The sequence below is a fragment of the Pogona vitticeps genome, chromosome 3, assembly GCF_051106095.1.
Source record: "Pogona vitticeps strain Pit_001003342236 chromosome 3, PviZW2.1, whole genome shotgun sequence".
Taxonomy (NCBI): domain Eukaryota; kingdom Metazoa; phylum Chordata; class Lepidosauria; order Squamata; family Agamidae; genus Pogona; species Pogona vitticeps.
In genome coordinates, this window is record NC_135785.1 from 176,074,590 (window position 1) to 176,146,678 (window position 72,089).

The following is a 72,089-nucleotide window of genomic DNA, read 5'->3' on the forward strand; positions in this document are numbered from 1 at the left end:
GAAAATAGAAATCAGTTATGATTTTTTTGTATTCCAAACAGAGTGTGGTGCTCCATATAAATAATGTGCATAGATGCTGGTTCTGAAGGAAGATAACAGTTAGCCATCAATTACACATCCATTCTGTGTATTTTCAAAAATCATTACATAGACGGAAAAGATCACTATCAAATCAGCCTTTTAGTTACTTCTGTGGTGCTTTGTACAAAAAAGAAAGGATCCTTTAAGGAAGAGACTTTGTGAATTCTATATATGAAAAAACTTTATTTGAAAATAACATGATAGTTGAAATGCTTTTAAAAGATCTGCACTGCAAACAAAATACCTTACATCCTTTGTTTTGCATAAAAATTTAACAGCAAGAATATGTAATTTCTCATGGGAACATTAGGATAATTAAGGCACTACAAACTCTTCACCTTTTCGAAAACTGGAATTGCAATGTCTAGCTCATCCAGGAAAACAGTCTCACCTTAGGTAGGCATGTGAAGCATCAGACTTTTGAGCCGCTCTGACACCATTGGTATGAATATTTGTGGAATGTGTCATTAGCTAACCACTGAAGAAACATGTGAAATGCCCATAACAAGGTTAGTGCACATCACAGATCAAGTAAAACTTACATAAGGATTAAGAGTTGATTCCCTTGACATGGGAGTACAATGACCACTACAGTCAAGTGCAAGCAATAAAAGCCAGTTTTGTAATGGGGGTCAGGAAAATAAAATGAAAGATGAAGGAATAAAAGGAGTAGAAGGGGATGGCTTGTTTCAGGGCAAGATCTAATTAGCTACGTGTACCAGTAAATCCTGCTTGTCCAGCGATGCTTTACTTGAGTGATCAGCACTGTGATCTTCACTCGCAGCTGTGACACTTTCTCTTTGAATTCTACTAGATTTCTGCTTAGAGACTGCAAAAGCAAGGCCTTCTCTATTACAGCTAAAGGTGAAAGCAAGAATTCTAGTATCTTGTTAAAGAAACAGCTTTTTAACAAAAAAAACCTTACTAGTAAATTTACTTTAAACAACAAGATACACTGAAATGTCTTAAAGAAAATCTATCCATAAATAATTTAAGTCTATTTTACAGGCAACAGTCTACTGAATAAATACAAAAAAGGTATCATTCCATACAAATCCACTATTTCCTTCAAAATAAGATAAATGATTAAAATATTAATTTTGCAACACAGTGAACTACATTTACGTTTTCTGGAAACCAAGCCCTTGGCAGACCTGCTGCAAACAGTCTTTTGTCTTGCACAAACAGTACAATTTACTCAAAGTCATCTTCATAATCATATTCATCTAAGTCAACATCTGCTAAATGGGAAGGCATGTCAAAGAAAGGCCTTTTTTCCATCTGATATTTTAGTACATTGGTCTTTTGGTGATCTCCAAGGTTCAGTTCAGGTTCATAACTAGGGAAAAGAAAAGAGGAGTTAACTCCAGTCGTAGATACGTCTAGAAGCATCTTGTGTGTTTAACACAATACCCCTATGGCTCGTATATTAACAATAGCCAGTCCCCAAAATGGCTAAAAAAACCCTTAAGATATAGGCCTGTTACTTGAATAAAGAAGCCTTTCAGACCATTCTGTATATTCTGTCTCAGACTCCGGTCACACCACATTCAGTAAAGCTCGATCTAAGGTAACTTCAGTAAATTAAGCTGTTAAATATGCACATAAGAAATCTTTACACATGAGTTTCTAAAGAACGTTAGTGAACTGCATGAAGTTGGTTTCAGAAAAGTAAGCTGTATTTGTCAAAAAGAATTTACCTCAGTTAGTAATGTCTATGTGTATATAACAAGACTTTTTGCAAACAAAAAGCAACATTCAGTAACTCAGATGATTGAAAAGGGCACTTTTAATATGACTTTGATAGTTTCTGAAAACACTTGAAAAGACCATTTCTATACAGAAAAGATTTGTTTAAATCCAAATAACACAGAGACTAATACTAACAGCTTGACCTAATGCTCAGCATTGCTGTGGCTCTCCTGCCCCGTAGTTATGTCTGTCACATAAAGAAAGTTCAGAAGTGGCTGCTCCTTGCTTTATCAGCCCTTGCTGTTAGTAGCCTTAGCAGAAACAGCAAATGTCTTGAACAGAGATGGTTCGTATTCGTATATGAATATCCCCCCCACAGGTGCAGATAACCAGGGTCTGGCCCCCTGGGGGCCTTCCTATCTCTCAGTTGCTCGCAATGGATTAGCCACTCTGCGACCTGGCAGAGAGGCTCGCCATCCCGCCTTCTGCCAGGACTGGTTAATCTATTGCGAACAGCAGAGCGATAGGAAGGCTCCGCAGAGCTTGCAGCAGTGGCGGAATCGTGAGTGGTTATCTGCACCTGTGGGGGAATATTCGTCTACGAATACCCCCATCTCTAGTCTTGAGCTATTGAGAACCCAAAGGACAACAGTCTTTCTCAGAAGGATGAAATCTTTGGAGTTGCAACTCAGACAGGCCTTTGTGCTTAAGATGAAAGAAATGAACAACTATTTCAGAGTCTGGGCTGAGTGGAAAGGATATGATGCATAGAAAACAGAAGCCAGAGCTAGTGAACAACCCTTTCAGCTGCTTTTTCAGAAGGTGTACTCTCATCTTTACAATAGCCACAGACAATATTAGTAGTAAAAGAAACAATCTAGGAAATCGTTACAGTTGGCATTCTGCTTTGCAAAAGAGATAATACAGAAACCAAGGAAACAAATTGTTTGATTTTCCTTCATTAACTGAAAGTATCATAAAGTGATGGTAGCGCAAGCAATACTTACCAGTCATTCCATTGGTCACTGGCTGCTTCCTCTGCTACTAAGACATCATATTCTTCAGCAGCATATTTTTCCCAGTCAGACATTTCTTGGTTTTCATTTTCAGCACCCTAAGAATATATGCAACGCTTGTTAATATAGAAGAAAGCTAAATAAATGTATCATCAAATGCATTACACTTATGGGCAACATCTAAATATTAATGCCACTTACCCTCAACATGGAAAACTGATCCTTCTGTTCATGGTCTAAATATTTCTCAATGTTGAAAAATGTGTCAAAAAATACATTTGCCATCTTAGACTTCTTTAAGTCTTTAAGGGTTATTTTCCCTGAAACCAAAATTAGAAATCCGGTTTAAACATATGATAAATTTGGGACTTTGACACAAGTACTGTGGCAAAAATAAAGATATGCAGTCTTATTATACTGATATGTACACTAGGGCCTGTCCGTCTTAGGAAATTTAATGCAGTCCAGTTCACACTTGAAAAGGGATTTTATTTTAAGTGCAATATATTTTAACTCTCTATTCAGCATCCACATTGGAGTTTGTGCTATGGATCCTTTTCTCCTGTGCTACACAGCAGGCTTTACCTGATTTACTCATGAGTAAGGAGTTAACAGCCACAGCGCCAGGAGAAAACATTGGGGGGAAAGCTGGGAAGATGCAAGGGAGGTTCCCCCCTTTCTCCTCAGCCGGGGCAGCGCTTCCTTGGGTGGAGCCCATGGAGTCAATATAGCACCCCCCCTTCCTTTCCTTGCAGACGTCATTCAGGGGGCCAGGGTGGATTTTCTTTGTTGTTGTTAAATAAAGCAAGTGCCATATAAATGCATCAACCTAACAAGATATTAAAATTTTGCTCCACTGGTTAGGGAAGTATTTTAAAGAGGAGATGAAAATAGAAAGGGGAGGTTCTCCACCCTCCCTTTTAATGCTGTAACCCACCTAATACATCACAGTGTGGTCGCGGCAGTTAATGCCACCCCCATTGCCATTTTGGTGTGAGCTAACAATCTGCACAGGCTAAACAGAGCTAATTAGGATCACGCAGAATTGTGCCAAAAAGAATATATGCCCTACTGCTGTCTCAGAAAAGTGTGTGACAGCTCTTAAAGGGGAAGGCTGGACTGAACTAAGTGGAAACAAGTGTTGATTCAAACTGTGCCAAATGCCATGCATATATTGATCTACAAGTGTAATCAGAATTATTCAGCCCTCATTGCAAATCAGGTTTACAATCAAAATTTAGACTTTCGGCTGTTTGCAATGAACAGATAAAACAAATGCAATTGAAATAGCTCAAAACGATGTATGCTTCAAGTCATTTCCCCAAATTCAACTGAAAATACAACTTTTAATGAATTCTGCAGTCTCAAAATTATTCAACCCCTTCATGGCAAGCTTAGTACTTAGTAGAGGACCCTTTTGCTGTTATGACCTGCTGCAAACAAGATGTATGGCCAGACACCAGCTTCTGGTAGCATTCGTGAGGAATCTTAGCCTTTTCCTCATGACCAATGGCCTCCAGTTCCAGATTTTTCATATGCTCTTGGGACAATAGTAGTGTATATTTTGGAATTCTGGCATGGAAACCTTCTATATTTAGTGTGCGTCTTACTGTGCGCAAATTGAAACCTCAGTGCCTGTTGCCACCAACTCTTGCTGCAGGGCTTTTGCAGTCACTTGAGGATTTTTCTCAACCTGCCTTTGCAGCTATTCATAGCTTCCTTTTTCTGCCCCATCCAGGTAGTGTAATCACTGTTCCTTTAACTCTGAACTTGCGAACTATCTTCCAATGGTGTCTCTAGGAACACTTAGTGCCTTCACTATCCTTTTGTATTCTGTTCCTTGGTTGTGCAGGGTGATGATCTCTTAACTTTTTGGACCATTCTTTAGACTTAGCCATATTTTTAATATGCGGTCAAAACATGACACTCACCAAACCACTAGCCAATTCAGATATTTCATGTGTTCCAGCTCAAGCACACCTGGTGCAACTAATGAAGCCCTTAATTAGCTGCATCAGGTATGCTTGAGACAACAACAGTTTTGCATCTTTGTGCTGTTGTGAGGGATTCTATTCGGGGGTAGAATAATTTTGAGCCTGCAGAATTCATTAAAAGTTGCATTTTTCAATTGAATTTGGGGAAACCACTTGAAACATTCATTGTGTTGATCTATTTCAATTGCTTTTGTTTATTCATTGCAAACAGCTGAAACTCTGTAAATTTTCACAATAAACCAGATTTGCAATGGGGGGGGGGGAGTGAATAATTTTGATTACAAGTATATATGCCAGTGTGGACAGGCTCTTGGATTACTGTGACACTGTAATACAGTATTGACTTATATAAATGACCTTCCTCAGTTTTTAATAATAATAATTATAGTCAGTGACCAAGAAGACCAGAATACACTATTTAGATAAAATCACATAATATCAGAGACACTGGTCAAGACATGACACCATCAATGCATCATCTGGCTCTTTTTTTGACATTAAAGTTAAAAAGAAGTTCTGAGTTAGCCAGCAGCATTGAAGGATATAAAAGCTTTTAAAACCTCACAGCAGTCACATGATAGAGGATGCAATTAGGAGACACATAAACCATCAGTTAAGATCTGTTAAGGAAAATGTGTTCAAGATTAATTTCCAGTCATTATGGATTTTCAGAAAAAAAGCAGGACATTTCAGGGGGCAAGGCTCTGAATGATTATGGTTCATTCAGATAATAAAACATTTTGCCAACTTCCACAGTGTTTTAAATAAATAAATAAATTAGACCTACAGACATAAAACAGAACTGAACAAGTAACGAAAAAGATCAGATAAAATTCTGGCCTGCTGTGCATAATGAACTTGAAAATGTAAGCAGGATGGCTTTGCAGAATGTACAAATTAACAAACACACAATATGTCTACTAATAAAGAAGCGCCTGTAGAGAGACTGTTAAGATGGAAAAGAACCCATTACCTTCATGCTCTGGCTTCACAAGATCAAGCATTTGGCAAAGACAGTCTTCAAATGGCAGAGGTTCAATGGCCATATTATCCAGTTTTTGACACTGTTCCTCATAAAAGTATTGCAATTCATACATAGATAATACACCATCCCCATCAAGGTCCATACAACGGAACCAATATTCTATGCTGAAAGGTATTAGGAAGCATCATCAGCATTCTATTTCAAATTCACTGCTGCATCTTTCACACCCTAAAGAAAAAGGGATGGGATTGCACCTCATGCAATATTCATACACACAAGAACTTTACAGTTGAGTACTTTTTGGTGTTGAAAAAGTTACAAGTTTTATGCACGCACTCAGTACACTCATATATTGACTCTTCAGTCATTTACACATAGGTCTTTATGTTTCTGTATAAGGATAGGATTTTTGCAATTTTTGAACTACAACCTCCATAATTCTTCATTCCAGGACTTCTACCAGACAAACAGACAGAGACACCTAAATGGGGCTCCCCTAGGAGAAAGGCCTAAACTGAATGGTTTTGAGGACTAGCTTCCTGTTCAGAAAGAAAACTCGTAGCTAGCACTGGGGCAGGAAAAGCAAACTTGGGAAGAGCTTCATATTTAAATGAACTAGCTAATATTGCACTACTACTGAATAAACTAAAAAACTATAAACAATGTTCTAATAAGGACAACTTTGCACACAGATGTCTAACTCATTTGGCCTCAATTATCTTGTATAAAGGCCTACACAATCCCCATTTTTACCTGGTTTGAGTTTTTTTGTCCTCTTCTGATATTAAAAACCATACAAAATCTGCGTAACTGATTTTTCCTTCTTTCTGTGCTTTTTTGCCCCTTTTGAAATGCAGATGGAAAGAGAAATACATGTAAAATGTATGCAAACAGTATTTTAATAAATATTCTAAAGTGTACTATGCTATACAGCTGCTACCTTTTGAAAATAAGGGTTTTTTTTGTAACATTTATCCTGCATTAACCCTCTAGCACAGTATCCCCAACCTTTTCTGAATCATGAACTGGTTGGAGGGGTGGGTCTGTGCACAGGGGGGGAACCCGTGCTCACGGGTGGGTGTGGCTCACTCATGCGCATGCACGGCTGGGTGTGGTGCACTCATGGGTGAGCTCACGCGCATGTGTGGGTGGACAAGGCACCTGTGCATGTGGGTGGGTGGGTCATGCATGCATGTGGGTGTGCGTGGGGGGAGTGTGTGCAGGGGGGGCAGGAGATCTGTCTCCGCAGCCCAATCCTGTAAAGGCCACAGAATGGCAACGGGATGTGGACTGGGGGTTGGGGACCCCGGCTCTAACATATGAAGTTAAATACTGAGGTTATCTCAGTTCATCTTCACAATCATTATGTGAGAAATGTTGTCTAAGACAGCATAACTCACCTGAAGTCATTTATATCTGATAGATGTTTCTTGACTTCCTACAGCTAATCAGAAATATAATCCCCCTTTTACAGAAAATTATTTTTGTACTGATTTTCTGTTTGAAAATGGCCTTGGTGGGGAAGATCTGGGGGATAGGTACAAGGCAACAGCTTCTCTAGTGTAGTCCATAAGAAATAACTATGATACATAGCTAGAATTCAAAGCCCAGTACTGAAGACTGCCGGCCCATTGCCAATGGTGCCTGAAAGACCTCTGGGCTACTGGACTATTTGTGTGATTTTTCCTTCCCAGTGTTGCAAATCTGGAGTATTTCTACATCTATAAAATTCCAGTGATGATTTCCTCGGTTATAATTATCTGGCAATTGTATATTACATTATGAACTGATTGCATGGAAAGAGCTACACAACCACTTTAGGGCAGCAAAGTGAAGTACTTAAACTCACAGTTTGGCTCAGTGGTTTAGATACCTAGCTGTAAGTTTGATTTCCCCACTGTGCCTCCCAGGAGACGAGCCAGCCTGTGTGGCTTTGGGCCAGCTGCACAGTCCCAAAAGAAGGGAATGGGAAACCACTTCTGAGTATTCTCTACCATGAAAACTCTGAAAAATTAGAATTGACTTGATGGCATGGGATTAAGATTAAGCAGACCTTAGCTTGCAACTTAGTACTCATCTCCGATTGAGGCAATTAACTTGTGGCAGCAGCTTTCTTTATATGCAGACTATATTTTAATACATGAACAGGAAGTTATTAACAGTTCCACTTTCATTTGAATTTGGCTGTTCCATGTAGTCTGCTAATTAATCTTTAAAGCATGATGGATAATGATGGATACATGTATAGTTAAGGGAGAAAAAGACACCTTGTCACAGCTCCTGAGAAAATCCTCTCTATCATCCGATTAGATATAGCTGTGGAAGAACAAAATGGTTATATTCAATTTAGTATGTTTGCGCTGATTCATACCACTTTTTAAACTGTGTAAACAGTTATATCAAAATCAGAAGTACTTCATTATATGTTTATTCCCTGTAAAATGTTATAAAGGCATATTTACACTGCTACTAAAATATCTACAGCTGAATACATATCCTTGCTTTCCCTGGCCAACAGCCAGCTTGAATTAAAGTAACAGGTTTATTCTGGAATATATTCAGACTTTACTGAAATTCCCCCTTCATTCGACCAGTGAAGTCCTAGAGCTAGGAAACAAGCAATAGCACACCCAAATCAAACAAAACTATTCCATTTGTCATACCATGGTCATTATGCCGAGCTAAATCCTTTGGATCAATGTAAAGATCATGATCTGTATCCAACTCCCAAAATTTGCAGTAAATCACATAAAAATGTTCATAAGAGAAGTATTCTGTCAGCTGGTTTATATCTACCTCCTCCTCCAATAATGCTACATTCTAGAAAGAGAAACAGAAACAGAAAGTGAGAGGAACGTTAAGAGACTGTGATTTTACCCATCACAGCAACAGCTAGTAGGACGAATTTAGTCTTTTTACCCATACAGTTGATTTATTAGAGCCCCCCAAGTCTTTCAGATGTATTCAACTACAACTCTCATCAATCCTGACCACAGGGTGAGGATACTGACAGCACACCTCCAAAATATCTTGAGAGTATCAGGCTGGGAAAGGGTAGTCTATATACTATCTATGCCAACACCTTCTGAAAACATGTGTAGATGCCAAGAATCTCTCTTGGCAATCTGTCAAACTGGGGCTCTTTTCAAAGCAGCACATGTTCCGGGAAGTATGACCAAAGTCAACAATAATGGATGGAAGATATATAAAAATAAGATTTTACTTTTTATTTCATAAATTATTGTAAATTTATGAAAATTTAATTCCTTCATGCCAATACATGAAGGAATGCATTATTAATTAATTTCCATATTTATGTAAGTGTTTATTCATGTTTCCTTTAATGAAGCAGCAGCAACAGCAACACCAGAGGAATTCAGCTCTGGTTCTCTGATGGTTCATGGTTCTCCAGATTTAAGCATCTTAAACCACAATTAACACTCAAATTCTTAAATAACAAAAGGCTAAGTAAAAAAAACACCTCTCAAACAACAATCAAGATTTAATGAAGAGGAATATGGGGGAGTTCAAAGCTTCCTCCTCATATGATCATGATAAAAAAGATTGCAGTTAGACTTACTGAGTTCCCCCTTTATTGGTTTGTTGCTGAATTTTAGCAGTAAACTGTAGCGCTCAAAAAACAACACTCTTGTGGGGAGCACTAACTTATGGCAGCCTTATGAACACATGACCTCCAAAATCTCCTGACCTCAACAATCCTGCTCAACGGTTGTACATTCAAAGCTGTGGTTGCTTTATGGAGTCCATTTCGCATCTGGTCTTCCTCTTTTCTGCTTTCAACTATTCCTATCATTACTGTCTTGCCTTTTCACGCTATGGCCAAAGTATAAAAATGTCAATGTTCTCATCTGTAGAGAGGTAATAGGGGTCTGCCAAGGGGGGGGGGGGGGCTTGAGGCTGCACTTCACCCACCTTTTACTGTGTCTTCCTCCCAAATGTGCAGAAACAGACTAGGACTGCAAATGTGATAATCTGAAACTCACTTCGTTCATTCAGAGTAATCTAAATTATGATTCAGGTGACTATCTGTCCATGTTAAATCAACAGTGTAAGATACAGTGGTGCCTCGCATTGCGACATTAATTCGTTCCGCAAAAAGCGCTGCAGAACGAAAACGTCGCTACACGATATTAAAAAGCCCATAGAAACGCATTGAAACCCCTTCAATGCGTTCCTACGGGGTTAAAACTCACCATTCAGCGAAGATCCTCCATAGTGTGGCCATTTTCGCTGTCTCTTAAGCGAGGAATCCATTCTTAAACACAGCGGGCAGCCATTTTGTTTACCTGGTGGCCATTTTGAAACTTCCGATCAGCTGTTTTAAAATCGTCACTTTGCAATGCTCGGTTCCCGAAGCAGGGAACCGAGCATCGCAAAGGGAAATTCCCCCATAGGGAACATCGCAAAGCGATCACTTTTGCAATCACAAAAAATGTGTCGCAAAGCGATTTCATCGTTAAACGGAGCGATCGCTATGTGAGGCACCACTGTAGTTAGCATTACCCAAACTGTTAAAATACATTATGAACTGCAGCTGCGGATTTTCAACAAGCCACTTTAAAACCAAGCTAAAATATTATCAAGTCCCAAATGTTAACTGTACACAAATACATAAATACATATTCAAATGGTAACAGACTAAAAGGTGGGAAAATCTTCCAAAATAGTCCCATGATTTTAATATCATCTCTTTTAAAAAATAATGTACATGGTTTATGGTACTATTCAACAGAAATTGCACACTTACAATACCTGTAAAAAGTTGCTTTTTCTGAGTTCATTACAAGTGATCCTTCCTGACCATGACCTATTTACTGTGTAAAATATCCTCTGTATTACCTGCAGCATGAAAAAGAAAACATAAATTAATGGTCTGAATACTTATATTTAACCAAATGGCTTGCCATCATCTAGTTTAACTTCTGGTTAAAACTGCATTTACAGCGACACACGTTCGGAGAATTAACTTTTCAGTAGCCTGTGTAGCATTTCCCAATTTATGACTTACTGTATTTTTCTCTTCTCTAACTTAGAAAATTACTGACCTCTTCTCCCAAATTTCTGCCAACTCTGAATTGGTATTAAAAAATTATGTTATGTAGAAAAGCCTGCATGAACTGACCCATCATGCAGCAAGGCAATTTTTTTTTTTTAAAAAAGGAGGGAGTATACTGACCACATACTATGCCTGGAAGATTTTTCTTTACATGGCTTTAACTATGAATGTTCTGAGCAGTTTGAAACACAGCCTACGCTAAATGTGTTTTTGTATTCTAATTAGCTAATTGTAGAATTTATGCTCTAACATTATGGATTTTCATGGAGGAGGGCAACATTCTGTTCACTATGAGCAGTTTTGCTTGGTGAGATTGTCTCACAGCCTTAACTAATTTGACATTAATCAAAACACCTTGCAAAAGATGCCTAAACACAATGTAATTTGGACACTGGATGTGCTCACTCCTAAGCCTAAATGCACCTAAGATAGAGATTTAGAAGTTCAAAATGAATGATCCCCCAACAGCAAAACAGTTGCACATGTTTGAATTAGAGAACCTTTAGTGTCTAAGACTTTCATTAGTTCCCTCCAGATATTCTGGACTTTAACCGCCGTGATCACTTGACCACTGGCTGTGTTTACTTGGAGTGATAGAAACTGTTTTCTCAAATAGTTATGGGCTACCAGGTTGGGGAAGACTGTTCTATACTTACAAGTGTCACAACTGCCAGATGAATTATTTAACATATGTAACAGTATTTACTTATTTACTAAATTTATATAGCTGCATCCTAATACAGACTCTCTAAATTTTATATACTAAAGTGCAATTAACCCATAGTTCATAAAGGTAGAGACCCAAACAATAAGGCCGAGGTGAACAGTAAATGTTTTCACCGGGGGGGGGGAGCAAGTTTTTGAGAAAAGGACGCACATCATCAGGTGCCACTATCATAAGTCTCCCCTCCTTAGCAGCCTCCTCATTTAGTGAGACCATCTAAGAGCAAGGTCTCTGAAGAAGAATCTGAAGGGGCAGATAGATACACAGAAGAAAAGGTGGTATTTCAGCTCACCTAATTCTGAACCATTCTGAGTTTTAATGAACAAAATCAGCACTTTAGGATTAGTCACCAGTGCCGCTGGCTAAGTACAAGCACAATATGATAAAGGTGCATAGTCCCAGTTAAGAAGCATGTTTAAAGGCAGTCCCACATGTTTTTAAAATTTTATTTAGTCTCATTTATAAGACATTGCAGTAGTCAAACTAAGAGGCTACTAGATGATGGGTAACTTTAGCCATGGTATCTCTTGATAAAAGGTGATTCGAGCTGAAGGGCTCTGATGAGTATGTTGGATCAATAAATACCTCAGAGTAACTATTCAGAACAGAACTTATAACAGCAGATTCATGGATCCATCCCTAACATGTATCACTCATTTGTTACATACTTATGCAGAATTTCTCCAAAGAGCATAAAGTAGTGCGTATGGTTTTCCTCCCTACATTTTTCTCATAACAATCCTGTGAGGTAGGTCAGACTAAGAGATTGTGAGTGGGTTGTGGCCACCAAAAGAGTTTCACAGCTCAGTGAAGACTAGAATCTGGACATCCCAAGTCCCAGGCCAACACTCCTAACTGCTACACCAACATTCAAAAAGAGGAAGCGGGGGCTGTTTTTATAACCAACCAACCAACCAACCAAACATGCAGCTGGGGAACACCAAACTCTCCCTTTGACTGAAGCTTACCTCCCTGGGGCATGGTGAGATGTCCCAGGGAATTTTCTCGTTAGCTAGGTTTTAATACAAGAAGAGTGCTTGGCTGGGTGAAAAGTAAAGAGGGTTCAGTGGTTTTCTAACATAATTGAGACAGAACTGTGTTTAAACACATGGACCTATGTTTTGCTGTCTTGAGATCTAGACAGTCTGAAAGGAAATATTTTTAATATACAAGACACTTACTGTTGTGATGTACCGAGAATGAAATTCAGATGCTTCTTTTAAGAAGACTAGACTAGGATGACTGTTGACCACATCCTAAGAAAGAAGCATCAAGGTTAGAGGTGTATAGTTGATCCTCACTGCCAGGATAGTCAATACAGAATTTTAGTGTGTGATTTCTTCACAAAACCACATCCTGTAACCATAAGGGACCATAAAGCTGTAATATTAAAAGGCAACTTATGTTCAACGCACTTTCAGGAACACTGTCATTAAGACAATGTCCAAACTATTTTAAGACAACATTTCAAGGAGGTTTCTTTTTTAATATTAATTTTGTAAGTATGCCAACATTCAGCTATTTTTCAATGAGCTACAACGGAGGGGGAGTAGTATTGAAAATAAATTCAGTAGGTGTGAAAGAAGAACTGACAGACAGCAGAGCAGGGCAAATATGTAATCATTCTGGATGAAGTCTGGAAAGAGACTGAGGTAATTTCAGAAAACTGTATCTGTCTGGGGAGAGAAGAACAGCACTGTCTCATTTTTGACTGTTCCAATATTCTGGCTGATTGGAATTAGTTTTAGCTTTTCTATTCACTAGTGAATATGCTAAAGAGTTAGAGATTAACCTCAGCCATCTTAATTTCTTTTAAAAAGATGGAAAGTTAAGTGAGCAGTACAGTATTTTGCAGGATCCATGAGAGAACAGTTGTAATTAAGAAAACATAATTTACTTGTAAAAATGGAATGAAGTCTTCTTGTACCAAATAGTTACATCCAGGGCTCTTTAGAAGATGAACAAACTTGGAAGCAGCATCATGGCAGGTCTGTAGAATCCTGAAAAGCACAATTTGTCTAATTTGTACATAAATGGTAAATTTATGTATCTTGGGTTTTTTTTTCCAGGATATGAGCTCAAAGTTCATGTGCAAGCATGAATGAAACCTCTAATCCAAAATTCTTTAAACTGCCCTCTATATGCTTCACTAAAAGCTAGGAATGTGCCAAGCTCAAATGTGTAACTATTTAAACCCAGGAATGCCTGCATTTCTACACTGAATCAATCATCTCTTATTCTGCCTTCACACTCTATTTTTGTAAACTTCAGATTGAAATAAATTACATCTAAATTAAAGGATCAAAAGTTATGATAGTTTTACATATGTATGTACAATATACCAAACATATCTTTAAGTACAGGGAGAGGGTGGTAAGATACTCCTCAACTTTTGCCTCGTTTCTTAAACTAATGTTGAAATTTTACTAGGAAATTTCTCTAGTTACTCTATTTTAAACCAGGCTGAAACAGCCTCACTAAAGAAATCATACTTACTTCCGCCACATGGCAACAAATTTATGAACAGATACAAATCCTGTCCGCTCTCCTCCGGCACAATAAAATAAGGGACCTTTCCAGTAAAGAGGACATTCACAGGCCTGAAATAAAGATTTGTAAGAAGCAAATCAAGGTCTAAAAGGACAGCAACAAAATACATTTAATTTAATTTATTTAATTTATATGCCGCCCAGACTACCCAAAGGTCTCTGGGCGGCCTCGGTAAACTCTTTTTACCGAGTTATTAGCAGCTTAAGCAATGAATTATGAGTTTTATTGTGTGGTGTCCCAAATGCAAAAAAAAGAACTAGTTATAGTCATTTTAAGATATAAGTTAGAACTTGGGACATAATTTAAAATAAACAGTGGAAGGCTGAATTGCTTATTATTATAAATATCTGGCTAGATCTAGTCAATAAATTTTAATTCCCCACCAAAAGAGGGGGAGAGAAATCACAGGTAGAGGTTTCTGGGTGCGATTTGCCATTTTGGGGATTCCAAAACTGTCCACCTGGCAATAGTTCACCTCCTGATGCTTAGCAGTACTCCTGCTCATCACCAAAGGATCATGTCCAGCAAGTCAGTGCTTATTTTCAGTTCACAATTAGCTCATCTGCCCTTCCCCCTGCTTGTTAGCTTCCACTACAACCACCTTGTCAGTGGTTGCTATAACATTCTAGTTTGGAGGAGTAAAATGTATGAAAACAAGACAATGCACTGAAGTGTTCCCAGGTACTTACTGTATTTTTTGCACCATAAGACTCACTTTTTTCCCACAAAACAGGGGGGTGGAAAGTCTGTGCATCTTATGGAGCGAAGAAAACAGATTATATTTTCCTGTTTTCTTCTCCTAAAAAATCGGTGCGTCTTATGGAAAGGTGCGTCTTATGGAGCGAAAAATACGGTACTTATCATTAAATGCTTCTCTCTATTCTATCATCTACTGGCTCATTCTAGCAGACAGCCTGCCTATCTGTCACCACCACTGCCTGGCTCTGTCATCGGCCCACCTTCATACTATCTTGATACAAATACTGTACCTAGCTCAACTGATCAGGCAGCTCATCTTTTGCCATCCAAGTGTACACCTCCTGGTCACTGTGAGAAAAGGCAGCATCGACCTCTGTAAGGCTGCCTGTCAGGTGCTACTGTATTTCTGTGATTGCCTGGTACTTCCGCTTCCAGCCTAGGCCTATCTCTACTGGCAACCCACGTAATGGCATACATTCTATGGTTGTTCTTATTCTCCTGCTATTACCAATTTTCATATTGCTTTTGCCTGGCTCCTTGCTCTAGTAAAAGCAGAAGGAACTCTCAAAGTGTGTGTGCATATTTACTGAAATATGTATTTTTAAAATGTAGGAAAAATGCTATTAATTCCTTGCAAGATGGGTATTGCATGAAACTACGGAGAAGAGCAGCTAAGCAGCATGTTCAGCATGGATGAGAACTGATGAGACAATATGGAACTCTTGAGATGGACATTCCTCCTCCTCCTCCTCCACAGTCTAATTTCATTATCAAGTTGCAGTGAAGATAACTCCAAAATCTACATCTGCAACGTCTTCACTTTCAATCAAATTGAAAAAGAAAGAAAAAAGCAAACAATGACAAGTATATGTCTTTCCTTTCTTCAAAATATGAAGACATTCCCTTCACAGCACTACACCAACCCTTGTGCAGATTTCCTACTTAAGGTCAGTGTGTGCTGTCAGTAATTTTTGTAACAATGATCCACAAGGAAGAGAAGATGCCCTTTTTTGAATACAAATATCATGTTTATTCTTGCAGAAAACCCCCATAAGTATTCAGCCAAACAATGGCAGCTTGGATTCCCTTAGAAGCATGTATATTTGAAAATCTCTTCCAAATTTGCTAGGAAATAAAACAAAGGGAAGTTATTTATTTTAACATCCCAGACAAATTTGTCCAAAAACTAGTAGCATTTTCTCTTCCTAAGAGACTGCTATGCCTACAAATTTCCACCTAATTCTGACAAACACAATAAAACTTATAGACTTTTTAAACACTCTAATTATAATCAATAGAAGGCATGAAGTTCTGGATTTCTGAATTGCAACTTGAGTTTGGGACCTGAGTCAAGCTGGACAGCCTCTGAATTTGTCTAGTTCAAATCCGACAACTTTCTGAACTACTGAAGCAGCAGCAAACCAACTCTTGCGAGAAATGCTGGCCACTCACCTTTGCTACTTTACCCATATCGTCTAACGTTGCTCGTTCATTTGGGAACTGGGAGAATGTTTTCTCTATCTTTGCAATAATAGCATCTATATTCACTTTTTCTTTTGGACATCCATGAGGAAAATAAAATGTTGGAATGGTTTGACTCAGAGGTGGCGTCAAAGGTTCTTCTTTCTTGGACTGAACCTATGAAAGTGGGAAATAACACTTTTAAGGCATGATAAAGAAAATGGGCAACTTGGCTAATCTCCATCTGAGGCTTTAGTCCTATACACAACTTGGGAGTAGATTTCACTGAACCTAGGAAGATGTCTGAGTGGAGTGTGTTTTAGTCTCCCTACCACTCTTATCCTTTTATGTTAAGATTTCAGTAAGAGGTAAAAAAGAGAGGAAGGAAGCCAGAAAATCTTTGACAAGAAGCCGTGCCTTCTCAGTGGTGGCACCAACTCTTTACAACCATCACTTGACAGACCTATGTCACACACTTACTTTTATATGTACATTGCTCAAAATAGTGCTGTTTATATTTGTTACATAACAGCACTGATGTTACCTGTCTGTCATGGGTTTGGAGGGAAAGTTCCATCCTATGGGGAGTGGAAGGCGGGACATCAGGAGGAGGGGCTGTACTGTATAAATATGTGATGCCTGTGTGGTGAAGAGTAGATGCTGAGACAGACTGTGAGACACTGGGTTGGGACGAAGCAGCAGCTGGGGAAGAAGAAGCTGTTGTGGGAGTCTGGGTGTCTGACAGGGTACTACTGTGTGTCAGAGTACCAACCTGAAAGGTTCAGGTGTCTGTGGGTTAGCCAGAACTGATGGGTTCAGGGTCTGTGCTTTAAGTTAAAGGTTCTAGGTGAACCAAACTGTATGCTTGTGTGTGTGAGAATAAGCCACGTTACTTTATTTTATTCACCTGATTGTTTTATTTACCCTGTTTGTATTTAAAATAAACCTTATTCTTTTATTGTTTAAAAATCCATCCCTGGTCTGTGTGACTTATTATAGGGAATGGTTGGTGGCAGCTTAGTAACTGTGTGATAGATCCCAGTAGGTCTGGGTTTGTCACATTGATTGGTGTCCAGCGTGTGGGATACGACTGGTCCAGTTGTCCAGCGGTCCAGCAAAGCCTTGGCAGGTGTGCCCAGAGCAAGGGGGGTCTAGTCAGGGACAGTCTGAGGCGCGTAGGTAATCTTCTAGGTGTACCTCACGGGGAGGTGCACTAGTAGAAGAACGTGCCAACTGGGGAGACTTAGATTTAGGTGCTCTGAGGCAGCCTAGTTTTGGCGGGAAAACGCTGAGGCAAAACTGCGTAGCAACAGCGAGCTAGCTTGCCAGCTGAGAGGCCCAGCAGAGGGGGGTAGGCTCTGACTTGATACTGTTACAAGTTTAGTGCTGAAGAACAGCAGCAATCTCTAGGGAGAGCTGGTTCTGAGGCAAAAAGGAAAAAAAGTGGTCGTTTTATTTTGAGGCTTGACTTTTTAAAGCAGCCTGTTCTGAGGGGGGGGTATGCCCTTGACTCGAAGCCAAGTAGCAGACATGAGTGAAGTGAAAGACCCCCAGATTGACCAAGGTTCTGAGGATGAATTTGGCTCAGTGCAAGGTGACAGCACAGGAGAGCAGAACCCAGAACTTAGAAAATTGATCCTAGCCCAACAGCATGAACTGAGGGTGAGGGAAATGGAGGAAAGATTAGAGAGAGAGAAAATGGCATTTGAATTAGAGCGAGAGAGAGAGAGAATGGAGAGGGAAGAAAGAATGGAGAGAGAGAAAATTGCTCTGGAAAAAGAAAGGATGGCGTATGAGTTAAGAAAACTGGAAATGATGAACCAGAACAATAATAATAATAGGGATTCTGAGGGAGGCCAACTGTCTAAGGCTGACCTGAAGAAATTCCCTGTGTACCACAAGGGAGATTGTCCTGAGGTGTTCTTTTCCTTAGTGGAAAGAGCGTTTGTGGACTTCTCAGTGAGGGAAACTGAGAAGATGACCATCATGCGGTCTTTAATCAGTGGTAGCCTGGCTGAGGTTTATGCCGAGATGCCTGAGGAATTGATGAAAGATTTTGCAGAGTTTAAAAAACTGGTGTTTGCAAGACATGGGATAAATGCAGAGCAGCTGAGACAAAGATTCAGGTCCCTTACCAAGAAGCCAGAACAGACTTTTACCCAAGTGGGGGCCCAATTGGTGAGGCTGCTTGAGAAATGGCTATCGCAGGAGGGGACAGAGACCTATGAACAGCTTAAAGACTTGATAGCCCTGGAACAGTTCTATTCAGTTCTGCATGGGGAATTGAAATTCCAGGTGAGGGAAAGGAAACCGAAATCTGTGGCAGCAGCCGCAGAAATCGCAGATTTTATCTCCCAAATAAGAAAGCCCTTGGGTGAGGGGAAATCTGTAGGTAAACCCAAAGAAACCTACAGCAAGTACTCTCAGGGACCAGGGAAAAGCCAGCAAGGGGGAGGGGCCCATGGTGAAGGGAAGCCCTCAGGCATGAAACCAAGCCCTCAGAATTTGGAGGGAAAACCGAAACCAGAGGAGAGAGAATCCAAATACACTAGAAAATGCTATTTCTGTCAGGGAAAGGGTCATCTGATCTCAGAATGTGAGAAATTGAAGCAGCTAAAAGGAATGGTGCCTCAGAATTCTAGTGGGACCAAGCCAAAAGCTGTGTTCTGTGTCCAGAAAGAGCAAAGCTCATTGTCACAGAGGGAGCCTGTTGCCATGACTACTCAGTCTGGAACAGCTACCTATGCTGATCAGGCTGAGGAAAATGGTCCTCTTGGGGAGGTAAAGCGCTGCTTGCTGATAAAAACAGATTCTCAGTTGTTTGAGACAGCAGGGGTGGACGTAGGAATACTTGACCGTCAGTATAGGGGGCTGCGGGACACTTGTTCCCAGGTAACCCTGTGCCATCCAGATATTATTCCTGGGGAGTTTATAATCCCAAATGAGAGCATGAAGGTGGCAGGGATTGAGGGGCAGATAATCTCACTCCCAGTCGCGGAGGTACCTGTCAACTTTCAAGGCTGGAGGGGAGTTTGGCGGCTAGCGATTTCATCGACTCTGCCAGCAGCCGTGCTCGTGGGAAATGACCTGGCTGAACATGTGAAACGGGTGCTAGTGATTACACGCTCACAAGCCACCACAGGGACAGTTCAGGGGGGTAATGATGAGCCAGAGACGGAAGCAGAGGGGAGTTCAGAAGCTGTGGTGGAAACCTTAACCACAGACAGCAGATTTGGACAGGAGCAGAAGGCAGACGCCACTCTCCAAAAGTGTTTTGAACAGGTGACTGACGCCCAACTAACACCTGAGACCCCAGTGAGATTTCTGGAGAAAAAGGGGATTTTATATAGAGAAACCCTGAGGAATATCTCAAAAGGGGGAGATGGGATCAGAAGTCAGCTGGTGGTACCTGAAAAGTATCGCCCTATGATCTTACAAAGGGGTCACTCTGACATGTTTGCTGCGCACTTAGGAGTGAACAAGACACAGCAGAGAATCACACAGAATTTCTACTGGCCTGACATAGGGAAGCAGATCAGGGAGTTCTGTAAACAATGTGATGTGTGTCAAAGGCAGGGGAATAACCGCGACAGGACCAAAGCAAAGTTGTGCCCTTTGCCTGTGATTGACACTCCGTTCAAATGCATAGGGGTGGATATAGTGGGACCTTTGCCCAAGGCCACAAAGAGGGGGAACAGGTTCATCCTAACAATTGTGGACCATGCCACAAGGTATCCTGAAGCCATACCCTTGACTAACATTGAAACTAACACAGTGGCCGATGCTTTGGTGGGGTATATGTCCAGGATGGGATTTGCCTCAGAGATAATCACAGATTTGGGAGCATCGTTCACATCAAAGCTCATGAAACGCTTATGGCAAATCTGTGGAATTAAGCACAAGGAAACCACTGCCTATCATCCGGAAAGTAATGGGTTAACTGAGAAGTTCAATGGGACTCTAATGCGCATGATTAGGGCTTACTTGGCAGAGAATCCAAACAATTGGGACCAGAAGCTGCAATCCCTTTTGTTTGCTTATCGATCAGTGCCACAAGCCAGTACCGGGTTCAGTCCATTTGAACTTCTATTTGGGAGACGGGTGAAAGGGCCCCTTGATTTGATCAAACAAAATTGGGAGCAGATCACCCAGGATGACCCACAAGACGTTGTGACATACATAGACACCTTGATGAATGACCTAAGGAGAAATCTAGAGCTGGCAGCAGAAAACCTGCAAGCTCAGAAGGTCAGACAGAAAACATGGTATGACCACAAAGCTAGAGAGAGGCACTTTGACCCAGGGGAGGAAGTGCTTTGGCTTAGGCCCTGCAGAGAGAATAAACTGCAGCTCAAATGGGCAGGACCATATAGGGTCATTTCCAAGATGTCAGACCTGAACTACCTAATAGAGCAGGAGGAGAACCAAGCAAGGAGGGTGGTTCATGTGAATGCCCTAAAACCCTACTACAGAGGGGAACAGAGGGTTTTATTCGCGATAAAAGCAGCTGAGAGTGAGGAAGCTGAATTACCCTTCTGGGAGGGTAGAGGGGAAGTAAAATACAACCCAGAGGAGGTAAAGATCAGTCCTGCACTCACCCAAGACCAGCAGCAAGAACTAAAAATGCTGCTTAGTAAATATCAGCAGGTGTTTTCCAACAAGCCGGGGATAGTGAAGGGAGTGATGCATCGGATCCACACAGGGGATGCACCCCCGCAGGCAGTATCCCCATACCGAGTAACGGGACCCTATAGGGACAAGGTGAGGAAGGAGCTGGACGAGATGCTGAGGGAGAACATAATCGTCCCCTCTTCTAGTCCTTGGTCCTCTCCGATAGTCCTTGTGGACAAGCCTGATGGGAGCATTAGGTTTTGTGTCGATTACAGGAAATTAAACCGTGTAACCACTCCTGATGCCTACCCAATGCCCAGGCTAGACAACCTGATTGAAACCATAGGGGGTTGTCGGTTCATCTCATCATTGGACCTGGTAAAGGGATATTGGCAATTAAGAATTGATCCCAGGGATCAAGAAAAGACTGCTTTTTGCAGCCCTTTTGGTCTCTATGAATTTCGAGTCCTGAGCTTTGGTCTCAGAAATGCACCAGCCACATTCCAAAGGCTGATGGACCAGACCTTGGCAGGGCTCAGTGACTTTACCGTGGCCTACATTGATGACATAGGGATCTTCAGTAATACCTGGGAAGATCACCTGATACACCTGGAGTTAGTGCTGCAGAGGTTAAGTGCAGCAGGGCTAACAGTAAAGGCCAGCAAGTGTCAGCTGGGTAGCCCAGAAATAAAATACTTGGGTCACATGGTAGGGGGAGGAATGATAAAACCCCTGGAGGCCAAAATAGAAGCTGTTCGAGATTGGCCTAGACCCACCACCAAGAGAAAAGTCAAATCATTTCTTGGGTTGGTGGGCTACTACAGAAAGTTCATCCCGAGGTTTAGCGAGATTGCGGCTCCGCTGACCGATCTGACGAGGAAGAAGGCTGATGACCGCATCCCGTGGACCAGCGACTGTGAGGCGGCGTTCCAGAGGTTGAAGGAGGCGTTAATCAACTATCCTGTCCTGCGTGCTCCAGACTTCGACCGGGAGTTTATCATCTACACCGATGCGTCTAACAGCGGGGTAGGAGCAGTTCTGTGCCAGGAGGATGAGAATGGTGACCAGCATCCAGTGTCCTACCTGAGTAGGAAACTTCAAAAAGGTGAGAGACATTTGGCAACCGTGGAGAAGGAGTGTTTGGCCATAGTCTACGCGATCCAGAAGGCCAAGCCTTACATCTGGGGAAGACATTTTATTTTGTGTACTGACCATTCACCATTGCAATGGTTAAAGACAATGAAAACCCACAATAGCAAACTTATGAGGTGGGCTTTAAACCTACAGGACTATGACTTTGAAGTGAAGGTGGTCAGAGGGTCAGTGAACTGTGTTGCTGACGCCTTATCAAGAAGACCTGAAGACTGAAGACGGCGAAAGAACATGGACTATATGTATATAATGAAAACAAAAAGTTAAAATGTACCTGGTTTTAAATTGGTTTGTATTAATAAAGGTAAATTGATGTAATGTATATGGTAAATGTTTAAATGTCTATTTGCTATGTTTAACGTGGAATGTAAGTATATGTAAGTATAATATGGTAGGTATAATTGTTGTTGTGTGTTTTATACAGGTTGTTTTTTTGGTGAAAAGCACGTTAGCTTTCCCCCTACAAAACAACTTATAAAGAGGGGAGGTGTTACATAACAGCACTGATGTTACCTGTCTGTCATGGGTTTGGAGGGAAAGTTCCATCCTATGGGGAGTGGAAGGCGGGACATCAGGAGGAGGGGCTGTACTGTATAAATATGTGATGCCTGTGTGGTGAAGAGTAGATGCTGAGACAGACTGTGAGACACTGGGTTGGGACGAAGCAGCAGCTGGGGAAGAAGAAGCTGTTGTGGGAGTCTGGGTGTCTGACAGGGTACTACTGTGTGTCAGAGTACCAACCTGAAAGGTTCAGGTGTCTGTGGGTTAGCCAGAACTGATGGGTTCAGGGTCTGTGCTTTAAGTTAAAGGTTCTAGGTGAACCAAACTGTATGCTTGTGTGTGTGAGAATAAGCCACGTTACTTTATTTTATTCACCTGATTGTTTTATTTACCCTGTTTGTATTTAAAATAAACCTTATTCTTTTATTGTTTAAAAATCCATCCCTGGTCTGTGTGACTTATTATAGGGAATGGTTGGTGGCAGCTTAGTAACTGTGTGATAGATCCCAGTAGGTCTGGGTTTGTCACAATATTTATAAAGGATATATATATATGGGATATATATATAAATTTTATATATGTTTTTTATTTATGTATACACAAACACATAAAAACAGTTCACATCCTAAAAGTGAATTCATTATACTCATATGTCCAATTATAAATGATTCAATCATATCAGATGCCAAGAGAAAGATATGCCATTGTTGCACTTACACAGAATGTAGGACCAAGACTGGATCAATATATTAGTGATGGGATTTGAAGGAATGTCTGAATACTCAAGTAAAATTCATGTGATTGTACTAAAAACCAAGAGTCAATTCTGCCATCATATTTGTTACCAAAGCAAAATATTGTCAAAAATGTTTTCTCAAGTATGTGTTTTGATAAAATTTTGATATTTGATAATTATGTTAACAAGAAAAAAAGTAGGAGTCCTCACTTGAGACTCCCGTGACAGGAAAATTCACAAAACCCAAGGTCATACTGCCTTAGTGTTTTCAAATAATAAAGAAGTAAGAAGACCCAGAAACTTGGCAAGCTCTTGTCCAATGGCCAATTTCTTGATCTTCAGATCTATTAAAAACATCACACAGCGTCTATAAAGATATCTTTTACACACCATGTTTACTGTGTCAGGTGCTTCACCGTTTCATCCTGCACTTATCAAACCACTAGAGAAAGAATACTAGTTTTAGTTCATACTTGAAGGAGTTGAATAAGCTAAGAGAAAGGTTTATCTGTGTGCCTACGAATGGCTGCGAGAAGTCTGTCCTCTTGTTTTCACTAGGTCTGTGTGCAAGCTATCTGAACATACTGTATGCAGCTTTAGCCACGCAACCCATTTTAGCACTGTTATATTTGTACTCATGTATCCCTGGAAGGACAGATCCTGAAGCTGATGCTCCAATACTCTGGCCATCTCATGAGAAGAGAAGACTCCCTGGAAAAGACCCTGATGTTGGGAAAGTGTGACGGCAAGAGAAGAAGGGGCGGACAGAGGACGAGATGGTTGGACAGTGTCATCGAAGCTACGAACATGAATTTGACCAAACTCCAGGAGGCAGTGGAAGACAGGAGGGCCTGGCATGCTCTGGTCCATGGGGTCATGAAGAGTCAGACATGACTTAATGACTAAACAACAACAAAAAAATCCCAGCCCCTTTACTACCTGTGATGCCACTCTAATTGTGCATCAACTAACAAGAAACAAAGTACTATGTAATAGCTGCAGTACTCCATGGCTCAGAACTCTCAATAAGACCACACATGGATGCTGTGTGAAGACAAAACTTTATGCTAAACTGACATGCAAATTGCGCAGGTTGACTGAAAATGAAATCCAAAGAGAATTTACATGTCAATTTATTTTACATGTTTTTAAAATGTGAGGAGGGCATGAATCTTGACGTTCATACCTTGTGAAAGTTTTACAGGAAAGTTATCATGGAAACTATGTAGATGTGAACAGTGAGATTTGTCTGATTAATTTTTAGAAGTGATTTTTAAAAGCTACGTTTCAGTGATTCTGTTTATCCTTGCAGACATCCAGAAACAATGTAAAACTGGGGGCGGGGGTCTTCATTTCATCAGTGCTGAAGTATTTAAAGTATTATGTTTGTACTAAGTAAAACTACAGAAGACAAGAGAAAATTATATTACCAAAGAAATTAGAGTTACAATAGCTGTTGTTTAATAGCTGAGTGAAGTGGAGGAAAATGCAGAGATGCTAAAATAAAGCCTGCTCCAGATGCAGTAAGGGTTGTAAACAGCTAAATGGCAGACTAATGAAAGGGTATATAGAATCAACATACATACAGTGGGATATGGTTTCTACTGAATTCTCACAGTTATAATAACTGCTAAATTACACCTGCAATCTATTTTTTATAATTTACCTTTCTATGCCTTGATAATAGCTTCCAAAGCTTCTATTCAAATACACCAACACTTCTCTATTTACCAATAACATACACCTGGTGGTGCCACTCACTGTGTTTTGCACTGCCTCCTGTATGAAGCCACCTGGGAGAAACACTTCTGTTCAAGTCCCTGCACAACCTCCATAGATAAGAACCCACTGCCAGACCTAGGTACACTTCCTAGATGGCGAACCTTTTTGAGCCCAAACTGCAACACAAAACCAGCGTATTTATTTCAGAGTGCCAACACTGCAAGAAAACCTGAATACTGAGGCACTATCACTATCTCCGAAGCAAAAATGATGGAACTGAGGTTGTCCTACTTGGGCAGATCATGCTGGATTCTCTGGAAAAGACTGCTGGTGGAAGGCAACAGGAAAAGAGCAAGACCGAACATGAGATGGATGGGCCACCTAAAGAAAGCCACAGGGTTGAGTTTACAAGAGCTGAGCAGGTGAGCTGAGGACAGATCATTTTGGAGACTGCTTATTCATAGGGTCACCATAATCCAGAGGCAACCTGACAGCACACGACAGTAACAAAAGATCTTACAGTAGTTACAGTACTATTACAGTTTTCCTTAGGACACAACATCTCAGTTTCTTGGGTAATCTGTTTATTGAATTTAGTGTGAAACTGGAAATTAGAGTGTAAGCTACTGTAAATTTACACTCTAAAAGACTTATTTGATTCCATATGTTGGTCTGTTTGTTCACTTATTTATTTCATTACTAAAACACCTAATAACCGAAGCTTTGGGCAGCTTGCAAGAGTTGAGTAGAACAGTAAAGGTTAGGATATTAACAAAGCTTTGATTCCATAGTGACAGGGCTTGAGGTGGATGCATAATTAGCCAGGCTTTGTTGAGTTTAGGCTTTCTTCAAGCTGGACATGAAATCCTATTTCAAAACACAGAAGTACTGGACAACACCAGCAATCATTCTGTTAGACTACATAGGAAAGCCATTGAAATCCACAAACACTAGCACAGCTTCAACAAAAAAGAAGAAAGTCTAAAACTCAACAAAGCCTGGCTCCCAGCACTGAAAAATACAGCCTGCAAAAACGAACTCTACCCAGCCACAAAGACTAGCTAACAACACGCATCAATCACAGTGGCAGATCATCTCCCCCTTTTATCACAACAATACACCCATAACAAAAAATACCCTGATCACCATAATCACCCAATCTCCTGAAAAGGACAAAAAGCTGATTCCACAGCTACAAATACTCAACTATCCCACACATTACTCCAAAATACAGACAGAATTCTAAATCCTGTCCTCTGAAGATGCCGGCCACAGAGACTGGTGAAACATCAGGAAGAAAAACCTCCAGAACATGGTTAAACAGCCGGAAAAACCTACAACAACCATCAGTAATATATGTCCCTGGGGGATAATATACATTACTTATATCTTTCCAAACTTGGCTCACAGGTATTGCAGAAGGCTTTATAATCTAAAAGGTTAGGCTTCTTTTTTTTTTTAATTAAGTAAACACTAATATTAAAATGTTTGTAGAATGTATGCCTGTGAAGACTGGTCAGAAATACATGGAAGTACTGTAGAAAACTGGGCTGGGAATGGGAATGAGAGGAGAACAGAAGGACAAATTTGTTAAGAAAATTGGGGGGGGGGAGCTTGCAAGGTAAAAGCATGACAATTTGGAAGTGACATTTGAAAAACAGCAAAAATGTACCATATAATTTAAGCTTGGAAGCCTTAATTATTTTCTACTGCAGTCAAGTTGAGGACAACTAAGTATAACCCATTAAGTCTTTGGATTTGAAAAATGCTGATTATATTTAGCATTTCCTTCTTTACAACAGTATGTTGCTCATTACACATTAGGCTTGTGACAGTAAATGATACCACCAGCTGTTTAGGAATACACAAACACTGCTATTGGCACAGAATAAGCCTTTTAGTAAACATTTTTAGGTTTTCAAAACAGCTCTTTACCAACAAATTCTTATTCCAAAGATTCATATAACTTATAAGTAAAAGGGTTATAACTACCTTTAATATTTCATGTTAATGCAGTGTACTATTATGTGGCCTTACTTCACATATCACCTTCAGAGTTCAACACCACAATGTGACTGTGTTCATGTAACTGTTTACTAGTTATGTTTTATGTTTTAATAGTAACCATAGGAAGAAAATAGTGAAGGAATTTGTAGGCAAGAAAATAATATTCCAATCTCAGAAAGCATAACAATTAATTTTATGCCTTTTTTAATGTTTAGTTTTTTAGAAAAATGTTAGGCCTTATTCACAAGGTAAGTCTGACTTACAGTGCAATATCAACAGCACAATGTGCTATTAAAACTAATAATAAAAGCATGAGTACATTTCTAACACTTACTGGGGCAGAAAGATATATATTTGCTTTGACATCTTTTGAAACAGAAATGCCTTTATTTTCATGGTTAACAGTAGTCATAGTCAAAAAATGAACAGTGTACAATTTGTTCTGTTGCACACTGTAGGGAGATAGGAATCCCTTTGTTTCCATGCGCCCTCCCCAGTTAATGTGTATAAATCAGATTGTACTGACATACTAGCATAAATTTAAATCTACACATTGTTTCTACATATTAGCTGGCATCTACAGAGCCCCACTGAATATGCATGGATGGAACTTGTGGCTATGCGACCTCTGAGTCTCCTTCCTGGTTTAAGTCACTTGTACTGTATCGAAAGGATGCAACATCTCAACATTGAGATGCAACATTTTTGGAAGGTAAGCATGCCTATGTATGAACCTGCAAATGGAGCAGGGAGTCAAAAAAGAATTGGAATGAATGTGGAACACAGTATGCAGCCCTCTGAATCCAGGTCAGAAAAATGATTGCTTAACTCAAGGCCTATTCACAATGAACATGTGTTCAGCTTCCCGTGCACTCATGATACCAGTATTGAATCTGGGTGTCCATACAACAACACAAGACTTAAATGAATGTCAACCATATTGAATCAGGACAAAAACCCTTGCTTTCAGGCTTTTTAAACATAACAGCCAGTTGGTGGTGCATTCTTACTCTGCTTTGCTCCGATTTGCTCCAGTGCTCTATCTCCTTGTGTAGACTTCTCTGTATACCTACATGTTCTGATCCATGTGCTTTGTATGTGGGTACAATCCGATGACATTTCCTTATGAACATGGCAAAGCTGTCAGTTTCCACCCCTCCACACCTTAGTACTGTTCCTCTTTAGTTTAGTTGAGATATTAAGATAGAAAATATATTAGCTGATCCCATGTTCTGCCTTTTAATTTTTTGCATTATCCTTTTTTTAACCACAGTGCAAAAGCTCAAACCTAAAAACAATAATAATAAGCACTGCAGCCAAAGAGGAAGGTTTGAGAACGCTAGGTGGGGAAAACAAAGATGGATGGAAAGAGAGGGTGAAGTAATAAAGGAGAAGAAAGAGAAGATGCTAGCCAACAATCTGTACTAATGTGCAAGGAAAAAAAATACTAGAACAATGTCATATGGATGACCATTGAGTCAAAAAGGTACATTAAATATTTTCTTTTCAATTTCAGCAGGTACTACACAACTTCTCTCTCACACACATATAGAAAGACAGAGTAAATAAATTATAAACTAAAATGACTGTTCAGACCTTCCTTTTTTGCAGTACATGCAAAGCAGGGCAGAAGTACAGTGAGAAAAAGTTCACAATGGAGTATGAGAGGTATAACATAAATCTTGCCAACGATAGGGAGCAAAGCTATTTTAGAATCATATCATTATAGGGACACTCAAGTCTGAAACCATTTTGTTAGCCTTGGGTATGATTAGTTCAAAAACACTGCCATCAGGACCCCTCATTGCAGATGTTCTTTGTTTTAAATGCAAACATCACAAAATATGGTGGGGTTTTAACATAAAACGTCTCCTGCTGTAATCTGTGATACTGTCCAATTGCAACCATCATTTTGTACATATATATATATAAGGATTTCTTTCAGTTCACTCATAGAAAAAGCTAAAAACAATGAATGAAAAAGAAAATAGTTATCTATAAGTTTAGGGAAGGGCTGAAGATGGCACTGGAAGGAGTAGTACTGATCCAAAGTAAATCTACTTGAAAAGTTTAGATTTTAGAGGAACAACAGTTAATCAGTCTCACAGGTAAGCTTCCAAGACTGCAATGTTAAGTTATCCAATAAAACATGAAGAAAACATGAAAAAAATTCTCAGATCAAACTGGAATTATTCTCCTCATTTTATTACATTTCCCAAGATAGCTTTTATTACACCAGTCATTCTAAGCAAAATGCACACTGAAAGCAGTTTTTTGTTTTTATACAGTGTTCAACGTTATGTGACTAAAATGCAGAGACTGACCAGAATGCATGAATCACATAAAATATGGAGTTAGAATACAGTACTCCTCTTTATAGCTGCAGGGTGGGCACACATCTTTTTTGCTCCTCTTATGCTAACACAACGCTCCGTGCAGGTCTGTAATAGGCATAATCTACATGAATGAGCTATTATTAAGTGCACACATTTATAGGTAAAAACACTTAAGAAATACTTTGCACGTAAGCACTGTTTATGCAAAGCAAATCATTTTATGTATGTTTTGAGTATTGTGTATTAAATAGACACTCCTGCACCTTTCTGTTATATATCGGCTATGATCCAACTGCTCAGTAACCTTATGGTTAAAAGAGACACTAATTGTGTAAGTCTAGGGACACATGAGAATTTAATCCAGTTTATTCTTTTATTAGAATTCACCAACATTCACAAACTGTGTTTGATTCATTGCAGGGACAGGCTTGTTCATTCCTTAAAAGGGTCATTAGGACCAGCCCCAGAGCAGTCCTACCCACATCATTCTGGTCCCAGTCAGGGGCTCCTACTTCTTGGTGTGGGTAGGATAACTCTGGTTTGGGTTTGTTTCCAGTGTGTGTGATCACTGGAAACAAATCCGAACTGAGCTTTCCTGTTTGAATATCGTGAGGTTTTATTATTTAAAAAAAAAAAGCCAAATGGAAAACTTCCTCTTGGAAGGAAGAGGAAACAAACAAAAGCAATGAGGGGGATTTTTGTTTGCTTTCCTTGATTGGCTCTCAACTGAGCCTTTAAGAGAAAACAAACACAAATTCTTGCTGCCCCCTCTTGTCTCCTCCCACTTTGGGGAGGAGGTTTTGTACTTGGCTTTAAAAAAAAATTGATACAGCGCACGTGCCCTGCCCTAATATAGTTTAAAAATACCCCCCCCACACACACACACACACTTCCTCAGCTCCTCCACAGAGCCAAGGAAGTGTTTAATATATCAGTATCCTACATCGGCTCTCTTCTTAAGCTACTTCACATTACTGACAACTTGACAGTGGGCTGATTTGGACCAAATACTGTACCTGTAAGGTTGCTTGAGGTCTGTATGTACGGTATGTTATTTGAATGCAATGAGCGCACAAAATGGCCTACTGGACTTCTAGCAACCCTATTTAGCCCAATCCAAAGCAAGCATGTAGACAAGCTCTTACTCTTCACTTGCTGCTTATAAACAATTCTAAACAAGAATAGAATGGTGGTGTCAGTAGCACAATTACCTATCTCTCCATTTAACACAGCAGTTAAAGTCAGTCTACACCATAAAAAAGGAAGCCGATACACTGGGACTACTGGTAGATCTGTAAGGTAAAGGTAAAGGTTCCCCTTGACAATTTTTGTCCAGTCGTGTTCGACTCTAGGGGGTGGTGCTCATCCCCGTTTCCAAGCCATAGAGCCAGCATTTTTGTCCGAAGACAATCCTCCGTGGTCACATGGCCAGTGCGACTTAGACACAGAACACTGTTACCTTCCCACCGAAGTGGTCCCTATTTATCTACTTGCATTTGCATGCTTTCGAACCGCTAGGTTGGCGGGAGCTGGGACAAGCGACGGGCACTCACTCCGTCGCGTGGATTCGATCTTACGACTGCTTGGTCTTCTGACCCTGCAAGCACAGGCTTCTGCGGTTTAGCCACCAGCGCCACCACGATCTGTAGTAGATGGGAAATTTCTAACCGTCTTAAATTAAAAATTCTAAGTGTTTAATAATAAAAAGCAAAAGGCAGTTGATTGGCCATTGCAACAGAGAAAAATGGGGGAAAACAGGAAGTGGTTTGTGCTCTGATTAGCTATGGTACTACATGCAGATTCTTGAGTTGACAATGTGCTCAGGGGCATCTTGCTTTGCATATCTGGCCTACTAAGTCACTTTGGTGGACCTTCAAGATCAGTAGAAAATCAAAGAAATTCCACAAGCCTGGAGTCATCCTATTCCTGGCCTTGATGAAAACAGCACAGAACAAAATCACAAAAGACTGCAGTAATAGGCTTACTCAATACACTTCCCTCTAAAACAGCCTTTCATCAGATAATCTACAAAAGACAGCTAAATTTTCACTGGCATTAGAACAGTAGCTTACAAAATGTAAATATGTGTTACAAATAAAAATTCTATTTAATATATGTTCCAAGACAACTAAAAATGGGGGGGGGGAGTCTCTAGAATATAAGAATACATAAACTTCTAATATCTTAAATGTATCTTGATACTAGAGAGAAGGATGGGTGGTTTTTTGGTTTGCGTTGTTTTTTTTTTTTTTTGGCAATAGGAGGGAGAGTTGTCCACTACATAAAGGGCTGCCAGATCTATATTTATGTCAAGAGTTTGTATGTACCTGATTTTTACTCTCTCACTGTCTCGTATCTGTACATTTGTGCACACATACTGCTCAAAAAACCCCACACCCCTCTGGAAATGGGATATGCTTATATCTAGCAGTCAGAATTTGCATGAGATGCGAAGATAATCTCATAAGAGACTGGCATTCCAGCACACAGCGAGCCAAGCCAAAAGTTGGAAGGAAGGAATGTTCAGACGCAAGAAAAGTTCCAGTGCCTCTTCACACATGTCAGATTACAATTTCACACAGAGGGGACATCTAGTAGCAGCAAGAAGTCAGAGCCCATCTCCCTCTCTCTCACTCACACACACAGAGAAACCAAATTCAGGTGAATACAGAAAAGACATTTTTGCTAGGAAATATGTAACAAAAGATGATAAAATATTTCCAGCATTATTTACTCAACTGTAAAAAAACCCCAAACTCTCTCTCCCTCTCTGAAAACAACTGTGGGACAGGCAGTTAACTGAAGACTATAGTAAGAAGAGCTGACTATGAATTGTGCCAGAAAAGAAGTGACAAGTATAGTATAGTCTCATGCAGGGAGCACCATATGATAGATCCTTCCACCAGCAGGAATTCAGTGTATGACTTACTCCCCCCTCCCTTCACCAGCCTCATGAGTACCAGAAGAGATGAGGCACAACTTGATGTTTCTACAAGCTTGTATCAACTCTCTCTCTCCCAGATGTACTCATCAAAACAATTTACAGTACAGTATAGGCTTTCTAGGATGAATCTGCATTTTGTCATGAATAAATATTGCAACTTGAATACTGGGAAATACAGATTCACAGCAAGTCAAGTCAGTACTCATACAACAAAACTGTAGCTTCAACATAACCAGAACCTAAACGTTCTTGACTATAACTCCCATAAGCTGTAGAAAGCACAGCCTAGATATCTGAGGCTTCCCGATTGAAAACAAGTGGCATAAACAAAAATCTTAAAAATCCAGAGAATGATGGAACCATATGTTCAGTCCTCCTTTAATAAAGGCAAAAGCAAAAGGAAACAATGAAACTAGTATACCTTTAGTATACTAATTCAAAACTTTTGCTGCTAAATGCTATCCTGGAGAAATCTAGGTGTCCGCCACTAGCCAAGATCCTGCAGAAAAGCATAACTACTCCTTGAAGAGCAACAGTGCACTGCTTAATGCAATTATGATTCTACAATCCCTAGTCTCATGTTAACATAACATGTCCCAACTGTATATTTATCTTATCTAGGCTGCTAGGTAATGTGCTATCACCTCTCTTACCCACTTGGGAGGAGCAACATTAAACTTTCTGTTGTGTGTAAGTCACCTTGAACATTACAGTGGAACAGTGGGCAGAAATGTACCAAATAATTAACTAAATTAAAACATTTCCATCAATGCGTATCAAGAAAAGAGGTCTCGGTATACAGGGAAAGAGGATATCATAAATGAATACAGATGTACTAGAAACCCAGTATTTAACAACAAACTACATTCCAGGTGAAATCAAGGCAATAATTACAATCCTGCTTGGAGGAAGAATTCTCAGGCTTTTGTCTGACTCTGCCCTCTAGATGATGACCTTATCCATCTTTGGATGATGTTTTGTTAAGATGGAGAAGGAAAACATAAAAGGACAAAGCAGCAAAGCAGAAAGTGATTGACACTGAATTATGCATTTGAATGTAAACAAGTTAGGCTATTTTCTCCCAGGCAGCATACTATAACATGCAACACTATTTGAGACATAGGAATTTTGCTATGATAATATTGATTTTGAAAAATTAATAGCCACTTATTTATAATACACTTTAAAAATGAACCAAATTTATAAAGATTATGCAAGATGGAAAGAATAGACACAATACAAACTTTCCTTATTTATTTTCAACTTTACAGTTGCACAATCTGATAGCTAAAAAAGGAACATCCATATATGGGCCAAGTTACATTGTTTATTTTCCTTTTATATACCTTGTGCCAACAAAGCACTGAAGGGCAACAATAACAGTGAGAGTAAAATAATGCTCCAAGTAGGCACAATCTGGTACATGTGCTTTTGGGGGAGGGGGTTGCGTGTGTGTTTTTTAACTAACAATAAAATCATTTTAGGTTTTCAAAAAATTTAGAGTTCAAATAGTAGAGCAGCAAAGCACACCTGGCTAGTTTCCACTCAATCAGCACAAATATCTCCCCCACCTAAAAAACAAAACCCAAATACACAGTGCAGCGAAATATATAATTGTAAACAAACCTGGACTTGCTGGAAAGCTTTAAGTCTCTTCTTGAATCTGGAAGGCAGAACAAAATCACATCCTCGAGCTAGCAATGCCAATTCCTTTCGTAAATCAGGGTCTTGCCGTAAAGAAATCTCCTTTATCCTCATGCTTTCAGATTTCATATAACGCTTGTGTGTGCACCAGTGCAGGCAGTTGAGTCCCAGTAAACAGCAGAGTCCTATTATCACACAGTGCCACTTAAAGCAGCAGCTGCGTTTTACTTCTGTGTTATTCTGAGAGCCAGTTCAACTTAGCCTGCTCCATACATTAAAAGGGAACTTGGCTGGAACTGCAAACAGATTGCAAAGTTGCTTTGGGAGCCTGCCCCTTGCTCCATGCATTCCAATCTCTTAATGGTATGGTATAATATGGAAGAGGCACAAGCCTGTTATAAGATGTGGCACTTCAAGTCATCAGCAAAAGAAACTTCCAATTTAGTAAAAACCAACTAGGGAGGAACATGAAAACATCAGACATAGTGGTTTTGTCATTTCCTCTCTTCCTTTCCTTTTGTCACAAGCTACAGTACTTACTCTTCTGGTCCCAGAGCAGCCTATTTAGGGACTGAAGTTGGCAGCCTCTTCTGAACTTGTAAAGCTCTTTTAAGTACTGTACTTCAGACATCAGAAAAGAAACCAAGGTTGAAATAATTATATTTCTATTGACAGGCTTTCACGTTTTGATTGCATTTGTTTTGACTGAAATTTATTATTGTTAGCTACCCCGAGTGCCTTTTTTGGGAGCAAGGTGGAATATAAATTTAATAAATATACTTGGGGAGGTCTATAAAGCTAGTATCTAAAATAAGCTTGGTTAGTAAAGCAAGTTCCAGCTGTAGCATTGCCAAAGCCCTTTAAGGGGTGGGAGAACACAGGCAAACAAGAGGATTACTACCACTTTACCTGAGAAAATAATCTACTTCTCTCTCTGCTTCCATCCACAGAACAAAACTATTTAAGATATAACTAGGAATACATGCCACAATATATTAAACTGCTTTTTTTACTCTTTTGAAGAAGAAGGAATAGGAGTCCCATGATTAGCCCAGGTGGAATATATAATTTATTAAGTATGTCTTATTTTGTCAATGTTTAGATCTCCACATTAAGCAAAATATAAAACCCATGAAATACTATATAAACTGGATTTAACTCTGTCAGATGAAATCAAAGTTTCTTACTTCTGCCTCAAAACCTCAGCAAAGGCAGTATTATTTAGTTTTGTTATTAATAAATACCATTCCAATAAAAACATACTGTTTTGTTTGGCAAGCTTGATTTTTTTAAAGAGCTAGTTTTCCTTGCTCACTGCTGCATTCTCATGGATATAAGGAACTCCACAGAAGACACTGTTTAATGTGACCTAACACATAACTGAAATTCTTCAGAATGTTTTCAATATTCGGCTTCAATTAGAACTGGAAGGTTTCTGGCTAAATATTGCAAGAAGTTAGTTTGCCACAATCAAATCAGTTATTACCAGTCCAAGACAGATAATACTTATGACAGCAACATAAGTGCAATTTACCAGTCAAAAGCAGTCAAAACAACCTTGTCTTTATAAAATAGCCCAACATTCTATAGAACAGTTTCTTTCTATTATCAATCAAACATGCCTCCTAAGAAAGGACGGTGAGAGACAGATATGCTTCCAGATTCCCCAGTATTTGCCCTGCTCCACATCCCCACATATTTACTCAGAAGCAAGCCTGGGTAGGACTTAAAAGTCAAACCAGAAATTAACGATACAGTGTTTCCCCTAAGATTAATCTAGTTACTCCACCTTTCTTCCTACAATGAAATTCCACAAATACATGCTTCAACAATCATATCTGTAAATTAAGTCCATGTTTATACAGTATTCCAAGGAACCAACCACCACAAAAAGAAAGAAAAGGAAAGAAAAAAAAAAAGAAGCATTCTAAATGCAAGCTATACAAATCAGGAAAATCACATGCTATGGCAAACAGATATCTTTCACCACTTGGGGCAGCACATCTACAAAAATGCTATACCTACTGTCTACTTTAATCCTTATTCTTAAACTGAAGATGCGCTTGATCACAAGGAAAAATAATTGAGCTGATTGTACTCAACTCTTATCACACATTTAGGTACACAGACTAATGAAAATTCAATTCTTCAAAAACAACAACTCTGATTTATGAATGTGGGATGTTGTGATTCTGTTCCCACAATTCAAAAAGTCAGGACATGGCCCAATATTGCTGCACTTGAGCAAAAATGAGTAACTGGAGCCTATCTTACCATGCACATATAATTAAAATACAGAAGTGACCAGAATAGATTATATTGCTAGAAAGAGTGGGGTGGATCAGCAGACAAAGAAGAAGATCTAAATTGTGATGGGTTGACTCAATGAAGGAAACCAGTGCTCTTAGTTTGCAAGATTTGAGCAGAACCCAATGGAAAACTATTGGAGCCTCATTCTGTTTAGGAAGCCGAAATTCTCTGATTTTTTTTTTCTCATTTTAAAATCACTAATATCAAAATGAGCATTAGAGCCGAATGGATGAATTCCTTCCAAATTAAAAAAAAAGGCGGAGGGCTGGGACTGACCATTTTCTTTCAAGACACACAAATTTGGTCTAATAAATGTATTTAATTTGTTTTAAATTGGCGCAAAAGCACTTGTTTCTAAATGGGGCTAGAACAGTGTTACTTTTGTAAAAAATCATAACTCGAAAACCCTTTGCCCATATGTCCCCAAATCTGGCACAGAGAAGAACAGACTTCATGATATATCTGTGCCAAATTTGGTGCTGACCCAAGGTCCAGATTCATAGTTACAAATTTCTGTTTGGGGCATACGGAATGCTGAATCCTGCTGTCAGCACAATATACTGTTGGCTTGAGGGATACCAAAAATTAAATGTATAGAACAGGAGGTTTCTGATTCATAAATGAAAGACAGAAATACAGTGGGATCTTGACTTGAGAACTTAATCCGTATTGAAAGGCGGTTCTCAAGTCAAAAAGTCTGTAGGTCAAGTCTCCATTGACCTACAGTGCATTGAAAACCGATTAATCCCGTAACAGGCCGTTTTTGTTCCATTTTGGTTTTTTTCTGGTCTGTAAGTCAATTCTCAGGCTGCAAGTCAAACCTAAATTTTGCGGCCAGAGAAGTCTGTAACTCAAAAAGTCTGTAAGTCAAGCCATCTGTAAGTCAAGGGTCCACTGTAAAGACCAACAGATGTCTCATTGAGCAACAGCAGCAAAAACATCACTATCACCATCACTATTACAATAAAGCCATCCCACAAGCAGATTAACTATACCTGATGCTGCTACCCATTTTCAATGATTTTCTTCTAAATCAGTGGTTCCCAACCTTGGATCCCCAAATGTTCTTCGACTAAAACTCCCAGAAGCCTTCACCACTAGCTGTGCTGGCCAGTATTTCTGGGATTTGTAACTGGCCCAGTATTTCTGGGAGCTGAAAACCTGGGCACCCAAGGCTAGGAACTACTGCTCTAAATCTCTTGCTTAAAACCATGCTATATCCATGACTGCTGAAAAGTTCACAATAATCTTGGTCCCTAAAAATTGGTACTATCACTAAATAAGTTGAGGTTGGGGAGGGTGGTTAAAGAAAAACAAGGCATTGGTTAACAATTCCCCTCCCCCTCCAAATGAGATTTATTTATTTATTTATTAAACTTATATACAGCCCATCTAGAATGTGTCTACTCTGGGCAGTTTACCATTGCTCTAAAACAATGCCGTACTGTTGCAGTCCAAAACAATGGTGGATTCACTTAACTAGGGTTTACTTTTTGGGTAGGACTTATATTACGAGCATCCTGAAACATCATACTAGGGCTTATTTTCAGGTTAGGACTTATTTTTGGGAAAACAGGGTACATCAACACTCACATGACTTGAAATACTAAGATACAGCCTGCATAGCCTTTTTTTTTTCAATTTTGAAGTCTGAGATATATCCTACGAAAGCTTCACACATTTTGTGTTTTGATTCTCCTTTACCTTTTAGGAAATACTTTAAATGCAGAAGGTTCTCTTAATGTCAAATTGGAGGTTGTTTGCATTCTTGAAATGCTTGCTTCCAAGTGAAAGACTTGTATTAAATGATAAACTTGAATACAGAAAATAGGGCCACCTCAAGTCCCCCCCCCCTTTCTATACATTCAGAATATAGCATTCAATAAATAGCATTCACGATCAAGGGTTGACCGAGATACTATTTTCTCACATTCATTTTTAGTATCTGTCACTTCTTTCCTTCCTCCCCTTTACAACTGTTTCTCTGACAGGGCAGCTGATGGAAATCAGATGAACTGGTTTCATGTCCCTTGGAATGTAGGGAGATCACCAGCCAGCCAAGGAGTTGTGCCTGTGTGGCTGCAACTCAGCTCGAAGTGCAAATAGTAGCTCTCTCTCCAAGAGCATAGCTGGGGCAGACACCTCTGAAAGTCTGGCATCCAAGCTGTTGTCTAATTGGGGTGGCCCTGCCAGAGAGAGTCGTGTGGCTCTCCAAGAGCGAAGCAAATTGGCAAGTGTATGTATACACAAACAGAGACAGGGACTACCACACACTGTTTTCAGAGACAGGGTGACATACATAATACAGTATAACACTCAACAAAGGGGAGGAGTTCCAGTTTCCATACTAGTTGTCTCAAAAGCCAGATTTTATTTAAACGGAAAAAGCAGCGTCTGGAAAGCTGGAGTTTAATACACAGCAGTTTTTAAAGGCTTTATTTTCATTTAACACAATGGTACAGAAGGTGCAGCCTGTCTTATTGCAATACATTGAATAGAATATATTTTGTCTAATTAAAGGATATGCCAACTCTTTTGAAATACGCAAGACATGAAATAAAATTTGTAAAGAGGAAGAAAGCTACCATATTCTCCTTTCAGCATCCACTTCCAGGTCAGACAGAATCGTACCTTATATTTATTTGCATCTAAATGGAAGAAGAGGAGCAACCAAAGGCATGACCCATTCCCAATAAGAAGGCCTATGAGGTCTTGTAAGATTTCTGATCTCAGATCCTGCCTCCCAGTCCCTAGCAAAAATGTCTGCAACTCTTTCTTTCCTGATGTTGGAAGGCATAAGAGCCGCCCCCCCTCCCCAGGAGCTTGATATTCAGACAGCAGCCTCTCCAACACACTCCCAGCAGGACTGGTGGTGGAAGTTAAGTTCAGTTGAACTTAATGAGTTTTACATCTGAGCAGACATATGGGACTGCACTCTACAAAATTCATTCAGCCTTCAGACTGCCAAGTCAATAATCTCGTTTTAATTACAGTTTTAGAAGAGTTTCCTGTGTATTTTTTTCTACTACAACAACAAACAATGTAAGGCCTGGAACGCAAAGTCAGCTTTTTGAAAACCACATATATATACAGTACTGTACTCCAAAATATGTTGCTATAAATGGAATACACTAGAATGGCATTGATAGAGAGGAATACCCAGCACAGTCCATGTATGCACAGTATGCATATATATGTGTATGTATGTATGTACCGTGTATACATACATGTATACATACATAGATGTATACATGGATGTATACATGTATACATACATAGATGTATACATGGATACATACATGGATACATACATGGATGTATACATGGATGTATACATGGATGTATACATGGATGCATGGATGCATGGATGCATGGATGCATGGATGCATACATACATACATACATACATACATACATACATACATACATACAGTATATAAAAACAGTATTTACAACTGGGCCAAATACGCATTGTGTTCACAGCCAGGATCCGATGGTTGTTCTGGGTTTTTCAGGCTGAACATGGCCAAACAGCCCAAAAACCCCACAACAACCATCAAATATCCATTCATTGCCAGATCTGCACTTGAAACAAATTTTCCTCCCTCAGTCAGTAGCTCTGGAAATTTTCAATCAAATTTGTTTTTTATTGTAAGAAATTCATTTTCAAAAGTTGTGTCAAAGAACTGGAAAATCTTTTACTGCTAGATGGCACCACCTCTATTAGAGATGGATAATTCACAAGGAAATATATCTGGGTGATAGCACAGATTTCTTGTCCTTGTTTGAGATGTCAGACTAAGGGTGTGTCCACACAGTGGTGTTATCTCTTGAGTTGTTCTGCATCATTCTGGTATTTTTTTTTGTTTCAGATGTTCACACAGCATCAGGTACTGGTGTCCACACATGGGGAGAGTATTTGCTGCCGGATGTACTAGGTTATCCCAGTAGTACTTCTCCTCACAGATTCAGAACTCCTCCCTGATGTCTCACACATCACAGATCACCACTCCCTTTTGCCTATCTCCTTTGCCCACTACTTTCAGGGAACATGAAAGGGTGGAAATTGACCAGCAAAAAACTGCTGACAAGGAAACATCAAATTACACATATTCACAAAGTACTTAGATCAATGTGGAGTATCACAATACAAGGGTGCACATGAACTAACTGTATAATTGGAAACATAGTAAGATTATGAACTTCCCTCTGCAAAAGCAAGATTAGGAGCAGATTGTGCTACAGATAATGAATTAATCTCGAAAAGTGCAACAACATTGAAGAAGAATTCAAAGACTGGGAGTTGGACACAACGTAACGACTAAACAACAACAAAAAAGAACAGGTTTGCATTATTAAGTTCAATAAACCACAAGCAGAACTGTGGACTGAAATTGAGATACGATGAAAGAAGAATGGGGAAAAACAACAACAACAAAAACCTATTACTATAGCCAAAAGAAAAGCAAGGCCTTGATGGATGATTGAAAGGATTCTTCAAAAGACAAAAAAGAAGCAAAAGAAAGAAAGAAAACAAAGAAATAGCATCCTAAATGCAACTTTTCAATGACTTGCAAGTATGGTAGGGACAAAGCGAATAACAATTATATCTGGGGGAGAGAGACAGGCAGAGAACACACAACCATAAAGGAAAATGGTATTTTCATAAGATCTAAGAAATATTATGGAAGATCAATAAGGGAACATACTTTTGATCAGGATAAAATGGAGACAAGGTAGAAGCAATGTACAGAAGAAATACACAGAGGAGAAGCAAAAACAACAGCTTCAACTGTTGATGAAACCTGCAGTTTTAGAAATTGAAATGAAAACTTCTCTCAAAGTAATTGATAGAAATCAATCATCAGGAACAGATAGGATACCATCAGAAACATGAGATGGATGGAAAATCACCACTCCCAGGTCCACTGCTAGGATCATGACTGTTGGTGGCAATATTTGGACATCAAATGCTCCCCTTCCTCCCAAGGCTCTCAAAGGCTTCAACAGATCAAAAGGGATCCTGAAAAAGCTTCAAAACCTGAGGGTTTTGAATTTACAAAAGGGGATTTTGGTCCCCATTTCCTATGGGAGGTGCTACTCCTGATAGCATTCCACATGAAAGGAATTCTCTATATCCTTTGAGCATATGGTAGTGTTTCTGCTTGTTTGGTTCTGCATGGAGAACAGTGCTAACAAACTTATATTTCTAGAAGATCTATGTTTAGCAAGATGATTACCAGGACACATTTTATGCTTGTCCTTGAAGACAACTGTTTACATGAGCTTTACTCACAAAAAAGGAATGCACTCCCATAGGCATCAGAACAGTGGAATGAGGCCTTCTCTTTGAACGTAACTTATTTATGGCTCATTAGTCCGTATATGAGCTGAACAGGGCTACTGAGGAATGGGTATTTCACAGATCACTCATTTGTAGAGTCACCATAAGCTGGGTGCAACTTGACAGCCTGTAACAACATCTTATATTTAATTTTAACAGTTCACTCAAAATAACTTTCCTGTGTCAGCACTCTCTCCTCAAATCTTAATAACTTGGAATTGCACTATAGCTCTTAATAATATCTTTATTGTTCAGCATGACCATGAAGAGACAACAACCATCCAATAATATTGAAAATATAAGAAAGCTTACTGCTTGGTAAATGCCCAGGTATTTAGTCCAGGTACATGTGGTAGAAAAATTTACGATTATCTGTTACCATACAGATGACTGAACACATGGTAGACAATTATATCACACACTACAGTTAGTGTCTATATTTAGTTTCTCAGCGTATAATACCTAGGTAGCCAAACCCATAGACAAAAATAATTCTACTTCTATTTTTCAGAGTAGAAATCAGAGAGGAAAAAAAATGAGCTCTACTCAAACGTCTACATGCCAGAGCTAAACAAGATGCTAATCAACATGGAGTCAGAGAATGCACAGCCTTGCAGCTTTCAGTGAAGACTAAATGACACAGCTTAATGTACTAAAACTGGTGTTGCTTCTTTCAAACATATACTGTATTATATTGCAATCAACTATTTGTCTTTTGTTCTGTCCTGCCTGCAAACCATTCTTTCCTTTGCCACAACTCTTTATGTTTTATCATCAAAGAAATTCTAAACAAAACATGAACACAGTATTTATATGCGTAACTGCAAAATAACCATTGCAGAGTTTTTTGATTCCTTGTTTTGGTTTTTTGCCCCAAGCCTAAAAGTTCATTAACTCTGGGACAGTCTCTTCCGTCAGATGTTCCCTATGCATCTATCCTAATCATTGATACAAGATGATACAAGACATGAAAAGCAAGTTCCTAGGAGCTTAGGATAGGTGCTATATACAGAATTTATATTCTAACCCTCACTTTCCAAATTACTAGTCTCATTTGGAGACTAATAAGATAATGTGAGTTAAAATTTTAATATTAAGTTTCTTCTAGGAAGGAGAATGACAGTTTGAAATTGGTTATTATCTTTTAATGCAGAGCACTGCTCTTTTACAAGTGGAACTTTAAAAAAAACATGAAAACAACACAATTCATGCTTCAAAGACCACTACAGGAGGATATTTCTCAATGTACTGTAATTATTTTTACAAGTGTAACTACATTTAGAAACAAGGCCCAAGGTAATAAAACAGAACAAAGTCTGACTAATCTTCAAAATCAGTATTCCCCAGTATTTAAGAGACCTTGATGAATAGCAGAAGACCCAAAAAGCAAAGTGCTTTCATTAAAATAGAAGCCATTAATGAAGCCATGTCTGAGGTTCTGTATCATCAATGATATCTGGTATGCTATTCACTAAGGAGGGGGAACATTAACAGCTGATCCAAGGTACCATGCAGGGAAAACAGTGCTGACAAGTACAAAAAATAAGTGGGTCATATTGACCAGATAGGCAGGATATAAATAGAATAAATAAATAAAATAAATAAATGTAGCTCATATTTGAAAAAACTAAGGAAATGGTATCAGCTTCATGGCATTCTCAATATTACCACAGCTGCCAGCATCCCGCTCTAGTACAACCACAACAACAACAACCCTGAAGCTCAAGTAGACTGTTACGACTAGGAAACCAGGTACAATATAACTCTTTCCACAAGTGGAACACATTCAGTTTCAGTAGCCCACATGGGTGTCAAATTATCTGTATGGTGCCCACTATGAAAAGTGTAAACTATACAGGCAACATCTTACTCAAACATTAGCCGTTTCCTTCTTTTTCATATTATAGTGGCATCTCTAAAATGGACAACTTATTCACACAGCAAGTTATAGGAGTGAGCATTTGGTGATGAATTTTCCCTTTGGTCCTCCCAGATATTTTGGACTACAAATGCTACAATCCATTACCACTGGCTATCCTGAGTCAGGTTCCAGGAGGTGATGTCCACAACATCCCCATCCCGATTTGGTAATTTTTATTGTTTAACAATCTGCACATTTATGTGTTTTATATTCCACATAAGAATAGAAGTGCTTCAAAAAATACACTTTACAGGTGAATTGGGCTAACATGATTAGAATTAATGGCACAAAAATCAATTACTGTATGGTAGAAACGAATTCTTCTAAGAACTATTTTTCCCAAACAACATCTGCTTTAGTGTGAAGGTGTTTGCATTTCCCATTCATCAAATAATGTTATTGACAACAGCAAATAGATTTTTGTGCACTCTGACATCTATCGTCGTTGTTTAGTCGTTAAGTCGTGCCCGACTCTTCGTGACCCCATGGACCAGAGCATGCCAGGCTCTCCTATCTTCCACTGCCTCCTGGAGTTGTGTCAAATTCATTCTGACATCTATAGGCTACTATGAAGTGTATTTTAGGTGAGATGTTAATATGAACTAGAGCAACCATTTTCAACCTTTTTTTTTTGCCACGACCATGAATGCAATGTGAAAGAAATATAGGCTGAATCAGGATTGTATCAGTTGCATATGGCCCCTGCTGAAAATTGTTTCCAGTTTGTGTTGTTGTATAGTCATTAAGTCGTGTCCAACTCTTCGTGACCCCATGGACCAGAGCATGCCAGGCCCTCCTGTCTTCCACTGCCTCCAGTTTGTAGCCCCTTTCTAATGTGCCATGGCCTCTGTTGAGAATGGCAGAGAAAGGCCATGATATATTCACAGTGGATAAAATGGATCTTTACATTATCTATGAAGTTGTGTACAAAACCACCAAAATTGGTTAGTGCTATAAAGGAAAAATACATGCTTTAGTTGCTGAGTAAGTAATCAGACAGCTGACAAAATAATAAAAAATACGTACATTTTTAGTGCTTGAAGATCTACGTGTTCCTCTAATACTAGAGAAGTTCCTTGGGCTTGTTGGTGTCCCATGTGGGAGAGGAGTAGAAAGAGGGCTTGTTGGAGTTGGAGCAGACATCAGATTGCCCAACATGCTTTGTTTCGAGACAGAGTTTATCTGTGTAAGAATATGTGCATTGCTTCCAGGATCACCATTACCAATTTCAATCTTCTCCTTATTAGTTATACTTCTTAAATAATTCTTCAGCATCACCTGTGTTGCAGGTTCACTTAACCAGCACAAAAAGAGTTCATCTACTTTCATTTTTAGTACAGGTGTCAAAACTTTTGCCGTCGGCATTTTTTCTCCTTTTCACTATACTTTTTGCTTCAATAAAATGATCACAGTTCTCAGTTCAGGTCTTGCTGTCTTCTAATTTCTTACCTAAAATGTAAGATTTTTATTTAAAGGCCTTGCATACCAATTAGAGGAGCATTACAAAATGGAACAACGGAATCGGCCTAAGACCATAAAAAGCACACAACAGAAAGCATTATGGAAGTCATTGAAAGAGTTGATAGCGTCATGGCTAAATTTTAAACTGTAAGCAGCCCAGAGACCTTTGGGTACAGTGGGGGGATACAAGTTGAATTAAATAAATAAATAATTTCCTGCATTTTTATAAGGAATGTAGGTATATTCATTGAGCTGTAACACATCATTTTCTGCATGGATCTCAACTGAGGCCTATGCAAATAACTTTTTGCCAGCCTTCATGACTTTTCATTTTATCACCTTTATTTTATTATCATTAAGTGGGTACAGACCAGGAAATCAACTTGCATGCAGCAGATAACCAAATACTGTACCACTTATGAGAAATGCTGTATATCAAGGCAAATACTGCATATGGTAAGTCTGGGCAAATTTTCAACCTCCAGATATTGTTCCATATGAAGGATGGTGGGAGTTCCAGTCTAGCATCTGGAGAGTTGACAAGCTGTCTACTCCTAGGTAAAGGTTCCCCTTGACAATTTTTGTCCAGTCGTGTCCGACTCTAGGGCACGGTGCTCATCCCCATTTCCAAGACATAAAGCCAGTGTTTGTCCGAAGACAATCTTCCGTGGTCACATGGCCAGTGCAACTTAAGACACGGAACGCTGTTACCTTCCCACCGAGGTGGTCCCTATTTATCTACTCGCATTTGCATGCTTTCAAACTGCTAGGTTGGCGGGAGCTGGGACAAGCAACGAGCACTCACTCTGTCACATGGATTTGATCTTACAGCTGAAGGTCTACAGACTTTACAGCACAGAGGCTTCTGTGGTTTAACCCGCAGAGCCACCACGTCTACTCCTAGCGTAGCACAACTAATAGAGTGAATTAAGAAATCCTTAAATCAAAGCCTTCAGCATGCCACTATTCTCTCAGCCTCTTATGAGCAATTATAGTACTATGCTACTTTAATTCATTGAGGCATGAAGCTCAGTTCCCTTCCTCCTCCTCCCTAGCCAATGACCCACTTGCCAGTTGGAGCGCACTCCTCTCCAGCTGTTCAACCAATCCCCGGCAGGAGCACGGGTTTGCCTGCCCTGCCTCCTTGTCTGAGTGCGCGATCAGCCAAGGAGGCGGGGCAGGGAAGCCCATGCTCTTGACAGAAACTGGTTGAACAGCCAAAGACGAGGAGGAGAGGAGTGGGCTCTGACTGATGAGTGGGTCATTGGCCAGGGAGACAGGAATGTATGGCATCTGTAGTGTTGTGCATATGAATTGGCATGAACCACCAAACCGAAGTTTGTGCCCAAGACTGGTTGATGTCTGGACTAACCAACAATAGCTTTTTCATATTAATATGATCTATTCTATAGCAAGAGCATGGTGTGTGCAGTTCTTCGGAAGCTACTGGACTGCAACACCCATCAGCCTTAGTTATGATAGCCTGTATCAAGAGATCGTGGTAACTGAAATCCAACAATATCTAAATAGCCACCTATTTCCTGTTCCCAGTCTTCAGGTATATGTAGCAGTATACCAAGAAAGGAGGTTAACAGTGCAGCCAGACTTCTTGCATCCAACTACAAGTACTGCTACCTCTATTTTTGTTCTGTTACTCTTTTCTTACTACATCTGCTCAATACAGCTTCAGTTTAAAAGAAGCAGAAGCTTGCTAAGGTCTGTTACACTAACTTCCTGTATCCACTAACTTAGGAGCAAGCCCCCAGGGAACAGGACTTTACTTCTGAGTGATTATGTATAGTTTTGCCTTGTTACTAAATCCAGAATCTTGTTTAACAAAATGGAGGGAGTGTCTCCATACAGCCTCTTGCAGGCCATTGTGCAAAGTGTAAGTCGGCCTGTTAGCACAAGAAGCTACTGCATATCTCTTTTCATATTGGCCAAAACAGATGAAGAGCATTTAGGCTTAAAGTGTTCACAAGTACCCAAGAATAAAAATATGGCTGCATTCTAGTAGGATGGCATCACTTTTTCCTTTCTTTGAAAAAGGAAAATGAAAATTAAGGAATAACCCTACCACAGTGGAATAGGTATTAATTACTTCACACACTTCTTAAGGAGCTAAAATCAACTTGTTAGTTCAACTAGTCAACCAGTGAGGTTTACTAATCCCACTCCTTCAGTGGATTTATTAGCTGCACAATTTCCTACCACAAACAGCAAAGTGTAAACTTTTGTCCAGATATTGAGTAAATGCCTCACAGCTGGGGAAAAGTAAGATACAGAAAACCTGCTCCCAAAGGTTATGAGGACAGGATTTGATTCTCAAGATTCCATTTCCCTCAAAAACTAAGACCACTTAGAAGGCCTTAACCTGAGATATATGGGATTATGTTGTGGTTACTAAAGGGAGCAGGGAAGACACACGTATTACTCAACTTGTCCAGGTCTTTAAAAATAGTCCAGGAGATGAGTGCTAGATCAGACTATGTTCTTCCTCAACCTCCTGTGTATACAGGCTGCTTTGTCAGTAATGTGGATCCTAGAACAGATCTATAAAAGAAAAATCTTCTACTATTTATTTATTTATTTATTTATTTGATTTGATTTATACCCCGCCTATCTGGACTATCAGACAACTCTAGGCGGCTTCCAATACAAAATCAGGCAATAAAACACAGGTAAATACATAATAATTCAGTAATAGCTACAATGAAATAAAGGATAGGGAAAAGTAAGGAAAAAAATAAAAAATCAAGAGTTGGCTGGAGGGAAGGCCTGGATGAATAACCATGTTTTCAATTGGGTTTTAAAGTCACAATTTACTTCAAAATGACCTATTGATGCCATCAAATACCAAGCAGTACCAAAACTGACACTAGGATAATGCAGAGTGTTAGACTAGAAGGCTTGGATTCCCTGCTTGGCCATGGAAATATACTAGCAATGGTAAGGGTAAACCATTCCTCGAATGCCTCACATACCTTGAAAACCTGATTAGAACTGCCATAAATCAGAAATGATTTCACAGCCCATAACAACAAACTAAAACTACGCAGGGTCTTCATTTTTGCTTCTTCTATGAAAAGTGGAGAAGGAACCTGTTACATACAGCACTGATGTTACCTGTCTGTCATGGGTTTGGAGGGAAAGTTCCATCCTATGGGGAGTGGAAGGCGGGACATCAGGAGGAGGGGCTGTACTGTATAAATATGTGATGCCTGTGTGGTGAAGGGACACACACTGGGAGATGCTGAGAGACACTGGGTTGTGACGAAGCAGCAGCTGGGAAGAAGAAGCTGTTGTGGGAGTCTGTGTGTCAGACAGGGTACTACTGTGTGTCAGAGTACCAACCTGATAGGTTCAGGTGTCTGTTGGTTAGCCAGAACTGATAGGTTCAGGGTCTGTGCTTCAAGTTAAGGGTTCTGGGTGAACCAAACTGTATGCTTGTATGAGTGAGAATAAGCCACGTTACTTTATTTTATTCACCTGATTGTTTATTTTTCCCTGTGTGTATTTAAATAAACCTTATTCTTTTTATTGTTTAAAAATCCATCCCTGGTCTGTGTGACTTCTTAAAGGGAATGGTTGGTGGCAGCTTAGTGTAACTGTGTGACATATCCCAGTAGGTCTGGGTTTGTCACATTGATTGGTGTCCAGCGTGTGGGATACGACTGGTCCAGTTGTCCAGTGGTCCAGCAAAGCCTTGGCAAGTGTGCCCAGAGCAAGGGGGGTCTAGTCAGGGACAGTCTGAGGCGCGTAGGTAATCTTCTAGGTGTACCTCACGGGGAGGTGCGCTAGTAGAAGAACGTGCCAACTGGGGAGACTTAGATTAAGGTGCTCTGAGGTAGCCTAGTTTTGGCGGGAAAAAGCTGAGGCAAAACTGCGTAGTAACAGTGAGCTAGCTTGCCAGCTGAGAGGCCCAGCAGAGGGGGGTAGGCTCTGACTCGATACTGTTGCAAGTTTAGTGCTGAAGAACAGCAGCAATCTCTAGGGAGAGCTGGTTCTGAGGCAAGAAGGAAAAAAGTGGTCGTTTTATTCTGAGGCTTGACTTTTTAAAGCAGCTTGTTCTGAGGGGGGGGTTATGCCCTTGACTCGAAGCCAAGTAGCAGAAATGAGTGAAGTGAAAGACCCCCAGATTGACCAAGGTTCTGAGGATGAATTTGGCTCAGTGCAAGGTGACAGCACAGGAGAGCAGGACCCAGAACTCAGAAAAATGCTCATAGCCCAACAGCATGAACTGAGGGTGAGGGAAATGGAGGAAAGATTAGAGAGAGAGAGAATGGAAAAGGAAGAAAGATTAGAGAGACAGAGAATTGAATTGGAATTGCAGAGAGAGAAAATGGCGTTTGAATTAAAAAAATTGGAACTGATGAACCAGAACAATAATAACAATAGGGATTCTGAGGGAGGCCAACTGTCTAAAGCTGACCTGAAGAAATTCCCTGTGTACCACAAGGGAGATTGTCCTGAGGTGTTCTTTTCCTTAGTGGAAAGAGCGTTTGTGGACTTCTCAGTGAGGGAAACTGAGAAGATGACCATCATGCGATCTTTAATCAGTGGTAGCCTGGCTGAGGTTTATGCCGAGATGCCTGAGGAACTGATGAGAGATTTTGCAGAGTTTAAAAAACTGGTGTTTGCAAGACATGGGTTAAATGCAGAGCAGCTGAGACAAAGATTCAGGTCCCTCACTAAAAAGCCAGAACAGACTTTTACCCAAGTGGGGGCCCAATTGGTGAGGCTGCTTGGGAAATGGCTATCTCAGGAGGGGATAGAGACCTATGAGCAGCTTAAAGACTTGATAGCACTGGAACAGTTCTATTCAGTCCTGCATGGGGAATTGGGATTCCAGGTGAGGGAAAGGAAACCGAAATCTGTGGCAGCAGCCGCAGAGATTGCAGATTTTATTTCCCAAATAAGAAAGCCCTTGGGTGAGGGGAAATCTGTAGGTAAACCCAAAGAAACCTACAGCAAGTACTCTCAGGGACCAGGGAAAAGCCAGCAAGGGGGAGGGGCCCATGGTGAAGGGAAGCCCTCAGACATGAAACTAAGACCTCAGATTTTGGAGGGAAAACCAAAACAAGATGAGAGAGAATCAAAATACGCCAGAAAATGTTATTTCTGTCAGGGAAAGGGTCATCTAATCTCAGAGTGTGAGAAATTAAAGCAGCTAAAAGGAATGGTGCCTCAGGAGTCTAGTGGGACCAAGCCAAAAGCTGTGTTCTGTGTCCAGAAAGAGCAAGGCTCAGTGTCACTGAGGGAGCCTGTTGCCATGGCTACTCAGTCTGAAACAGCTACCTATGCTGATCAGGCTGAGGAAAATGGTCCTCTTATAGAGGTAAAGCGCTGCTTGCTGGTGAAAACAGATTCTCAGTTGTTTGAGACAGCCGGGGTGGACGTAGGAATACTTGACCGTCAGTATAGGGGGCTGCGGGACACTTGTTCCCAGGTAACCCTGTGCCATCCAGATATCATCCCTAGGGAGTTTATAATCCCAAATGAGAGCATGAAGGTGGCAGGGATTGAGGGGCAGGTAATCTCTCTGCCAGTAGCAGAGGTACCTGTCAACTTTCAAGGCTGGAGGGGAGTTTGGAGGCTAGCGATTTCATCGACTCTGCCAGCAGCCGTGCTCGTGGGAAATGACCTGGCTGAACATGTGAAACGGGTGCTAGTGATTACACGCTCACAAGCCACCACAGGGACAGTTCAGGGGGGTAATGATGAGCCAGAGACGGAAGCAGAGGGGAGTTCAGAAGCTGTGGTGGAAACCTTAACCACAGACAGCAGATTTGGAGAGGAGCAAAAGGCAGACGCCACTCTCCAAAAGTGTTTTGAACAGGTGACTGACGCCCAGCTAACACCTGAAACCCCAGTGAGATTTCTGGAGAAAAAGGGGATTTTATATAGAGAGACCCTGAGGAATATCTCAAAAGGGGGAGATGGGATCAGAAGTCAGCTGGTGGTACCTGAAAAGTATCGCCCCATGATCTTACAAAGGGGTCACTCTGACATGTTTGCTGCACACTTAGGGGTGAAAGGGCCCCTTGATTTGATCAAACAAAATTGGGAGCAGATCACCCAGGATGACCCACAAGACGTTGTGACATACATAGACACCTTGATGAATGACCTAAGGAGAAATCTAGAGCTGGCAGCAGAGAACCTGCAAGCTCAGAAGGTCAGACAGAAAACATGGTATGACCACAAAGCTAGAGAGAGACACTTTGACCCAGGGGAGGAAGTGCTTTGGCTTAGGCCCTGCAGAGAGAATAAACTGCAGCTCAAATGGGCAGGACCATATAGGGTCATTTCCAAGATGTCAGACCTGAACTACCTAATAGAGCAGGAGGAGAACCAAGCAAGGAGGGTGGTTCATGTGAATGCCCTAAAACCCTACTACAGAGGGGAACAGAGGGTTCTATTCGCGATAAAAGCAGCTGAGAGTGAGGAAGCTGAATTACCCTTCTGGGAGGGTAGAGGGGAAGTAAAATACAACCCAGAGGAGGTAAAGATCAGTCCTGCACTCACCCAAGACCAGCAGCAAGAACTAAAAATGCTGCTTAGTAAATATCAACAGGTGTTTTCCAACAAGCCGGGGATAGTGAAGGGAGTGATGCATCGGATCCACACAGGAGATGCACCCCCGCAGGCAGTATCCCCATACCGAGTAACGGGACCCTATAGGGACAAGGTGCGGAAGGAGCTGGACGAGATGCTGAGGGAGAACATAATCGTCCCCTCTTCTAGTCCTTGGTCCTCTCCGATAGTCCTTGTGGACAAGCCTGATGGGAGCATTAGGTTTTGTGTCGATTACAGGAAATTAAACCGTGTAACCACTCCTGATGCCTACCCAATGCCCAGGCTAGACAACCTGATTGAAACCATAGGGGGTTGTCGGTTCATCTCATCATTGGACCTGGTAAAGGGATATTGGCAATTAAGAATTGATCCCAGGGATCAAGAAAAGACTGCCTTTTGCAGCCCTTTTGGTCTCTATGAGTTTCGAGTCCTGAGCTTTGGTCTCAGAAATGCACCAGCCACATTCCAAAGGCTGATGGACCAGACCTTGGCAGGGCTCAGTGACTTTACAGTGGCCTACATTGACGACATAGGGATCTTCAGTAATACCTGGGAAGATCACCTGATACACCTGGAGTTAGTGCTGCAGAGGTTAAGTGCAGCAGGGCTAACAGTAAAGGCCAGCAAGTGTCAGCTGGGTAGCCCAGAAATAAAATACTTGGGTCACATGGTAGGGGGAGGAGTGATAAAACCCCTGGAGGCCAAAATAGAAGCAGTTCGTGATTGGCCTAGACCCAACACCAAGAAAAAGGTCAAATCATTTCTTGGGTTGGTGGGCTACTACAGAAAGTTCATCCCGAGGTTTAGCGAGATTGCGGCTCCGCTGACCGATCTGACGAGGAAGAAAGCTGATGACCGCATCCCGTGGACCAGCGACTGTGAGGCGGCGTTCCAGAGGTTGAAGGAGGCGTTAATCAACTATCCTGTCCTGCGTGCTCCAGACTTCGACCGGGAGTTCATCATCTACACCGATGCGTCTAACAGAGGGGTAGGAGCAGTTCTGTGCCAGGAGGATGAGAATGGTGACCAGCATCCAGTGTCCTACCTGAGTAGGAAACTTCAAAAAGGTGAGAGACATTTGGCAACCGTGGAGAAGGAGTGTTTGGCCATAGTCTACGCGATCCAGAAGGCCAAGCCTTACATCTGGGGAAGACATTTTATTCTGTGTACTGACCATTCACCATTGCAATGGTTAAAGACAATGAAAACCCACAATAGCAAACTTATGAGGTGGGCTTTAAACCTACAGGACTATGACTTTGAAGTGAAGGTGGTCAGAGGGTCAGTGAACTGTGTTGCTGACGCCTTATCAAGAAGACCTGAAGAATGAAGACGGCGAAAGAAACATGGACTCTATGTGTATATAATGTTGACAAAAAGTAAAATGTACCTGTTTTTGAATTGGTTTGTATGAATAAAGGTAAATTGATGTAATGTTAATGGTAAATGTTTAAATGCCTATTTGCTATGGTTTAACTTAGAATGTAAGTATGAGTAAGTATAATATGGTATGTATAACTGTTGTTGTGTATTTTATACAGGTTGTTTTTTGGTGAAAAGCACGTTAGCTTTCCCCCTACAAAACAACTTTTAAAGAGGGGAGGTGTTACATACAGCACTGATGTTACCTGTCTGTCATGGGTTTGGAGGGAAAGTTCCATCCTATGGGGAGTGGAAGGCGGGACATCAGGAGGAGGGGCTGTACTGTATAAATATGTGATGCCTGTGTGGTGAAGGGACACACACTGGGAGATGCTGAGAGACACTGGGTTGTGACGAAGCAGCAGCTGGGAAGAAGAAGCTGTTGTGGGAGTCTGTGTGTCAGACAGGGTACTACTGTGTGTCAGAGTACCAACCTGATAGGTTCAGGTGTCTGTTGGTTAGCCAGAACTGATAGGTTCAGGGTCTGTGCTTCAAGTTAAGGGTTCTGGGTGAACCAAACTGTATGCTTGTATGAGTGAGAATAAGCCACGTTACTTTATTTTATTCACCTGATTGTTTATTTTTCCCTGTGTGTATTTAAATAAACCTTATTCTTTTTATTGTTTAAAAATCCATCCCTGGTCTGTGTGACTTCTTAAAGGGAATGGTTGGTGGCAGCTTAGTGTAACTGTGTGACATATCCCAGTAGGTCTGGGTTTGTCACAGAACCTTTCCTCAGGACGTACTGGGGGAAAAACAATTGACAGAAACAAATCCCAAATAACTCCTTTCCTCACAATGCTGGCTGTGCTAATGTGTTGAAACACCCCAGACTCGGAATTTACTGACTGCAAAGCTTATGAAGAAACTGTTACACTCCACTGTGCCAGGGAAGAAGACAAACAACTTACTAAGTGACGTTAGCAACCCCAAACTCTCCAATTACACCTTGGTTCCTCTGCTGTGGGTCGAGAGCATCCTCTTACTTTTAGCAGCTAATGGAATTAAATGCTTAATTAGAAGCTTTGAAAGAGCTTTGAAGTATTTCCCCCACCACCACCACAAATGCTTAAAGGCCAACGAACCCTATCATGAAAAAGGTGGGAACACGAGAGGCCATCAGTAGCCTCTCAAAACACAAATTTTTACAGGAATGGTGTGGGGGGTGCGTGACATATCAAACACGGGGAGCATTTGGGCTGCTTAGCTATTAAAGGTCAACATGCCTTCCTGGAGGCCACACTTAAAACGAGGATCCAGAGGCCTCACACAACCCTTCCTCGTAGTCCCCCAAAAGTATGTACTGTATGGTCTCCATAACAACCGATGCCATCTTTGCATTCGACCTCCCCACGCTGGAAGCCAGGTGCACAAAGGGGGTGTGTGGATGCGACTAAAACGGTGGTTTCCACCGGACTCACCTCTCCCAAGTTGCCAGCGGAGTGGGAAAGCTACCTGCGCGAGCCAGTTCTCAGCAAGCTGCCGGTTCCTCTCATGTCCGTAGACGAGGAAAAGAACAATAAAACACTTTTCCCGTTCCGCGTGGATTTCCCTTTTTTTTTTAAGTTTTACTATTTTTTTTATTTTATTGTTTGCGCATGCGCGAACGCATGCGTACTACCGGGGTGGAAGAACCAGGAAGTCGAAGGGGCGTGTCTTTTGCGCGCGGGCGGTAATCGAGCGCGCTGTCCCAGTCGCGGCGCCGAAATTGAAATAGCTATGGGTGGGGTTGCCGGTAGTGGAGCAAGCTGATTGGCTGCCTCGCTAATTGCGATGTTGAACTTGACTGGGAGTTGGGGGAAACCAGTATATTGGACTTTTTCCCTTGGAGGCTTCATCGCCTGCAAGACTTGTTGAATGGGAATGGGGGAAGTGAATGTCTCAAAGTGTGGGTTCCACTTCCCGTCCGTTCAGCGAGGTTACAGGAGAAGAAAGGAAGAGGAGGGAAGAGCAACATATTGGAGCAGATTTCTTTCAGAAAATATATCAGATTTCCGCCCCCCCCCCCTCAAAATCCACTGCTTTTCTCTTTTCCGTTTAATATTGTTAACATGCTGACAGAGCTATTCCTCTGGAAATTATTATTTAGCAAAGGTTTCGCTTTCTCGATTTCTTTAGGAATGCCTAGCTCCATATTTATCTGGGGTAACTGGGCTCCCCGAGGTTTATACTCCTTGTTTTGTGCTTGTAACGTGGAGTCTAGAGTGGACATGTGATGATTTTTTAAAATTATATATGTATATATAAAAACTATATACTGCAAATGTTTAATTACACATTCACTTCAAAATCCATATCAAGGATAATATATATAATTTCTAAAATAATTAAAATATGCAAATATATGCACATATATTTTCATATATATATACTTCCCAGATGATCTAGGGCACATTTGCACCCTCCCCAGATGACCTAGGCCAGGGGTGGAGAGATGTGTGGTGCTCCAGATGTTTGACCGCAACTCCCATCAGCTTTAGCCAGGATAACCAGTGGTGAGGGACAGTGGCAATTACAGTCTGATAAAAACATAGGTTCCCAGCCCCTGCCATAAGGCATAGACTATTATATCGTGCATAACATTTTCCACATCAGAATTTCAACCACTTTCAGTTTGATAGAGAAATAAATTGTTTTGGAAGACTTTCAATCAATGTTCATGAGTCAATGTCAGATTCTTGTTCTTACCTTAATTAGCAGGTGACATCTGTCTCTCATTTTGCCTGTTAGCAACCTCCCTAGGTCCCCTGACTTCAGTTGAAACTCCAGGGGAAGGTGTCATAAGGTAACACCTACAATTTTTATTTTTCAGGGTTTTTTCCCCACATGTCAGCCTGGGAAGCTACAGAGTATGTATGTGCAGTAATAGAAGACCAAAACCAAATGTATCATTCTCAGCCACTTTGCAATGGTAGTGTACGCTCAAAAGTAACATGACGAAAAATTCTAAAAGATCCTGAAAATAAGAGAGAAAAATCGAATTTTTTTCACAGAGAAATAAATGTTTTGGGAAATTGGAGGCTCAATGGGCCTTGACACAGCACAATTCTCACAGATTGTAGAGAAGTTGCATTATAGGCATCTGTAACTGGCAAAAGTGTGTAATAGAGGGTTACTGGTCCCTTAAGACACTCCAATCAATCATCAAAAACCTCACAGCACAATCTGCTGCTGAAAAAAATGACATAATTGTGTACTTGATCCAGCCAACATCACACGCCACAGTCTACAATGACAGTCCCAAAATACGACATTTGGGAAGCCCTAGGGGTGATACTAAACAGTGGTGTTGCTACCCAGAGTAAAGCTCCTGAGGATGAAATTTGGTCAGGAACACTGCCCCCCTGGTTGTTGTTTTTTTTTGGGGGGGGGGAAGCTATTTAAAGAAAAAGAAATCTCATCAGGAAACCTGTCACTGTTCTCTAGCATTGCATCTGTTTTAATCTTGAAAGTTTACTATCATCGCCATCACTCAGCATGCACAGTCAGTCTGAGCCTGAAATAATCAATCAAGTTCTCCTTTTCTAAACTCTTGGAGAAGACATTTGGATTCCTTATATTAGTTCCTCCGTGAAACATGGGCTTGTGAAACATGGGTTTAAGAGTATCCCTTTAACAATTTTCTGGGAATTAGAGGAAATACCTTACAAGAGTTTTGGGAAGTAAACATTGGAAATGTGCTAAGACAGAAGTGAGCTACTTTGGAGGGCTTGGTTCCATAGTATTACTTCCAACATTTTTCATGGGTCACATCAGGCCTAGAAATTACATAAGAGAGATGTATGTAGGTATTGGCCACATTTTGCTGTGACTGCTATGGCAGCCGGTACTGTATAGCAATTAAAGTGCTAGAGTGGGATTTGGGATATCTTGTTCCAGGCCCCAGAGAGCCATAAAATTCTTGGAGTGATCTGGGACTAGTTACACACTTCGAGCTGGATCCCCTCACAGGGCTGTTGTGAAAGAAGAGGGGAGCAGAGCCACATACGATGCCTTGAGTACACTGGAGAAAAGGTGGGGTGTGATTTTAACAAACCCATCAGTCTAGAGTTGGTTCAGATATATCTTTTAAATAGGGATCTATACACAGTTTTGTAAGGCAGATGGTAGGGAAGTAGGGCTGGGATCATAGTATGTCCTGTGTGTGAATGCTGGCATATTCCAAGAATTTCCACACTGCCGTTGCTCCTGATTTATGTCCTTTGCTTCCCAAAGAATGTACTGAGAGCTGAGGAAAAAACTAGCTGTCCTAATTGTGAGGGGCTGGCTCTCAGTTGTGTATCCAGCTGCTAAATTCCATTAAAAGGGAGTTAAAAATACATTAAATATTTTCCTGTTGCGTTGCCATGTAAACAGCTGCTGCAGTTGCCATAGGAATGCTAAGGGATTGTAAACTGTGTGGAGTGTGGTTGGTGGAGTGGTGAACATGAGAGGAGAGGTGGAATAAGATTTTTAAAAGCAACTTGCATGATGTACAATATAATTCATCTATCCATGATAGATGAACTACCTGGTGCTCATTTTTAAGTGCAATTTTGAGAACAAATTCCTGTTTAATGTTCCCCAGTTTGGAAAAACAGAATTTAAACTGGAGTCTGAAGAAACAACACTGTTTTCTCCCACTACTAGCCATTCCTTGCTAGAAGTTTTTGCTGACTTTGGTTGGTTCTGGGAGTTGCAGTCCTCCAAAATCACTTCTAGACACTGGGCATTGGTGGAGAGGCTGGTGAAATTCACCCACAAGGCAGAGGTGCCCATCCGTGTGCTAGATCATATAACAACATTTTGCTGCAGTAACCAAAAAACATGCACTCCGCCACTTGTCCTTGCAACAATTCCTGTATGGAAGATGTGGTGATCTAAGGAGGTGCTGACCATGTGCAAATAGGCACATGATTGGCACCTTGCCAAAATGCTGCCACAATTGGAGTTCTCTGTATGAACATATTGAACAGGGTTCTGATCTGAGCATCTTAGAACAAGTGTTGTGTCAATATAGTCTCAACTGAAATGAAAAGTGATTACCTCCACTGGGTTTAAAAAATATGTACATCTAGCTTTCATCTGGAGAAAGGGGAAGGGGCAACCAGGATGTTAAAAGGTTGAAGAGCACTAATAGGAAAGATTACAACATTTTGGACTTATAAGCTTTGGAGGAAAGGTGAATAAGGAGGAGGTAAGCAAGACAGAAGAGTGTTATAAAAGTATGCACGCTGTTAAAAATGGATTGGAAGGTTTTTGTCTCTTGGCAGGCTAGAATCCACAGTCATCCTGAAGCCGAGTCATGGAAAATTCAGGACAAAATAAAGTACTTGTTTATGGAGGACATTATTAGATTATGGTATTTCTCCATGCACACCTTCAGCGAAATTCATCTCTGTTGCTCTTACAACTTACTTTCTTTTCAGCAATGTAATCTCCTTTGTTATGCATGACTCTGAAATTAGACACGCTAGAGGTTGCCCTTATTTTGGAATATGATTGCTGGTTAGTTATCCATGAAAAGGACAGCATAAGATCTGCAGTTTTGAGAAACTATAACTGGGTATTGCTGCTAACTTGAGGATGCTCGTAAGCATGGAAGATCTATGCCAACAAGTAAGGTAAGGAGTAGGAGGCCAGATCAAATAGTTTGGCAAGTTGCCTGCAACCCAGCTATGCTACTTTAGTCTCCTTTGCAGCTGTCTTCCAAAAATAGAACTAGAATGGTGAGCTACAGATCATATGCTATCTAGAAGTAGCATCATATGCAGACAAAAATGTGAGCAATGCTGACTTGGTAGGTATCCACCTTTGACGAGGGCATGGAATGTAATTCAGATCAGCTTGAATTGCTTTATCCCATTCCCTGTTCTCTTGCTGGGGATTTCAAGGGGTGTGTCGACAGGTGGGACCATTAACAGGGACATTTGGCAACTTACGGCATCAGAAAATCATGAAGCAGGATTTAATTGCTTTTCAGCTTGAATGTTGCTTAGCTCTCTGTGCTAAAACCTATCTTTTTAGCTGCTTCTCTGACTGAATACTGTTTTATTTGTATTCTGAGACTTCACCACAGACCGTGGTGCTGCATGAGAACATATTGACAAAAGAGAATAACAAACACAATAAAAAGTCTTCTAACACTAAAGATTAACAGGTTTTCTTTGCCAGCGGGCTGTGGTGTGCTCTGTTATATGCATGGAATCTTGCAGTCCATGAAAGCTTATGCTGGTTCAAACTTATTACTCGTTATGTGCCATCAAGTTACCTCTGACTTACAGCGACCGTATGACTGAGAGATCTCCAAAATGACCTGTCCTCAACAGCCATGCTCAGCTCTTGTAAACTCAACCCTCTGGTTACTGTAGAGAGTCAATCCATCTTGTATTTGGTCTTTCCCTGCTGCCTTCCAACTTTCCTAGCATACAAGAGTGTAGATTATCTTGGTCTTGATCTCCATTGACACATCATTACACTTGAGATCTTTTCTGGTTCCTTCGTTGCTCCCCTTTTGAGCCTCAGTCTTTTGATTTCTTGGCTGCAGTCTCCAGTTGGATTGATTGAACCAAGGTATACAAAATCTCTATTTCGATTTATTCATCTTCAATGCTAAAGTTGTGTCGTCATAATTCTTGTCTTCTCAATGTTCAACAGCAGCCCTACTTTCACTAAAAGTTGTTCAGGTCACTGCTGCTTTCTGCCAGTAAGATGCATTAAGTGCATATGTTAAATTATTGATGTTTCTTCCATGCATGTTCACTCCTCCTTCATTTGAATCTAGTCTGGCTTTCTGTATATGTTCAGTGTACAAATTCAACAGATAAGGGAATAAAATGCACCTTTGTGTGATACCTTTAGGTTGACAGGAAACCATTTTGCCTCTCCATATTCTGTCCTAACATAGCTTCTTCTCCACAATGCAAGTTATGCATCAGGACACTCAAGTGCTGAGGCTCCCCATTTCTTTCAAAACAGCCCATCGTTTCCCATGATCTACACAATTAAAGTCTATAAAGTATAGACCAGGGGTCCTCAACCCCCGGTCCTGGGTCTGGTCTGTGAGCTTCCTTTAACTGGGCCATGGACACGTATCTCCGGGGCCCCCCCGCAGGCACACATGGGGGGCGTGTTGTCCTTGCGGAGGGGTGTGTCACACTTCTGCACATGCGCATGAGCATGACACGGCCACCTGCAAGTGCGACACGTCCACCCACTCTCAAAATCTGGCTGGCTTCTAATTTCAGCCCAACCAGGAGTGGGAGCAGCAGTGGCGGCACCTACTTGGCGAGCGCGGGGCTTCCTCATCAGGGTTCCCAGAAGCACCCTGCTTCAGAGTTGTCTCCCTGGTCCTAGAAGGCACAGGAGCAACTCCGACAATGACCCTCCCCACCTCGTAGGGGCTGGGTCCCTCCTGCCCCCCCGAAGTGCCCAGCATCCAGAAGGGGAGCCCTTTCCATGCCTGGCAGTCTTCTCCTTCTGGGGTTTGGCGCCACCGGGGCTTCTACTTTTAGCTCTCCCCCCCCCCGCTCTTTGCGGGTCACCTGGCAAGGCTGCTGCTGCTGTCACCTCATCCTCTCTGTGGCTGAGGTGAAGGAGTGGCCCCGCTTGCAACTTGACCGCACGCTTCTCCTTCCTCCCGCCTGGCGCTTCTCCGCTCCCTCCCCAGACATGCCGCGGGAGGGCGTGATGCTGAGAGAACAGCCTTCTTGCATGCGCTCCCCTCCCCCTGTCTCTTTTCGCAGCCTGCCGTGGAGAGCTCATGCCTGTCCATCCATCTTGACAGTCTGTTGCTTGTTCCCTCCCTCTCACTTCCTTTCCTTTTCCTTTCCTGCTGTTGCTTCTTTGCCGTCGGCACCAGGGCCGAAGAACCACGGCCAACAAGGAACAAGGAACAAACAAAAATATTGTATTGTATCCAGACCAGTAATTGATTATTCTTCCTGCACTGCTTCTTCCATTCATTTTACCTTTTACCTGTATGATCAGCGATAACAATCTGTCACAGATTGTTACACATACCATCTCCATCTGCAGCTCTTGGAAACTTCTGTTTAAAATTTATAAGGATCTCTATCCTTCAGGATCAAGAGAAAGAGGAGAGCTTTTTTTCTTATGTCCAAATGGGAATGCCACTATTTTGATGTTTTCTTGATAAATCAGCAATGCTGATCATGTGAGCCCTGTCTTGGTAATTCACCTCTTGTGTGATAAGACAGAATCAGTAGGAAATCAGTATAGTGTCAGGCCTGTGATTATTCTTGTGGATATCCGACATTTGGAAGGGTGGGAAATGGAACTTTGCTACTGGCAGTCAAGACTGCTTTGGGGATGAACTGTGGAGCTGTTGAAAAAGAATGCAAGAGAGAAAATGTAGAGGAGACATGTAAACAGTCTGGAAAGCATTTTTTTTTTTAATAATAATTTTATTTTATTTAGGAACAGGGATAGAGGGTACAGAAAGAAAGAGGGGATAGGAAAGGAAAAATGGTTTTGGGGGATAGGAGAGCATAAAGTATAACATCATCCAATCAATTCATATTACTAATACATATCAACTTTTTGCTTTTTCACAGTTTGATTACCCTCCTGCTTTTATCTTATCATTTAATTTTAATTTTATTCTATGTTATTCCAACATTGTCTGGTAGCTGCTGCCATTTATACAATACATCCCATCGTTCAGTTTCTTTTTGAATTGAACAGTCTTTCAGCCCATCTGACAGAATATCCATTTTTTTCACTTCCCATATTTTCACCATAATGGTGAACAGTCTGGAAAGCATTTGAGAATTTTTGTAATTAAAATATTCCACTGTGGTCCCTTGTTGACTATTGACACTTTGGAATATACAGTAATACTATGAATTTCCAAAACACTGTAGATTTATTCACATGATATTTTAAAGTTCATGAAATTAATATTCAATGTTTTCCTCCACCACTGTTATTTAATCTCTGCCCACCCACTCCCAAAATAAAGAGACGGACACAGGTGTTGGAGTTAACTAGGGCCACACTTTATTGCTTTTAACCTCCAACCACTCTCATCCTGCAGAGGGGCCTGGACGTCATGTGGATCCCTGGGGCAGGCTTTTGGGGTATCTCTTACCCCCTCTCCAATCCTAAGTGGGTGAGTCCCAAGCCCCTGGTCAGAGCTGTCCCCTGAACAGCTCGTGCCCAGCTGGCCACAGACTGGGAAGAAAATCCTCCCTATCTGCCATTCATCCAGTTGTCTAGAACTAAGACATGCAATGGATGGGACTATACCTTATTCACTCCTCATCCCAGCAAGTGAAACGCTAGATCCTGGTTGCTGTGATGCTGGGTGCAGTAGGACCCCATGTGCTTTTTGGGAGCTCACTGAAACTCACCTTCTCTTCTGCACTACCTAACAGTTTGACCTATTTAAACTTGACTCAAACATAGAGTAGCCCTCAGAATCCTATGGGTAAACAGTGTGGGATAGGCAAAAATACGTCTGCCCACCTTTTATATGCCAATCAGGTGAGACGGACCCAAAATTCCTATCCGGCCCCGAAGCGACCACCTCAGCCACACTGGACCCATGGCGGGCAGGTTAACTCAAAGGAAAAAGAGCTGGCTGGAGGCAGAAGGACCTTATAATTGCACCAACATCCAGCCCCAGCACAGCCTTGTGGGAAGCGCCAATTGGTGCCTCTACCTGCCTATGTTAGATGAGGAGACGTGGGAAAAATAGTTCCAAGCCAGCATATGAATCCATGCCGGCAGAGGTATACATTGCCCACCAGCTCCAGAAATACAGAGATGGACTCAAGTGTTGGAGTTAACTAGGAACACACTTAACTGATTTTAACCCCTCTATTGAGGGGGGGCATGTTATAAATGGTGTAAGGGATTGGTTAGGGCTGCCAGGCATGTGGGGCATGGAAGGGATGAGGGGAGTGCATAATGGGATGTCTTTTGTCCATGTGGGGCAGAGGAGTCGTCATGTGGCATGGTGTGGGATTGGGAGGGGATGATCTCCTGGAGGGGAGCCATATGGCTGGGAAGAAGGTGGAGTGTGTATGTATGAGAGGGGAGTTGGGTGGGTCTAGAGGTGATGGCTTTTTTGGAAAAAGTAATAGTGTGTTTGGGTATGTGCATATGAAGAGCAATGATGGGGGATTGTGGGTAGGAGGAGAAGAGACATGTTCTGTTGGTTGCTGAAGGGAGGGAGGTGTGGGGAGGACAGGTCAGTGTGATAGTGGATGAATTCAGATGTAGGGACTGAGTGGGGGGTTGAAGATTTGGCTAAGGAGTGAGATGGAGACGAAATGTGTGAAGTATATATGGGAAAAAGCAGGTCTAGATAGGACCTTGTGTTCCTCCCAAACATTTACTTACTTCTCCTGCCAACAACCTATGTTGTTGTTTAGTTGTTAAGTCGTGTCCGACTCTTCGTGACCCCATGGACCAGAGCACACCAGGCCCTCCTGTCTTCCACTGCCTCCCGGAGTTTGGTCTAATTCATGTTGGTAGCTTCAGTGACACTGTCCAACCATCTCGTTTTCTGCCGTCCCCTTCTTCTCTTGCCTTCACATTTTCCCAACATCAGGGTCTTCTCCAGGGAGTCTTCCCTTCTCATGAGATGGCCAAAGTATTGGAGCCTCAGTTTCAGGATCTGTCCTTCCAGTGAGTACTCAGGGTTGATTTCCTTCAGAATGGATAGATTTGTTCTCCTTCCAGTCCAGGGGACTCTCAAGAGTCTCCTCCAGCACCACAATTCAAAAGCATCAATTCTTCAGCAGTCAGCCTTCTTTATGGTCGAGTTCTCACTTCCATACATTGCGACTGGAATAACCATAGCTTTGATTATGCGGACCTTTGTTGGCAAGATGATGTCTCTACTTTTTAAGATGATGTCTAGGTTTGTCATCGCTTTCCTTCCAAGAAGCAGGTATCTTTTAATTTCGTGGCTGCTGTCACCATCTGCAGTGATCATGGAGCCCAAGAAAGTAAAATCTGTCACTGCCTCCATATCTTCCCCTTCTATTTGCCAAGAGGTCACGGGATCAGTGGCCATGATGTTAGTTTTTTTATGTTGAGCTTCAGACCATAATTTGTGCTCTCCTCTTGCACCCTCAGGGACGTGATGGCGCTGCGGGCTAAACCGCAGAAGCCTGTACTGCAGGGCCAGAAGACCAAGCAGTTGTAAGATCGAATCCACACGATGGAGTGAGCACCCTTCGCTTGTCCCAGCTCCCGCCAACCTAGCGGTTCGAAGGCATGCAAATGCAAGTAGATAAATAGGGACCACCTCGGTGGGAAGGTAACAGCATTCAGTGTCTAAGTCGCACTGGCCATGTGACCACGGAAGATTGTCCTTGGACAAAAACGCTGGCTCTATGGCTTGCAAATGGGGATGAGCACTGCCCCCTAGAGTCGAACACTACTGGACAAAAATAGTCAAGGGGAACCTTTACCTTTACCTTGCACCCTCATTACGAGGTTCTTTAATTCCTCCTCACTTTCTGCCATCAGAGTGGTATCATCTGCATATCGGAGGTTGTTGATATTTCTTCCGGCAATCTTAATTCCCATTTGGGATTCATCCAATCCAGCCTTTTGCATGGTGTATTCTGCATATAAGTTAAAGGAGCAGGGAGGCAATACACAGCCTTGGCATACTCCTTTCCCAATTTTGAACCAATCAGTTGTTCCATATCCGGTTCTAACTGTTGCTTCCTGTCCCACATATAGGTTTCTCAGGAAATAGATAAGGTGGTCAGGCTCTCCCATTTCTTGAAGAACTTGCCATAGTTTGTTGTGGTCAACACAGTCAAAGGCTTTGGCATAGTCAATGAAGCAGAAGTAGATGTTTTTCTGGAACTCTCTGGCTTTCTCCATAATCCAGCACATGTTAGCCATTTGGTCTCGAGTTCCTGTGCCCCTTCGTAATCCAGCTTGTACTTCTGGGAGTTCTCGGTCCACATACTGCTGAAGCCTACCTTGGAGTATTTTGAGCATAACCTTGCTAGCGTGTGAAATGAGTGCAATTGTACAGTAGTTGGAGCAATTCTTTGGGATTGGGATGCAGACTGATCTTTTCCAATCCTCTGGCCACTGCTGCGTTTTCCAAACTTGCTGACATACAACGTCATATTTGAAGATTTTAAATAGTTCAACTGGAATGCCATCACCTCAATTGGCCTTGTTGTTGGCCATCTTTCTAAGGCCGAGTTCACTCTCCAGGATGTCTGGCTCAAGGTCAGCAACCACACTACAGTGGTGCCTCGATTTACGACCATAATCCATTCTAGAAGATGTGCATAACTCGAAATGGTCATAAGTCGAAGCACCATTTCCCGTAGGAATACATAGAAACCCCATTAATCCAATCCGGCAGGAAAAAACATATACCAAAAAAATAAATGAAATAAAAATAAAACACTGGAAGCCCCATAGGAATGTTCTGGGGCCAAAAAAGAAACACACCAAAAAAACCAAACAAACAAAAAACACAGCCAGACCCAGCGGAGTGGTATGGGCCTGGGGAAAAAACACTCAAGTCCCAACACACACCCAGCCAGCCCCAGCAGAATGCCATGGGGCTTGGGGAAAAAACAGAACGCCCCTCAAACATAGCCAGACCCAGCAGAACGTGATGGGGCTGGGGAAGAAACCACAACCCCCACATAGCCAGCCTCTGCAGAATACTATGGGCCTGGGAAAAACACTCAAAAACAACCACCCCACAGCCAGCCCCAGCAGAATGTGATGAGGCTGGGGAAAAAAACACAAAAATACCCCACCACACACACATACATACATACACACAGCCAGCCTGAATGTGATGGGACTGGGAAAAAAACCACACCAAAACACAAGAAACATCACAGCACAGGAGGGAAGGCAGTAAAAATGGAAAAAAATAAACCAAAACCAGTTTTGATATCTTACCTGGTCAGTATCTTGGGTTGTATAAGGAGGTAAGGTGGTTAAAATGCAAAAAAAACCAACCAAACAAACAAAAAAAAACAAAACCAAAATTAGTTTTGATCCCTTACCTGGTCGGTGTCTATACCTGTATAAGGAGGGAAGGCAGTTAAAATGGAAAAAATAAACCAAAATTAGATTTGATCTCTTACCTGGTCAATGTCTTTACCTGCATAAGGAGGGAAAGTGGTACAAATGCAAAAAATAAACCAAAATTAGTTTTCATCTCTTACTTTCTCAGTGTCTTTACCTGAATAAGGAGGGAAGGCAGCTAAAATGGAAAAAAATGAACAGAAATTGGTTTTGATTCCTTACCTGGTCAATGTCTTCAACTACATAAGGAGGGGAGGTGGTAAAAATGGAAAAAAATAAACCAAAATTAGGTTTGATATCCTACCTGATCGGTGCCTTGGGCTGTATGAGATGGGAAGGTAGTAAAAAATAAATAAATCTAAATTGAGTTTTGATCCCTTACCTGGTCATTGCCTAACCATAAGATATGTTGTTTTACCTAGAAGATAGTTATGCGATATGTATTAACATTTATAAACCACTATCTCTTTAAATTTTGAGCAAGTAATTAACACTATGAATATGGAAATAAACACAAGAGAAATCAACCCAGAAAGAGAACTATTAAGCTGAACAAGCCAACAGATCCTGGCATATTAACACATTAAATGGGTCAATACAGTGGTGCCCCGCATAGCGAGGTTAATCCATTCCGGATTAACCCTCGCTATGTGAAATCGTCGCTAAACGGAATGTAAAAGCCAATTGGAACGCATTAAACATCGTTTAATGCGTTCCAATTGGCCCTAAACTTACCGTTCAGCGAAGTTTCCTCCATAGCGGCAGCCATTTTCGCGCCCGGTAAGCGAGGGGAGGGCGCGAAAACGCTGCATGCTGGCATTTCGGGCGTCAGGCGGCCATTTTAGAACCGCCAAACAGCTGATCGCCCGACTCTGGGAGGTTTGGGGGGTCGGCAGCAAGAGGAGGAGAAGAGGGAAAGTGGGGGGGAGGACGCGCGAACGCGTGGCTTCCCTCCCTTCGCCTGCCTGCCTTGCAGCCTGCTTTGGTCCCTGGGGGCGGCAGGAGAAGGACGAGGAGGAAGAGGACGCGCGAACGCGTGGCTTCCCTCCCTTCGCCTGCCTGCCTTGCAGCGTGCTTTGGTCCCTGGGGGCGGCAGGAGAAGGACGAGGAGGAAGAGGTGGCTTCCCTCCCTTCGCCTGCCTGCCTTGCAGCCTGCTTTGGTCCCTGGGGGCGGCAGGAGAAGGACGAGGAGGAAGAGGATGCGCGAACGCGTGGCTTCCCTCCCTTCGCCTGCCTGCCTTGCAGCGTGCTTTGGTCCCTGGGGGCGGCAGGAGAAGGACGAGGAGGAAGAGGTGGCTTCCCTCCCTTCGCCTGCCTGCCTTGCAGCGTGCTTTGGTCCCTGGGGGCGGCAGGAGAAGGACGAGGAGGAAGAGGACGCGTGAACGCGTGGCTTCCCTCCCTTCGCCTGCCTGCCTTGCAGCGTGCTTTGGTCCCTGGGGGCGGCAGGAGAAGGACGAGGAGGAAGAGGTGGCTTCCCTCCCTTCGCCTGCCTGCCTTGCAGCCTGCTTTGGTCCCTGGGGGCGGCAGGAGAAGGACGAGGAGGAAGAGGACGCGCGAACACGTGGCTTCCCTCCCTTCGCCTGCCTGCCTTGCAGCGTGCTTTGGTCCCTGGGCGCGGCAGGAGAAGGACGAGGAGGAAGAGGACGCGCGAACACGTGGCTTCCCTCCTTTCGCCTGCCTGCCTTGCAGCCTGCCTTCCTCTTCCCGGCCAGCGCGGCCCCGCATCACTTTCGCGGCGGCGGCGGCGGCGGCTCCTTCCTGGCACCCTTCGGTAAGCGAGTTTTCTCCATATGGATGGATGCTATGCCTCCGCATTAGCGATCCCGGAGAAGGGATCGCTATGCGAATTCGTCGTTATACGGTGCGTTCGGTATGCGAGGCACCACTGTATTTCAGACACAATAATCTTTGCAACCCTTCAGTTGATTTGATATTTGGGGAAAAATATTCATAATCAGCCTACCAAATCTATCTAAAACTGCCAAAAAAAAAAAAAAAAAAACAGCCTCTGCAGCATCATCTGGGGCTCCCAGTCCAGTACAGCAAAAGTCTATTGATACAATGCTATTTCAAGAAAAATTTCAGAAAGATCTATAAGCAACACTCCAGAAGATTCCAGATACAGTTGTATCGCACAAAGAGGAGACAAAGAAGAATCAAGAATCAACCATGAAGAAGCTAAGCTTAATCAACAGAAACTGGAAGAGAAAATGGATAAAATCAATGAACAGATCGGCATGATGAACACACAACTCCAAGATATTTAGCAAAATACTATAAAGAACCAACAAAGAATTGGAAAATTGGAAAACAACACAGAACAAACAGAGAAGAGATTGGATGAACTGAAAAGAGAAAACCACGAACTTGTCCAGGCTAATAAAAATCTACAAGATTCAATTGCAGTGATGGAGATGGAAAGAGCCTCAAACATTCTTAGATTTCAAAATATATCAGAAGATAAAGAGGAGGACTTACCAGAACTGATGACAACCATTTTGGCAGAGGCACTGGGAATTGAAAAAGAAGAGTTGGAAAGTGAGATAGACCAAACATATAGATTAAATTTAAGCTATGCAAGAAACAATAGAATACCACGTGAAGTACATATAAAGTTTGTGCAAAGATCAACAAGAGATGAAATACTGCGAAGGGCCAGTGAAGAACCAATACAATATCGACAAAAGGAAATTGTGGTATTGAAACAGATACCTTGGAGAATAAGAGAGGGGAGGAAACAATATCAATTTTGACCACTAAACTGATTAGAAAAGGAGTGAATTTTAGATGGCTGGTACCTGAAGGGATCCTGGTCAATTGGAACTCAAGAAGACATAGACTTGACTCCATCCAAAAAGCAAGAGAATTCCTTGAAAGACATATAACCTTCTTCGAAGAAGAAGCACAGGGACAAGATATAAATGAAGAAAAAAGTAGAAAGAGAGAGAAAACACCAGAAGAGGAGAGTAAGCTAAGTGAAGAAGAGAGTCAGAAAAAGGATACTGAACAAGATTTGAACAAAACACAAAGAGAAAAAAGGAATACTAGAGCAATAAAACCTAAATATAAGTAAACAAGATAGAGGATGAAATTGGGATCTTCTCAGTGAATATTAATGGCTTGAATGCACCAAGAAAAAGAAATCATGTTTTTTCAAAACTACAAAAAACTAAAGCAGATATAATCTGTCTTCAAGAAACACACATTAAACAGCAGCATTACAAACATCTGTTTTACCCAAAGATTGGGAAACTCTACTACTCAGCTGTACAACAAAAGAAAAAAGGGGTAGCCTTATATGTGAAAGAAAAGTTAAACTCTAAACATGTCTATTCTGATGAAGAAGGGAAAATCTTAATGGTAGAAATAACAATAAATCAAAAAAAGTCTTGATGATAGCAATATATGCACCTAATAGTAAACAAGAAAAATTTTATCGTAAGCTATATAAAACAATATTGGAAAATGAATAACAAAATATTTGCATATTAGGTGACTTTAATGCAATTGTAGATGAGAGACTTGATTACAAAAACGGTAAAAAAGGGAAAAAGAGAAGGAGAAGACTGTCAAATGTTTTCTTTCAGATAGCAGAACTAGAACTACAAGATATGTGGAGAGAAACAAAGCTCTCAATTTGCCTTCTATTCAAATAGACATAAATCCTGGTCGAGAATAGATATGATCTGGCTATCCTCAGAATTAAAAACTGAAATACAGGAAGTAGAAATAGAAACCAATATTTGGGCAGACCATAACCCAATGAAAATCCGGTGGAAAGGACAGAGAAAAGAAAAGAAAAGATGGACTTTAAACCAGGGAATATTGAAGGATAAAGAATTTGTGGAAAGCACTAAAAAAGAAATGGAACTCTTCTTCAAAGAAAATAAAAAAGAGGAAACATCCCTGCAAACAATTTGGGACACAGCTAAAGCATACTTCAGAGGATTGGCCATATCATATATAGCCAAAAGGAATAAAAGAAAAAACTAACAACTTACAAAACTGAAAGAAGAACTTAAAAAACTGGAGCTAGCGCTACAAAAAGAACCACAGAAGAAAACTCTTAAAAATCAGATGGAGATAGTGAAACATAAATTAAACTTAATAGAATCAGAAGAATTAGTTCAACAAATTAAAAGAGCTAAAGAAAATTTCTTCAAGAACGCCAACAAACCTGGAAGATGGCTATCCTATAGATTGAAAAGAAACACATAAAAGACTGATAACGAAGCTACAAGATCAAAACAGAGACCTCCAATATAAAAAAGAGCAAATAAAAATAATTAAAGAATATTATGCTAATCTCTATGATACCCAAGAAATCTCTCTTGAAAAGATAATACAATATATCAAAAAGGCAAATCTCCCTAAAGTACCAGAAAACATTAAAAATCTCCTAAATGAGAAAATAACAATGATGGAAGTAACAGAAGCAATTAAAAAACAAAAAAATGATAAGACTCCAGGACCAGATGGATTACCAGCGGAATTTTATAAATCCTTCCAAGATATAATAAGCTTACCAATAAAAGAGGGCTGCAATGAAGTTCTACTAGAAGCTAAAATACCCAAGATATGGCTAGAGGCATATATCACTTTAATACCAAAAGAAGATGCGGACTCCATGCATATAAAAATTTTTAGACCAATATCACTGTTGAATGTGGACTATAAAATTTTTCAGTAATTACAGCGGAAAGACTGAAAAAGTTTTTAACGGAGGTCATCCATTCAGACCAAAATGGATTTTTGCCATAAAGACAACTAAGGTACAACCTAAGGATAATCTTGGACATATTAGAATATTATGAGGTACATTCAGAGAAGCAAATGGCATTAATCTTTTTGGATGCCCAAAAAGCCTTTGATAATATGAGTTGGCAATTATGATACAGCAAATAAAAGCTATGGATTTTGGAAAAAAAATTATAAATGTAATTGAGACAATCTATAATGAACAAATAGCTAAAGTAATTGTAAATGGTGAACTGACGGATAATATTAATTTAAAAAAAGGCACAAGACAAGGATGTCCGCTCTCTCCATTGCTATTTATATTAACTCTGGAAGTATTAAATAGGAATGTGAGGAATGACCCAGATATTAAAAGTACCAAAATAAAGGACAAGAGCTATAAACTACAAGCATTTGCAGATGATTTGGTGTTTATATTGGAAGACCTACTGGAAACAACATCGAGATTACTGGAGAAAATTGATGAATTTGGAAAAGTAGCGGGATTGAAGATAAATAAAGAAAAAACTAAAGTTATAGGGAAAAACTTAACAGCCAAGCAAAAAAAAATCAACTCTCAAAGATGTCAGATTTATAAATAGCTAAAAAAATCAAGTACCTTGAAATATACTTAACTACCAGATGTGTAACTATAAAAGAAGATAATTATATGAAACTACTTAACCAAATAAAAATAGACCTAGAAAAATGGAAAAACCTACAACTATCATTATTAGGAAGAATTGCAACAATCAAAATGAACATTTTGCCAAAGCTACTTTTTTTGTTTCAAACAGTGCCAGTGAAAATAGAGAAGCAACACTTTGATGATCTAAATAAAGTGATATTAAAATATATTTGGCAGGGGAAGAAAGCCAGAATCAAATTAAAAATGCTTCAAGAATCCAAGGAAAATGGGGGATTTGGTTTATCGGACTGGACCTTATATTACCAATCATCTGTTCTAACTTGGCTGAAAGAATGGATTACCCTGGAAAACAAAAGACTTTTGTATTTAGAAGGACATGATCTACAGTTGTATCAGAAAGCTAAAACTCATAGGTGTTTTCAAAACCATTATATTAGAAACTCCCTGTATATAATATGGGAAAAAATAAAAATGAAAATGTACACAAAAATACCAGGATGGGTTTCACCCACAGAAGCATTTGTCCATCCCAACCTTTAGAATTTTGGGAAAATTTTAACTTATACAGATTTTACAGATTTTAGACATAGATTGGAGATTAAAGCCAAAACAAGATTTTATAGACCAGGGATTAGATGCATCATGGTGGTCTATAATGCAAATACAATCAAGATATGAAAGGGACTTAAAAATGTATGATTT

The 72,089-nt window shown here is 40.9% G+C and overlaps 1 protein-coding gene across 3 annotated transcripts; it reads right to left on the minus strand.

Annotated features, from left to right (window-relative positions):
- Positions 1–244: 244 nt before the first annotated feature.
- PPP2R3B (protein phosphatase 2 regulatory subunit B''beta) lies at positions 245–54,621 on the minus strand. 3 transcript variants are annotated; one of them, XM_020796804.3, is made up of 14 exons: positions 54,425–54,621; positions 44,534–44,956; positions 16,271–16,456; positions 14,066–14,169; positions 13,467–13,569; positions 12,751–12,825; positions 10,542–10,628; positions 8,432–8,588; positions 8,036–8,084; positions 6,522–6,611; positions 5,757–5,932; positions 2,991–3,109; positions 2,781–2,887; positions 245–1,420 (listed from the first exon to the last, which is right to left on the minus strand). In XM_020796804.3, exons 2-14 carry the CDS (start codon positions 44,870–44,872, stop codon positions 1,276–1,278), a joined length of 1,737 nt encoding a protein of 578 aa, XP_020652463.2. In that variant the 5' UTR covers positions 44,873–44,956; positions 54,425–54,621; the 3' UTR covers positions 245–1,275. The 3 variants fall into 3 exon arrangements, with proteins under 3 accessions (XP_020652463.2, XP_020652462.2, XP_020652465.2); XM_020796803.3 differs by having other exon boundaries at positions 54,391–54,590; XM_020796806.3 differs by lacking the exons at positions 44,534–44,956; positions 54,425–54,621 and adding an exon at positions 33,915–35,851.
- Positions 54,622–72,089: the final 17,468 nt, after the last annotated feature.

What these genes read in the sequence shown, in the direction of transcription:
- PPP2R3B (XM_020796804.3), bottom strand. Translation starts at nt 44,872, where the DNA reads ATGCCGACGGCAAAAGTTTTGACACCTGTACTAAAAATGAAAGTAGAT. An exon ending in TTTGTTGCCATGTGGCGGAA is followed by an intron (nt 13,570 to 14,065) that starts GTAAGTATGATT and finishes TGTGCTTTTCAG; the next exon opens with GATTCTACAGACCTGCCATG. An exon ending in GACAAAAAAACTCAAACCAG is followed by an intron (nt 5,933 to 6,521) that starts GTAAAAATGGGG and finishes AATACCTTTCAG; the next exon opens with CATAGAATATTGGTTCCGTT.